Below are 72,089 nucleotides of genomic sequence, written 5' to 3' on the forward strand. Positions count from 1 at the left end.
CAATCTCAGGTGAGAAATATTTATATAGGAGAGCTGAAAAAGAAAGGCCAGAGTTCCACAGCAAGATAGTACTATCAATTCAATAGACCATCCTGTTTTGTAATTAATGTGTAGTGCTTTATGGCACTTGTACACAGAGTTGGGTGCTTCTCACCCCCCAAGTCAATCCCAATTGATATGAAAACCAGATGACCAACCTGCTCTTAGTGGTTTAGTACCTTTTGCTATAAGTGTTGATGTGAACAATCTAGTCAAGTTTCTTAAGCATATTTTATATACGTAACTTCAGCTGCTGAAGTAATGCTTAATCCTGAAGTGCATCTAGTTCCTACAGATTATAGTTCCATTGGTGCTGTGTTCTTCTCCACTAAGTTTTAGTATGCAGAGACTGGTCCCTCCATGTGAACAGACTGAGTAATAAATGATTGCATCTTTCTAAGAAGTGTCAAAAGAGATCCAATACATTGGCTTCCAAAAAAGCCTATGATACACAATCCCTTCTATCAAGGGCAGATACTATATACATGTAATATATCTTTATCAAAGAATCTGACACATATGCAATTGTTCATTTATTGAATTTGAAATTTCATGATACAACATAGATTAAAAACTATATAATACAGTGTTCAAAACAGTCTAGGACATGTTTCCCAAAATAACATGAGAACAAAGGAGAGCAGCTTCAATCTGCTGACTATATAGGAGATACACAGGGCATGATAGCACAAGTCACTGTTCTCTGTTGCAACATCTTTAAAATCTGTAAAGTGGATTTTACTGCCTATTGTGTAGCAATTTCTCTCCTACTGTATTAATGGAACAGATAATATGGGATGAGAAAGAGACCATAATATAGATGCCAATTTTATCAAATAGTTCAGAATTGTGATTACTTTTACATGTAGTATTTTACATGTTGGGATAGAAAATAAACAACGCTGTCATCACTGATTAAGCTCATGGACTGCAAGGACAAATACTGACAACTTTTAGGAGCTTTTTCAATGTGCTTCAACTGGGACCCACAAAATTCCTATTTTTAATAATCTTGTGACTCAGAAAGATATTACTAGTTATGGTGGTAAAGCAATGAAGACGACAGACAAGATCAGAACATTCTCTAGCCTGTAACTTATTTGGTATTTGAATCAGGTCTTCAGAAGTTAAATGCTAGTGCATTAGTTTACACTGACTAGCATCTGTATTTGATTTGACCATTTATTTAAATTAACTCAAGAACAGCATTAAAATACATGTTAGTCACTGCAAACACACAAATGATCCAACATGAATTGTAAAATGAGCTGATGGCAAGAAAAATCCAAGTTACACATTCTTTCTTATGTCTAAAGCATTCATAGAAAACTCACTGGGGTACATAATGAGTTAACTTTTAAATTAATTATGCAACTGTAAAGCTCCTTCAAAAAGAAGCTCAAGTTTTCTGACCAGGACATAGAGGTCTCCTAAGTTTGCAAGGCAAGTCATCAGTTGTAGCTCACCCCAGAATGGGGTTCTGAGCCAAAACTTCAAAAAAACACTTAACGTGCCACTTCCAAGCAAGTCAGGATTTATAGTTAACATTTTCCCTGCTGTTTTACTCTTTCTATTGCCAACACTATCTACTGAGGAAGCTTAAGAAATGCATCATTTCTAGTTGTAATAAATTGATGCTACTGCTGTTTTCATTTATTTTACTCAAGTGTATTTAGTACTTCTGAAGCCTTCCAAAGAGATAAGTGCACATGACAAGAAACAGATACAAACAGCAGGGTTTAACCTCAGCAGCCTGTCTGAGTGATCTCTTTTCCGGAAGATTTTGTAATTTCCATTGTCGTGAATACCTGTAAGAAAACCAAAACACAAACAATTTACCTTTTGGATTTATTAATGCCTTGTGCAGTAGTCTAAATGGCTGTTTGCCCCTTATACAATAGCACAAGTGAGGCTTCTACCAAATGTCTTTCTATGTAAGCTAGATGAAGACTACATAACTAGTTATTTACAAGAAATTTCAACTTTGTATATTTAAAAGCCCTAGTAACACTGGATTTCCCTCAAAGTTCAAAATAAAAGATTTAATGTGATAATATTTTAGATAATATTTGAGGGGAGTTACACATATTCAGGAAGAGAATAAATCACAGGGTTAAATATTAACTAACTCCTGGTTTGTATAAGTTGAAATTTCCCCCTTACCTCGGCACACGTTGGATGTATACCTATTGTTTCATCAAGTAATTCTTTTGTGAGTCCACATTTCATTGCTGCACCAAAGCCTTGGGTAATTTCTCCAGCATTGGGTCCAAGAACATGAAATCCTATCACTCGGTCCTGTTAAGAAAAGAAAAAGGAAAAGAAAAAGAAAAAGGAAAAAGAAAAGAAAAGGTCAGAGCAAATTAGGCCTTGTACTGGTAAAGTGGCATATTCAAATTTGAAGAGCAACTTCTAGTTGTCTTAAGATTTGTCTTGAAATGAATTGAGTCAATAGTACACTTGGCACAAGTCAACCTGCTCTGAAGCATCTATAAGTCAGACCAGGGACATGCGGAGCAGCTTTTTTCGCCCCGGAGGTCACAGGCGGCAGGACCGCGGTGCGTCTGGGCGGTCCCTCCGCCTGCGTCCTCCGGGGCGAGAAAAGCCCCATTCGTAAGTACGGATCCGACATAAGTCGGATCCGCGTAACTCGGGGACTGCCTGTATCTTGTGGATTAAAAGAACAAGTTTAAGTTCTTAATAAAATATCCTTGTTACTGCATTAATAGAAAGTGTCTAGAATTCACCATGAACCAAGACCCTGGCCTCAAGTCAATCACTAAATATGTTCTTGAGTCTGTAGCCTAGAAATTTTACTTCTGAGGATAAACATCTGTGGACACAAATTTCAATGTATAATACTTACACCATCATGTTTATTGCAGATTATCTTTGCAAAGCAAGTATTATTGTCTCGGCTGGGTACTGTCCATTCCAGAGGCCAAAACAAAGTGTGATACACCTATAGGGGGCAAGAGGAAGTAGTGTTAAGCATGATTAAAATATTTTAATTTTAGTCTGTTTTATAAGATTCCCAGTTTGTACCACAACTTTAAACTGCTAGATATCGATTTCTCTTTAACATTTGATGGCATTACTCTCCAATTTCTAACTGAGTTTATCATCTTCACTCACTCGTATCTTCCAAATGAAAAGTTTATATGTAGGGTGCAGCTAGTGGCATTACCTATTGAGCTTGCTCAACACTTCCCAAAATATCCAGTTTTTTTCAGTTACCTATAAAACATTTTGGTGGCAGTTTTCCATGCCTGGTATCTTCCCCAGGCTGATTTTTTTGGGAACTGTCAGTCAAACCAGTTCAGCTATTTCTGGAAACAAGGATAACTCTGCAAAGCACTAGTGCTCCCCATGCTTTTAGGGATGCAAGGAGTCTCGTTTCATGTGCTCTCAATTAGAATCTCTAGCTGGCACCCAGGCAGTGTGGAAGTATACTCTGTATCTGAGTCAGATGGCTCGGAAACCGAACCTATGACATTATGGGGGAAGGGTAAAGACTGCCACTGACTTGCAAGGAGGCAAAGTCTAGCAGCTAGGGGAGGAAAGATCCCATTGTCAAAGTGTCCCACTACTCTCTAGTGCTGATCATTAACAATACAGTGGGGTAGCTGTGTTAGTCTGAATCTGCAAAAGCGGCGAGGAGTCCTGTGGCACCATATAGACTAACCGAAGTGTTGGAGCATAAGCTTACATGGGCAAAGACCCACTTTGTCAGAAGCACGTCTGACGAAGTGGGTTTTTGCCCACAAAAGCTTATGCTCCAACACTTCGGTTAGTCTATACGGTGCCACAGGACTCCTCGCCGCATTAACAATACATTAACTGATAAGTTAATGCTTATCAGTTTGTTACCTGTTAACCTGTGCCCTCCCCAGCTTTGCTCCTGAGGAGCTGGCTGCCCTGTGTTGTGGGCTCTAAGCCCCAATCCTGGGGTGCCAGCTCTACTCCCGGGGAGCCAGCTGACCCATGCAGACTAGTACCCTGGTCGTGGGAGTTGCAGCGTGGGTTAGTCAGTTCCCTCGGAGTGTGGCTGGCTCCACCATCCTTAATTCCTCCCAGGTAAAACCGTTAACTACGTAACCAATAAGATTAACAATTACATGGTTATTTTAAAAGGCTTTGTTTTACATCCCTAGTCCAGAGGATTACAACTGAATACTGTTATCAGTTATTCCGTTAGCTCAAGTGGCAGAGGGCTGTATGTGCCAACCCTGCTGCTGAACCATGTGGGTTTAGTGCCATATGACAGGATTTCAGTTCTTATTTCTCCTTCTAAAAAGGCTAGGAAATTATACAAAAGAACGACATTAGGAGAACAGTAAAGTTGCAAAGTCAAGCACTCAAAAGATAGGCAGGAAATGACAGAATAAGGCTATGTAACTTATCTCACTACCCTTATGTTTATTCAGTATGTAGTCTTAAATTATACTAGGGGGCTGCCCCTCAGAATACTATGCTCATCAAGGGAGGAGGCAGGAGCAGGCTGGGGGTGCCGGGTCTCAGTGGAAAGGGTGTGTGAGGACGCTGGGGGTGCAGGTTCTCGGCAGGGTGCTGACTGAGGGGGCTGGGGCCACCTTGGCGCGCCAGCCTTGCCCCCTCTCAGCCGAGGTCCCACACCTCTACCCCTCACTGACTACCTTGCCGAGCAACGGGAAAAGCCTCCTTTAAAAATGTCCCTGCTCTACTATTCCCCCAGCCAGGGAACAGGCAAAGGAAGTGGCAGGACATGGGGAGCCTTGGGGTTCCCCTCCAGGAAGCTGGCGGTGGTGCTCCAGCCTCACCCCTCCACCCACGAGGATGAGGGGGAAGCAACTAGTCGAATCACTATTAGCCAACTAGTCGCTTACATCCCTGTTCTGAAGACAGAATTAATAGTTTGCTCCTAGGTTTTTTTATGGTGCTCATCACTACAGTGATTGCTTCACTCAGACTGAGTTTATTTTTACAACATGCCTGTGAGATCAGTGGTATGAACTGTTTTTCTGCAGTCCCCTGCCTCGCCTCACCATACACAATTTAACTGTTGACACCAATGAGGCAGGGATAACTCCAGATTAGTTTCTCACTACATAACCCTTATTCAGTCCCATACAAGGTCCCTCCTATGCACTAAAATGAGACTTGGATTCTATGGTAGAAGTACATGATCACCTACATTCAGACCCTTTGTCATGCATATGCACAGTTTTGATTATGATTTCACTGGTAATTAGTTCTGGCATTTTCTAACTTTTGAACATGTGGCTATGAAGCCTTAATATAGTTCGAGTAAAATATAAGCTTTGCCATTGTTATGTTTTTGTTTTAAGCACTCCTATTAAAATCTGTTTAAACTTACTTCATGATGTTTTATAAGTTTTTTCCACTGGTTTCTGTTTAGTGCCAGCTGCCTAAGATGCTATAGTTGCTGCAGATGCACTTCAAATACTGTAGTTTACACACAGTATTTAAATTGCATCTGCAGCAACCAGATATTTTAGGTAACTGGCACCAAAAATTATAGTATGAACCTGCAAAGCACTGTGGTACACAAAGGGATGAATAAATACTGATTCAAAGAACTTTCCAGCCACTGTTCTAGTGAAGTGAAATTACCTTTCCTCGTTCAATTTGGATTCTCGTACTCCAAAAACTTTATGGGACTATATATCTAAAGGCAAATGCTTCCAGATTCGAGACACAAGGTGTGAGAAAATCTTTTATTGGACTAACCTCTGTTGGTGAGACTAGCTTTGGAAATTGTCAGACGTCTTAGAAAATACTTGACTAATGCTGATGACACAGGGATATTTAAATAGGGATTTCCTCAATACTTGCAATGTTCTTTCAACCAGTAGCTTCAAGAGAAAATAGCACATTTAAACAGGCAACTTAGAAAATGGAAACTTCAGAATCTCACCTCTAGGTTGTCCTTTCCATATTCTTCAATGGCTCTCTCTTCAGGTAATCCACAACAGCCATACTCCAAAGGAGTAAACACTGTAGTAGGTACATTGACATAGTCACACTAAAATTAAAAGAACACAGTTTTCTTTATATGAACATGTGCATATGACTGGTGTAAAGATAAAAACATCCCTTTTTTAAATAAGGGAACAAGCTGCAGCATTAAATTTCATTTGTTTACAAACACTCGTCATAATAGCACAAGACCCAAGATTCTCAGACAACAAATGCAGTCTGTGAGGTAAATACAATGGTGAAACTAAAGAGAATATTCTCATAGAATATGATCTTACCTTTATAAAACTACCACCAAAAAGCCTGCGAGCTAGTAGCTTGCCTGCCTGAATTGCAACTGGGGTAAGTTCAAGTTTCCCATCCAAGATATCTCCAATAGCATAGATGTGAGGCACATTGGTTTGTTCCTCATCATTTACAGGTATTTTCCCATTCCTTTGGGAGGGGTGTGTGTGTGAGGGGAGAGATGGGAGAGGAAGAGAGGGAAAAAAAGCAAGCGTACAACAATAATCAGATCATACATTCTCAGTTCAGTTTGAGACCTATTCTACTACATGGAAACACTAATACTTTCAGGTGTTCCTCATAAGAAAGAGCTAGAAGTATTTATGCCAGCTCTAGTTAGAGTGTAAACTCCTTGGGTCACACTGACTTTTCCTCCCATACAGTGCCACACAGTCAGTATTTAATGAGCCAGATTCTCATCTCTGTCAACACCACCACTAACATTTGTGAGAAATAAGGATCTGTCCTTCTATTTGACTATTATATAGTTTGCTGAAATAATATACTGCTCCCTCTTAAGCAAAAGAGTACTCTGTTGGCACAGATGATAAGCAAAGCATTCAAGCTATTTAGCCCATGCGCTCTGTTGCTTTGTTCATAATGCTAATTTAATCTGGTTAAACCAGAAGACTGAACTCAGGGTTCATCTATATAAAAAAAATGAAACACCACAAGCCAACCTTAAACAAGCAGATTGCTAAGCCATTTTAGCATTGCAAGGGACAAAAATGCAAGTATAAAGCTTGAGTTTAATGGGCATTCCCACTAAATCTCACATTAGCAAGTTAAGATTTTTTTTTAAAGATCAGTAAATAGCCATGTAACAAAGGGATAAAAAAATATTTATTGGATTATAATTAAAGTTTACAGACTGGCAAAGCAAGAAAAGTTGCTTGAGAACTTAGTTCGATTTACTGAGGTTTACTCTGTATATTTTGACATTTCAACTGTTGTAAATCTAACCTTTTGAATCTCAGTTACTACTGTCTTTAAACTCTCTACTGTCTGACCCTCAAATTTCCCATAACTGAATATTAAATAAAAAAACCACACACACTAAAAATTCTCTGTGAAAATTTAAAAAAAAAATCAAGTTTGTCTATCTTACTCACAGGTCAGTGAAGCAGACGCATTACTGACTACTTCAAATTAATATATACCACCCACCCACTTAAAATAGTGATTTCTATAAGAAGGATACCTTTTAATGTGGTAACACTCATGCTCCCTTTTCTTGGGGCAAGGGCATGAAGATTTTCAATCTCTTAACTGACAAATATCAGAAGCAGGAATTTCAAATTCACTATCAACTATGACTAGTAGGGTTAAGAATCAGAGTAGTCCTGGAGGGAATGTACAACATAAATTATGATACTCACTTTTCATTGATTTTGACACCAATCTTATCTAAACCAATGTTTCTGGTACAGGCATCACGACCAATGGCTATCAAAATCTGCAAAAAAGAAAAAAAGCTCTCAGAGGGGTAGCTATGTTAGTCTGTAACTTTAAAAACAATTAACAGTACTGTAGCACCTTAGACCAACAAATATCTCATTTCATTGAAAACTAAGCAAGGGGACAATTGAAGCCACATACTTAAGTAACTTGAAGACATGAAGGTTTCAGTAGTAAGCCCAATTAGTTCTAACAAGATGATAGAAACAAAAAAATTACTTTGACACTAGAATAATGGTAGGAACTGACAAATGATGACATATAAACACCATATGCAAAAATAGTCCAACTTCTAGTAGGGCAGTTAAAGTATCAGCAATTCTGTGGACAGGGTCATAACAAAATAATACTGTAAACTTCTGATAATCTGGCACCTTTAGGACCCAGGGGGTGCCAGATTATCAGATATGCCGGACTATCGGAAGGGGGGGGCTATGAGGGGTCTGGGATGGGGTGGGGGAATGCCACCCCAGACCCCTCATAGCCCCCACTTCCGATAGTCCGGCTCTGCCCCAGGCATCCCTGATTCAGCCGCTGCTGGTCAGTTTCAGCAGTGGCTGAATCCAGACGCCTAGGACAGAGCAGCTGGAGTGCTGCCGGGTTGGTCCGGTAGTGCCAACCCTTGGCGCTGCGAGACCAACCCGGCAGCACCCCAGCTGCTCTTGTGGACGCCTACGGCAGAGCAGCTGGGGATCTGCTGGGTTGGTCCCGCAGCACCGCTCCTCGGCGCTACTGGACCAACTGGCAGCACCTCAGGTGCTCTGCCCCAGGTGTCCCCAAGTCAGCTGCTGCTGAAACTGATCAGCGGCTGACTCCAGGAAGCCCAGGGCAGAGCAGCTCTGCCTCAGGCTTCCTGGAGTCAGCTGCTGGTCAGTTTCAACAGCAGCTGAATCGGGATGCCTGGGACAGAGAAGCTGGGGCGCTGCCAGGTTGGTCCCGGCAGCACCACACCTCGGCACTGCAGGGACCAACCCGGCAGCACCCCAGCTGCTCTGTCCCAGGCGTACCCATGTCAGCTGCTTCTGAAACTGATCAGGGGCTGATTCCAGGAAGCCGGGGCAGAGCAGCTCTGCCTCAGGCTTCCTGGAGTCAGCCGCTGGTCAGTTTCAGCAGCAGCTGAATCGGCGACAGCTGGGGTGCTGCGGGGTTGTTCCCGCAGCCCCGAGGAGCAGCGCTACGGGACCTACCCGGCAGCACTCCAGCTGCTCTGCCCCCGGCTTCCCCGATTCAGCTGCTGGTCAGTTTTAGCAGCGGCTGAATCGGGGAAGCTGGGGGCAGAGCAGCTCCAATGGTCTGGCTGCCCAGAGCACTTCCGGGTTCCTGATGGTGCTGGACTACCAGGAGTGCCAGACCATCAGATGCTGGAAGATTGGAGTTTTACTGTATTGAAATCTTTTTTTCTATGGTATACTGACAACTCTGGCAGGTTGCCAAAGTTATCGAATTTCTTATTGTTCTTCCTTTTCAGTGTTTTCAAATAATATAAATGGATTGAAGAGCTTTAATGATCATTAACATTACGCTCGGATACATGTTTGTGAGCATCATTTAGTGGAGGGATGGGGAACCTCTGGTGCACTAGTCACATGCAGTTCAAAGATTAGCTGCTGGTGAGCCCAGAGATTGTTTACCTGAGCATCCGTAGACTTGGAGCCCTGCAGTTTCCAATGGCTGAGGTTCACCGTTCTTGGCCAACGGAAGCTGCAGAAAGCAGCGTGACCAAAGGCTCACCTTGAAGAACCGCATACTACCCATGGGGCCAGAGGTTCCCCATCTCTAATTTAGTGTCTGATAACAGTGATATCTGAATTATAAAACTGCTTACAGTATTATATTCTCCTTCAACAATTTCTGTTCCTTCAGTAGATTGTGCTACCACTTTCAGTCTTCCTGGCATTCCTTCCTCCAATCTTTCAATCTGTAGGAAAGAATTCATAATCTTAGTTGTTACCTTAACCAGCAGAGCCTTATTGCACTGTCACAATACACTCTTGGTGAATGTTCAGCTATAATAAAATGCTTTAATATAAATGCATGGCTACACAGAATTTTCAGCATTCAGTAGAATTCTTTTCACAAAAGACATTTTATCACAAAAAACTTGTATTCTGTATAATTTGTTCAGGTTGACTCATTATTTAGCAAGAAAGGAGAGGAAAAAAGTGGAAATACTTGCCTGAATGGGTACAAATTTCCTGATGAATTTAACACCATGACTTTCCATATAGGCACCTGATCTCTCTGCCATTTCTTGGTCAAAGCCTCGAAGAAGGATGGAGCGCACCATAATTGTGACATCCAAACCAATGCCAGCAAGAAATCCGGCACACTCCAGAGCCACATAGGAGGCACCCACAATTAGAGTTTTGCCAGGGCAGTAAGGCAGGGAAAAGAGGTCATCACTGAAAAGAATCACAGTAAATATTATAAGTTCTACAATTTAGCTTTGTTTCAATTTGCATGAGCAAAAGCAGACATTAGATAAGTCTTTAACGAGACTAACATCTCACTCACCTAGTAATGCAGTATTCCTTATCTCCAGGGATACCCAAATATCGGGGCCTTTCCCCTGTTGCTAAGACAAATGTCTGTGCTGTGTGAAAGGTTTCCTGTCCTTTCCTGTTGGTTGCCTGAGATACAGGGGGAAAAAAAAAAAAAGTTACAGAGCTATTGTATTCTTAGGTGACAGGAAAGTTACTCCTGGCAAAAGGCATACTGCCAACAAAAAAAACCTCAACTTTATCAAGAGGTTGAAAAAATGCAATAGGATTTAGAAATGAGTTTTGATGACAGATGGATGCAAGTGAAAACCATTATATTGTGGAGTTACTGGGCTACATTGTACAAGGATTTCTTAAGAGTGACATCTATTATTTATTGGTTTATATGAGGAAATACATTAGACTACCTTCCCCATTCTAGTTGCATTGAATAACACAGTGATTAGCTGTCTTGGGCAGGGCTCAGAAGGTTTATGGTAATAAGACAGATTTACAATTAAGTTTTACATTAGTTATTTAAGAAGGAGGTACGCTGTAAGTTTCTTCAACTTGAAAAAAAACGAGTTCAACAGTGGAGCTGCATCTATACTACAAGCCTCTTCCACAAGAGGAAATGTAAATGGAACGCTCATTTGCATTTCCTCTTCGGATCCCTTTTGCACAAAAAAAGAGCTGCATAGGGCTCAAGGAAGAATGGCTCTTGTGCAAAAGGGGGTTTTAGCTCAAAAGGGATCCAAAGAGGAAATGCAAATGAGAGCACAACATATACTAATGAGCACTCCATTTGCATTTCCTTTAGCGGAAGAAGCTTGTAGTATAGACGCAGCCCGATACTAGTGGCAAAACACAGTTATTCAGGTAATTTTGAGGCTTCTGTAGGAACAGTAGGCTAAAAAAGTGCTTTAAGATAGACTGATACATTAGCTAGGAAGAAAAAGACAGTCAGGGTATGTCTACACTACAAAGTTAATTCGAACTAACAGACGTTAGTTTGAATTAACTTTGATAGGCGCTACACTAGCAAACCGCTAGTTTGAACTTAATTCGAACTAGCGGAGCGCTTAATTCGAACTAGGTAAACCTCATTCCACGAGGACTAATGCCTAGTTTGAATTAAGTAGTTCGAATTAAGGGCTGTGTAGCCACTTACCGTATATACTCGAGTATAAGCCGAGTTTATCAGCACATTTTTTGTGCTGAAAAATGCCCCCCTCGGCTTATACTCGAGTCAGCGTCTCGAGAACTGAGGAAAGTGAGTACGCTGGTCAGGTTCTAAGGCATCCAGGTTGTCGTATCTGTCAGGAGGTGTTATTGTTATGGACTGCGTTGTAAATTCATCATCAAAGTATCTCGTGTCAATTTCTGAGGTCTGAAAGCTCTATGTATGTGCGATGAACAGCGCACATACATAGGCTTGTTGGCTGCACAGTGACTGCCAGTGATTGGCTTGTCACTGTGCTGTGGGCAGGGGGCGGGTCCGGAGGCAGAAGCGCGGCTCAGCGCAGGCTGAAGAGAAGAGATAAGGTAAGGGGCCTGAATGGAAAGGATAAAATCCTTATGGAAAGCAGGATCTGCCCAGGGATTGTGGAAATATTTTATCCTCTGTGTCGGGGGAATGGTATATGTGGAGAGAGAGTTGCCATCTGCAAGTTTCCCTCAGCTAAAAACACGAAAACAGCTAGGAAGCCGGGACACCTGAGGAAAAGAGCTATGGGGAGCTGATTGAGCTTGGTTGCTGATTGAGCTAAGGTTGTTGTACTTTTAAAGTTACGGTATTTTTGATACCATATTGTTTTTGTTGACCCCCCCTTTCCACTTACAGAGCTAGGTTATTGTTTTTCTTTGAAATAAATATTCATGTAATTTTATTGGTATCTATCTTCATTTTTTACATTTACCAGTAGCTGCCTCATTTCCTACCCTAGGCTTATACTCGAGTCAATATTTTTCCCCAGTTCTTTGTTGTAAAATTAGGTGCCTCGGCTTATATTCGGGTCGGCTTATACTCGAGTATATACGGGTAACTCGAACTAGTGGGAGGCTAGCCCTCCCCAGCTTGCCCTGGTGGCCACTCTGGGCACCACCAGGGAAACTATTCTGCCCGCCTCCCGGCCCCGGAGCCCTTAAAGGGGCACGGGCTGGCTACAGTGCCCGTGCCAGGTGCAAGCCTGCCAGCACCCAGCCAGCAGACCCTGCACCTGGCACGGCTCGAGCCAGCCACCCACTGCCACCCAGCCCTCCGCCTCTTCCCGGGACCAGGCTGGTGGCTCCCGGGAGCCTGCCCAGGTCTGCAAGAGGCAGGCGCTCGCCTGGCCTAGTGCAGACATCGTGGACCTCATCCACGACCTCCACACTAGGCACTGGAAAGTGGCCGTCTAGGGCAGGATAGCTGCCAGCCTGGCTATCCAGAAGCAGGTATGCATGAAAATCAAGGTGGTCCACTGAGACCCCTGACCCTGAGCTTAAAATGGCCGTATTGGGTCAGACCAAAGGTCCATCTAGCCCAGTAGCCTGTCTGCCGACAGCAGCCAACACTAGGTGCCCTGGAGGGGATGGACCAAAGACAATGACCAAGCCATTTGTCTCGTGCCATCCATCTGCAGCCTGTACTCCGGGCGAGAAAAGCTGCTCCGCGTCTGCAGACCAGGAAGACGCGGAGCAAAGCCGCTGCCCGAGCCTCCCCCCCCCCCCCCCCGCTGCATCGCAAAGCCGCGGGGGGGCTCGGGCAGCGAGGCATCCCAGGCCGCCTGGGCTGCTCCGCTGCCGGCTTCCCCGAGGCTTTGCAAAGCCGCGGGGAAAGCCGGCAGCGGGACAGCCCAGACACCCCGCGGCTGTCCCGCTGCCGGCGTCTTCAGAGGCTTTGCTCTGCTGGTCTCCAGCAGACCAGGGAGACTGGGAGCAAAGCCGCGGAGGACCCAGGCGGCAGGACCGCGGTGCGTCTCGGTCCGCCGCCCGCGTCTTCCTGGTCTGCTGGGATTGGGGGGGGGGGCGCAGTTAGTACGCCCCCCCCCCCCCAGCAGACTAGACTTTTCTCTGGACGCCTGTGGCAGAGCAGCTGGGGCGCTGCCGGTTGGTCCCGCAGCGCCGCTCTGGGCGCTACTGGACCAACCCAGCAGCACCCCAGCTGCTCTGCCCCAGGCGTCCTGATTTAGCCGCTGCTGAAACTGACCAGCGCTGACTACAGGAAGCCCGAGGCAGAGTTGCTCTGCCTCGGGCTTCCTGGAATCAGCTGCTGATCAGTTTCAGCAGCAGCTGACTTGGGGACGCTTGGGGTTCTTAAGTTGATTCTGTATGTAAGTCAGAACTGGCGGTCAGTTTCAGCAGTGGCTGAATCTGGACGCCAGTTCCGACTTACATACAGATTCAACTTAAGAACAAACCTACAGTCCCTATCTTGTACGTAACCCGGGGACTGCCTGTATGTTGCATTTGACCTTTTAGGAAGGAGCAATCAGTTTCATACATATAAAATGTGTAATGACTGTCGAGGAAGGAGTACTGCAGAAAGGGATTTAGGGGTCATAGTGGACCACAAGCTAAATATGAGTCAGTGTGACACTTAAAAAAAAAAGGCAAACATCATTCTATGATGTATTAGCAGGAGCGTTGTAAGCAAGAGAAGTTATTCTTCTGCCTCTTCTCTGTGCCGATTAGGCCTCAACTGGAGTATTTTGTCCAGTGATGGGCACCACATTTCAGAAAAGATCAAGTCCAATCCCCTGCACCTTCTATATCATGGCTGATAGATGTGTATCTAGCCTGCTTTTAAACATCTCCAATGAAGGATTCTACAACCTCCCTAGTCAATTTATTCCAGTGCTTAATCACCCTGACAATTAGAAAGTTTTTCCCTAACATCCAACCTAAACCTCCCTTGCTGCAATTTAAGCCTGTTGCTTCTTGTTCTCTCATTAGATGTTGAGAATAATTTTTCTTTCTCCTCCTTGTAATACCTTTTTAAGTACTTGAATATCCTAGAATGTAATTCATCAGGTCCAGGTGATTTGAAGACATCTAACTTCTAAGTCAATTTTAATTTGTTCTTTTTTCCATTTTAATTTCTGAACCTACCTTCTTTTCTCTAGCATTCACTATTGTAGGCACCCAATCACCACTACCCTGCTTGGTGAAAATTAAAGTTGTTAAGCACTTCTGCCGTTTCCACATTTTCCACTGTTTTTCCCTTTTCATTAAGCAATGGGGCCTATGTTGTCCTTGATCTTCTCTCTTGCTTCTAAAATATTTGTAGAATGTTTTCTTGTTACCTTTTGTCACTGACTAGATTTAGCTTGTTTCATACCTTCACCTTTCTAATTTTGCCCCTACCTATGTGTATTTGTTTATATTAATCCTTTGTACTTTGAGACTAGTTTCAACTTTTTACAAGGTTCCTTTTCGATTTTTACACAATCTTTCTATTAAGCAGCCACTATTCTTGTCTGTCTGTCTGTCATGGGATTTTCAATTTGCCACTTCTGTGCATGTGCCAATGCAGCCACCCCCACCAGCTCCTGCAGGCGTGTTCTGCCTCCTGGCTCAGTGCCACGCGGCTCCACTCATAGGGAGGCGCTGCCATTGTGGCCGATGCGGCAGGCATGCTCTGCGGCCACCTCTTGCCACCGCCTCCCTGCCTCCGCCCCAGCCTGACCGCAGGAGCCATTGCAGGTCAGCCTTGGCTAATGGAGAATGGGGGGCTGGATGCATAGCGCTGCAGGTTAGAGCACGCCACAAGCAGACCCCATCCTGCCATAGGCGTGCCCCAGCTCATAATACTCCAGCCCCCCGGGTAGACCCACATGGCTGCCACTGAAGGTTACGAAGAACTAACAAAGAAGAGGTTACAAAGAAACAATTTCATTTTCTAGGCCCTTCACCTCATCTCTGCTGTGGAGATGTCTGCCCTGACTTGCTGCCAGCTTGGATCATCCATTTCCACTATTCCAACAAACAGCTCCCCATTTCCCGTATCTATCAAATGAGCTCCCCATCAACGTCCACAGCTCCTTCAATTTTCCCCTGAAAGCCTATTTGTGCTATAATGTGTACAGCACTCATAGGTGGGCAGATGGTGTTCCGTGTCAGCTCTCAGTGTTCCTTGCCTTCTCTCTCCACCCTTTCTCCTCAATTGTGCTTATCTGTTGTCTCACTTATATTAGGAATGGTAGGTGTGTTCTGTGTTTCTCCAACACCTAGCACTTTGAACACTCTTACACAAATTCCAATCACACTGAACTTTCTAGAAGCCCTTCCAAAAACATTTTGTAAGAAAAGTCTAGCTCAAAACATATGAGAGAGATCAAAATGAATTTTGGTGGGTTTTTTAGTTGAAACACTAGATTTAAGACGAAAAAGATTCTCCCTCTCTCCTCCCCCCCCACGCCCTTTTTAAAAAGACAATCTTTGTGAAAGTGCATCAAAAAGTCAAAAGAAAAGTTTTAAGCCAGCAATTTAGGAGAAAGATTGGATGGCTAACAGTTAGCAACTAGCTTGAATCATACTTAGCCATCCAATGTCTCTCCTAAATTGCCAGCTTAAAACTTTATTTTTGCCTTTTTCGTGCATTTTCTAATGTTTAGTCTTTTGGTGCGCTTTTAGAAAGATTGCCTTTTTAAAAAGTTATTTTTATGTTTTTTTTTAAGTTATGTTGTTCAAGAGTTCCTGGTTAAGCCAGGGTGGTTTCTTGCATCCTTAATAATGTCCTTCTGGAAAACTGCCAACTGTCTTGGATTGTTTTTCCTCTTAGTTTACTAAGGTCCCATGGGAAGCAAGACTAAGAGAGCTGGTAGATAAAGTCTGCCTTCTTGAAACCCACTGTCTTTATTTTGCTGTTCTCTCCACTATCATTCCTTAGGATCATGAGCTCTACCATTACATGATCACTTTCACCCAATTTTCAATTTCTCAACCACTCCCCTCCTATTTGTCAAAAATCAAATATAGAACAGCTCCTTCCCCTTCTCAAAAAAAATTCTCTGATTCATCAACAAGTTCTTGGAATAATATGTGCTCTGCTGTATTATTTTCCCCAACAGATGTCTAAGTAGTTGAAATCACCCATCACCACCACATCCAGTGCTTTGGATGATTGTGAGTTTTAAAAAAAAGCCTCATTCACCTCTCCTTTCTGGTTTGGTCATCTGAAGCAGACCCCTGCCATGACATTAACTTTTTTTCTTACCCCTTTTATCCTTATCCACAAACTTGCAAGAAGTCTATCTCCTATTTCCATTTTAATCTCAATTCAAGAATATATATTTTTAATATAAAAAGCAACACCTTCTATACCAATATTCCAATCATGTCTATTATCCCAGCAAGTTTCTGTGATACCAACTCTGTTTCAACTAGAGAGCAGCTTTAGGACATAGTCATGATTTTTAACAGGTCAGAGAAAATAAGCCAAAGCTAAACACACTGCAACTACCTTTATTTTGTGTGGATCAATAAATTCTGCATAGGCATTGATGTATGTCACGGTCTTCTCTCTCAAAGACACCCTGTAACCCCAATTCAAAGAGCCTATGTAGTTCTGAACTGCTTCTACCATGGTCTCCCAGTTGTGTTTCACTAAAAGAGAAACAGGAGGCATTACAGTTAAAAAGACACTGAAGTATAAAAACAGTAACTTTATGAATGTCAATATTTACAGTTTACCATAGGCTTTTAGTTACTTATTACTCAACTCAACTTATGGAAATACTTATAGGTTCAGCATTTCCTCACTAAATCAGCAAACTCAAGTACAATACAAATCTACTTTTCACATAACAATATATTAAAGTTTTCCCAGGGATACTTCATATCTAGCAGACATAGATATGTCTTGCCTTTCTTAGCACTATTTGCAAAGTTATCTGGGTTTAAGCAAACCATTTGCAAGTAACACAACAAGCTGGCTTATGCGATTTATGGTGGAATGAAGCGTTAAACTGGTTTGCTTATGTGCCTTCATAAAGAGATTTTGGGGGAGAGAGAAGAGAGAAAAGTTGCTCAAACCTCAAACAGAATTCTATTTAGTCACTTATGTACTAAAAGGATTCTACAAAAAATTGTAATCTACATCCTCCCCTACTAGTGTTCAGTATTACTAACCTTGCTCATCATACTCCCAACCAAATTTCCTTGAATCCTGAAGTGCCTGCCCCAGAAGTGCAGCCTGATGCATCAGTTTCTTAGGAATACAACCTACATTTACACAAGTGCCACCAAGTCCTGTGACCGAAAGAAAACAGTTTATTAAATATTTTTACCAGAATTAACCTAAGATGTTCACTTCTGCCTTTTGACGTGCTTTGTGTATTCCACTACCCATTCAGTCATATTTTTCAACCCATATGCAAGCAATAGGTGGAGAATTCCTTTACAACTATATACCTTACCATGGTTGACAAAGTAACAACTGGACAAGGTTGACAAAGTACCAGTTTTTCCTTAAGCACTAGCATTTTAGCACCAACTCCACTATCAAGTAGGCTACATGAGTAAAGCTTTAAGCTTAGGCCCAGCACATTCATTCATAAAAAGTAGTTTGACTAATTCACCACCACTTACTCTGTAACCAGATACAACAGAATAGCACATAAGAAATGCAAGAGACCAATCTGCAGTATTATTAGCCATGCCTATTCCACGGAATCAGACAGAGAGCTAAGGCCATGTCTACACTGCCATTTGTGGTGGTAAGGGGAGTGAAAAAAATCTCCACTTTGAGCAACAAAAGTTTTGGCACTGAAAAGCACCAGTATATTCAGCACTTTATCCCCAGAAACGCAGCTCCTAGGGATAAAGCTCCCATCTCTCATTCAGCATGTTATTTAAAAAAAAAAAAAAAATCAGTGGAAGAGCTGTCCTCTGGCAATAGCGAGACTACACTGTCCACATCACAGCGCTGAGTTAGCAGTGCAGGCAGTATAAACATATCTTAGATCCTAAAAAAGAAATTAAGGCAAATTGTAAGAAATTCAACATCTGCTTTCTTCAGACCAAGACAATAACTCTTCTGAGTCACTGTATTAGAGTTCTTGGAGGGAAGGAATGAGGGAAGGGGAGGTTTTGGTAGATTTTATCTCTGCTATCTGAAAAAAGGTTCTCCACACAACATACATTTGCTTATGTACAGTAAAGGATGAACATTAACCTGTTCTATAGGACCTAGGATCAAAAATGTGAAAACAGAAAAAAGCAAGGTTACGGGAAAGTGAGTAATTTCTGAGACAACCAGAAAAGCATCAGTTTCTTAGGTGGCTGTATCACCTACATATATTCTCCTTTAGGACTATTAAATACTGAAGATTTCATAGTGCTAAGCACTTCAACTAATATTAGTAGATATACTGTAATCCAGCCATTCTCTCATGTGAGAAGTCAACTCAAACTAACATTTTCATCTAAGGAGCTCAAATGTGCTTTATAAATATCAGCTTTCCTATAAGGGATTAAAATGCTTAAGATTTAACAGGGAAGGTTATGTAGCAAAGAATTTAGTGTGAATGTGAAATCCAAAAGCTGTTAATAAGAAACCAAAGTAAATAATGATATGCAAGGCTAATAGAAAAATCCATCTAGAAGAAAAGGCAGGCTGAGTAAGGTTTATTTTCTCCATTATTTATGTTTTAGAATCACAGCCTCACGTTCATACAGGTAACACACTATAGGAATGCAAAACCTTGAAGCTAAAAATTCAGGTAATGCTTGACAACAGTATTTAAATCTATTCATACATCTTGTGATTTGAATCGGGAACCTTACCCCATGAAGTACCCGAAGGTGTTGGTACAACGTAATCTAGCACCAGGACTTTTTTTCCTAAGGCAGCAGCTTCCTGTATTAAAAAAAATAAGTCAAATATGAACTGCTGAACTTCTCCATTCCTTTTTGATGCTAAAAGCGTGTCACCAGAAATGCCTTCTGTCCGACAAGTCTCTGTACCACTTACCCTTCTTCCTTTCTTATTAAACAATAATACCATCAGTGCCTGTGATAACTGTCGGAATATTGTTAATACTTTTATGATGTTCATGCACAGCTGAACTTTCCTGTGCTTTGTTTTACTGTGCAATGAACACATGATTCAGTTAGGCTTTGTCTACATTATGCAGCTTTTAGCAAAAAAGCTGAGAATAACGTAGTTGGAATCGATATACCTTAGGTCAAGTTACTGCAGGGTCTATACCATAGAAGCCCAGGGAGCCACAATGATATTCACAATACATGTTGAGTGCCGCAACTTAAGTGTGGTTGCATATACATGCAAATATATATGCAAATATATGCAAATAGCCTCTTTCACACTGATGGGCATGAATACAAAGATTAAGGCAAGACTACAAAACACACAGGCCCCATTTAAGTCAGTTCTGATGACATTTATAAAATGCAATATTTACCTGACTATCACCCATATGACAGCACTTTTAATGAGCAATGACAGTCCAAGGAATTTAACTACTAAAACACCTATCAACAGAAGACCATTATATTGACTACTTTTTGTTTTGGCTCCCACTCACAGGCCACTGTTGAGCCCTGCATAAGCCCAAACTACACCACAGGCCGCATATTGAGAAGCCCTGCCATAGGGAGACAGAGTTGTCAATGGGAGAAATTTTCCCATCAACTTACTTTACTCTTCTTGTTGGTGGTAGAATACAGGGGTTGACTGGAGAGTGATCAGTGGTCTATTTGGCAGGTCTTCATTAGTTCTGCTAAATCAATCACCGGTGCATTGATCTAAGAGCTTGATCCCCCGCTGTAGTGTATACTAGCGACGTGAATGGATACCCATGCTTACCTGGTAACTAGTTAACCGGTGCCTGGGAACAACTTCCCCACCTATGGTATGCTGCAGGTAGAGGGCAGCTCCAGCCTGGCCAGTCCACCACATAATGTTTAGCTGATTAAATGGGATTTTACATCCTTAGTACAGACCTGCTGTAACAGTATACAGCTTAGGTCGTCATAAGCTAGCTCATGCATGGGTATGAATAAACCACACCCCTGAGCACAGGTGAAGTGAGACAGTACGGTATACTGGTAAGAACCAGCTGCTGGTATCAGTCCACAAATGGCTGATGTTAAAGCGCAGCCTACCAGCAAGGCTGCTGATGGCAGGGCCAATGCAAAAGGGGCAGCTGCCCTGGGGGCAAATAGAATGAAAATGCCGAGGATTCCTGGCTGCCACATCAGCAGTAGTGGCTGCTGCCATATGGCAGCCATGAATGAATGGCTGGGGGAGTCTTATCCCCAGCCCTGGCTCTTGCACCTGAGTCCCTGTCTCTTTTGCGTGCAAGCGGCTGCTCCGGCGCCATAGGACTGGCAACAAACAAGGGTGCTCCAGCGTGGCCAAAGCAGTACCTGCTCTGTTGGGGGGGTAAGAGGAGGCACTCCAACCCAGCCACAGAAGGCGGGGAGGATGATGGGGGCCAGGATGAAGCACCACCTCCATTCCCCCTTTAATCAGTTAACTGGTAAAACAATACATTTAACCAGTTAACTAATTAAATGGGATTTTACATCCCTAATCTTCACTAGATGCAGCACAGCACCATGGTTGCATTGGTACAGATGCACCACTGTATGTGTGGATATGCTCCAAGAACAAAAAAAGAACAGACAGCCAAGATAAGCTCAAAGGAACAGGGCTTGGCAGAGCCTTAGCTCCCACCAACAGGAAACATACCCTAAATCTGCTTCTCACGCTAACCTAAAGAATTAGATTCTGGTAATTAAAACTGTTAACTTGTTTTAAGATAGTTTCTTGCTATTGCTGCAGATGTGTTATGCTCTGAAAGGGCAGGAACAAGTCTCCCATACGAGTATGGCTTGGCTGGACTTTTACTGCAGGGAGCCTCCCAGTTTCAGATACATGGAGGCTCTAGGCTTTTCCTTGTGCAACTATGTGGATCCTTTGGGTCTGGCACCTTTCTACAAAACTGATTACAGGTTGGAAAACAGACCAGATGCCGAGAACCTATGACTAGGGATGATAAATATTGGTTAATTGCACAGTTGAGTAACCTCATGAATTCTTATCGGTTATTCAACTATTCTATAGTCCCCAGGGGCAGGGCCAGCAGCCAGTGTACTCCAGCCTCACTCCCAAGGAACTCCCTGCCACTCTGTACTGCTGTATCATAGGAGCAGTGCAAGATGCCAGACAAGAGCTAGTCCACTAGGGAAACCTGTTTAAAAACTAGCTCCCCTTGTGGACTGGATGCCTGTAGTCTATAGTATTAACATATAAGCTTTTACTTATCAGTTAATCGACACTATTACATCCTTATCTATGACATCACCTAACTCAATCAGAAGCCACAGAAGACATCCAAAGGTATGCATAACCTATACACACCTGGAGAAGAAACATCTAGAAGCATTCCAATACAACTGCCTGCACTGTCAACAATAATTATCTGAAGGAAACGTATGCATATGCCTGTCATTAACCTTTCCTCCAGCCAAGAGAGGTATCAATACTTTGAACTTTCAACCCTTCTGAACAAGCTACCAGAAGCAAAGTACTGTTTGAGTTCCTTGTTCTTGTTGGTCCAGGAGCAACTCAAAATAAAAGACTGAAGCAAAGTGACTATACTATGGGGAAGAATCTGCCCCCTAGTTCTGAATTATGAATTACAATTACATCAACATTCAGCCCATTTAATTTCTAACTGGGTGGGAAGATTCACTGAAAAGTAGAATATATTGCGTTTGAACATCAGATGCACAAAGCAAGAGAGTTTCAGGAGAAATCTTACATGCACAATTTAATTTTGCCTGAATACTAGTGCAAACCCCAGTGCATACCTTGGAACATGCAAGTCCGCCAGAGCCACCGCCAACAACAATAAGATCGTAGTCATAAACTTCTGCACCATCTGCTTGATTCCCCAGCACATTCTGCAGTGAGCCACTCTGGTAAGCCTGTAACAAACAGATTATTCATAGAGCGATAGGTAGAAGTCTGAATGACACAGCTTTTTCTATAATCTACACCATCCTGTGTGATGCTTCTACCCTAATTTTGGATTCCTTTTTAAAAAGGATCATTAGCAGGGCTCGACAGTTAGTGTAATCTACTCGCCTGTGGAAAGTAGATTACAAACTGGCACAACCGCGCAGCGCGGTCTGCGCATGCACAGCGTGCCGAACCGCGCGGCTGGCGAGCAGGGTTCGCCACCGCTTGGCGAGCCCTGATCATTAGCATACAGTTTTTCAAGTCTGGAAGTTAGAAAGGGAGTCTTCACATAATATGTAAAGATCACAGTTACACAACCTTTCATAAGACTATGTTCTCTTTTTATTTTTAAAGTCAAGTCACACAGCAAAAACTACCTACCAAAGAAGCAAGTCAAGAGATCACTGATGATGCAGTGATCGTTCCAATTATAATTCTTTCCAATGTATAAAACATCAAGGCAGGAATTAAAGTCTGCAGAAGGATGGAGCAACTTTATCTCCTTTGAACTTGAAAGTTTAAATATTGAATTTTATATTTAGTTTCTTCTTGACATTATGGAAAGTTAGATGCTTAGGACAGGAATAAGTTTGCAAATTAGTTCACTATATGTTGCAACCAATGGTTCTATCAAGCAACTAGACTATTTAAAAAACGAGATAATCTACCCACTTAGTTCACTTCTAGTCACAGCTCATTTCAAATGCAAGAAAAGCAAGATTACCTGAAAAGTTGTGTCATATCCACCCACGTGCGTTCCATTCACAAATACATTGGGCACGGTCCTCTGGCCAGTTATATCTGCTAACACTTGCTGAATATTGGATCCGTCATCTCAGGAAAAAAAAATTACAATTAGAGGGGTTGAAATAATCCTCACTGAAAGTGAGCTTAAGGGTGTAGTTTTTTAAATAACTATTTACAACTGAACTTTTTTTAAACCAACTGCCCAACACCATAAACCCTCCTGAAAAATCAACTTGTTTCAGACATGGCAAGTTTGTAGACGTTGTTCAAACCATGAGCTATGAAACTAAAAAATAGACTTTTCAAAGTTTGTATCTCCCACAAAAGTATGCATGTAGACAGAAAGAACGAACTGGAGCATCACAAACTTAAATGCAAGAAGGTTTGTTGCATGAGGACTACCTTTTTGAGAGAGGTTATTTCCTTGTCTATGTATGTTGCCAATATCAGTGAAGTCATGTGAGCTAAAAATCAATGTGAACTGTTGGAAGGGGTGTTCTTCACTAGGATCCACCCAGACTTTGGAACTTGCTCACCTCTTTGCCAGAAACAGCTAGAATTCATGGACATTCTGATACATTGATTTATTTGCTAGCGTCTTTTGAAAAATGGAGAGGTTACTACAAAATGTAGCTTTTTAGGAAAAGCAGAGTATTTTTCTCTCTCAGCTTCAATTAGTGCTGGTTCTGACTATGGTTATCCTTTAAAACAACTGTCAACATGGAGCACACTCAGGACAGGCACCTTCTTGGTGGTTTTAAGCAGTCTAAATATAGTTCAGCCAGTATAGGAGATGTGTGGGATTAATTATAGAAATACTCAATTTTTTTTAGGTTTATTAATCTCAATAATCCCAGGATTTGCAAATTAAGCAAAGTCTTAATTATTAAAGAGCCTTAACACACAGTCACCATCCCAAAATGTAAAATGGGCTCAGCAAATCCATTTGTATGCTACAGTTCCCTTTGTCAAATTGGGATACGTTTACTGTGCAGGAGTTTCTAGCATGGAGCGAACCAAACAAAGGAAATGTCAGTGAAAGTCAGCCAGTACATTCTTTCAAACTATTCAACATAGGATTATTTTTGGAACTTTATGAAGACTTAAACTGGTGAACAATATAAGTACTGAAAGTTTCTAAATATATTCAGGATTATTCAGCAATCCTGACAACTAATTAATGTCCAGTAAACTCTTTAAAAGTCTTCTCAAGAATTAAAATAATTTTTTTTAAACAAAAGATTGTATTGTAACCTCAGAACGCCTGGCTTTAATAAAAGCTATCCATGGTTACAGCCTGAGCGCTGAAATGTAGTCATTCTTTCCCCAATGACTCAGCGAATTTGTTCACAAAGGTCATTTCTATATAAAGTCAAACATTAACATTTCATCTTGGAACATAAAATAAATTACAGGAAAGGCTGAATTTTCCTGCAAGACAGAACAGTGGGTAATTTCCATTTGATTAAACAAATCAGGTTTGTATTTCAAGTGCTGTTGTAACTTTGTACCAACAGAGGCATCACTCAAAATAGAATTAGTGTCTCTGATCAGTACAAAGCAGTTTATAGGAAAAAACGTGGCTTAACTTGGACTATTGTGAATAGTTATTGCATTTCAAAAGATGTTGTCATTTTCCTTACCAGTTAAATCAAGTTCCAAAGCATAGTAATCTATTCCCATAGAATGAAAAAGTTCTTTCACCTGTAACAAACCAGAGTACTACCATTAGAGATTTACTGTAAACACAAGGACACAGCATTTTTACAAGTCAAAGGTTTGATATTTAGATGCAGTTTAGGGCCAAGATCTGAGACTTAACATGATTATATAGATATAAGTATTTAAAGACACTGAGTTATGCAGCTATCAAGTTATTACTTCCAAGTTAATTTTCAGAAGCAGTCACTTTGCTGTCTTGTGATTCACCACAGGTGTAACATTCACACTATAAATGAGGACGTGATTATCGCAAGTAGATATGTCTGTCCTAGCTTTACTCTAGCTATTGTGGTTAACAATAGCAGCAAAGCCATGGCAACCCACACCTGACCACATGCCAGCAAGCCAAGTACATGTTCGGGGTTCCTAGAAAACTTGTCCTGAGGTTATTAGCCTACACTGAAGTTGTAGCTGCACTAGCGAGAGTAAAGAAATACCTGTGTTACAATAACATCTTCATTTTCAGTGCAGAACTACATTTAGACTAGAGCTTTGTTAACAAGGATTGCTGTGGTCAAGTGTTTTGTGATCTCTGTTGCCCTGTAAGCATTCGTTCCTCTCCTTTCAAAGATCCTGGAAGTATCTGACAGCTGAGTGAGCTGCTCCATTTGGGGAACAAAGGCTAGGTCTAGACTACAAAGATAAATCGGAAAAAGAAACACAATATGTGGTACACAAATTGAGTATCTTTATCCAATATATTTCCAAAAGAGGCTTTTTCGAAATTTGGCCCATCTACACAGGGCTAAATTTCAGAAAAAAAAAAAATCTCTTTTGGAGCATCCCTTCTTCCTAGTAAAACGAGGTTTACAAGGATGCCAACAAAACGGATCCGCTTTTCCAACATTATTTTCAGAAAAGCAGACGTGTTCCCTGGATGCAGCAGAGACATTCCCAAAGAGCAAATCACTGGAATGCTCCTTTTCTGCTCTGCTAAGAATATAGTGGCAGGCAGACGGCTGTGCAACTTTGACATCCTTCAGCACGGAGAGCTAACAGCTACGAGGGAATCAGCTCTGTCTCCTCACAACTTTGCACTGTGGGATGCTTACCCACACTGCTTTTCTCTATCTGTTGACAAGGTGCTAACAGTGTGGCCATGAAACAGGAGGCAGAAAAACTGGTTTGACCATTTTTTACTTTTGCATATTAACAGCACTTTCATTGCCAAACCTTCTCAGTATAGAGATAGCCTAGGTAATCTCGCCACCTCAACAGGACTCAGACTTTGATATCCAACATGATATCTCCCAGGCTTCTCCTGAAGGAGATCAGAGAACTTTATCTACAGAAAGCTTAATAGCAGATATTCTGCTTACTTCTGACAATATAAGAGGGTAAAAGAACAAAAACATCAAAGTGGAAGAGGTAGAGGATAGAAAACCCAAGGGTTGTTTATTTAGTAAATACACACATATGGCCTAAGAATCTCTGGGGATGGATTACAGTTTTACGAAGAAGCTATTAAGTAGCACAATTAGGTTAAAATCCATAGGTGCACTTAGGGATATAAGGGAGTAGTCAACTACCGAATAAGCCTATGCTTATTGGGTAGTCGAGTCAACTACTCATACTCCCCTCCTCTTTGCTGCTTCTGTACCATAGGCAGAAAAGGGGTGGTGATGGGGAGGGAGAGAGCTGGTTTAGAAACCGGTTCCCCGCAGCACCATCTCTGTGGTGCTGCTCATCCTCCCGCTTCTGCTACCTCTATTAGGAGGCAGCGGGAAAGGGAAGGGCAGGAGCTGCTGCTGCGAAGCAGCCCTTGTCCGCAGGGAGCCGGGATCCTCCGCAGACAAGACTTGCTTCACGGCAGCAGCCTCTGTGCACAGGGGATCTGGGACCAACTCCCCCCTGAGACCTGGGTGCACAGAGCCAGCTGGGAAGGCAGCCCAAGACAGTCCCAGCTCACTCTAGGTGCAGGACCAAACCCCACTTCCCCCACTGCCTTTTAAATTGCAGAGCTGCAGCAGGGTTTGGTCCCACACCCAGTGCGACCCAGGACTGAGCCAGGCTGCCTATGTACTACTTGCTTAGCTAAATACCTACCTCTTAACATCCCTGGTTGCAGTTTCATCATTTAACTGTACAGCAAATTACTAGATCAATGGCTGAAACCCATGCCAGGATTAGGAATGTGTTTACCATCTGTCTCAATCCTCAGACTTTGAAGTGACCCTCAGAATAAGGGACTTAAAAAAAAAAAAAAAAAAGCCTGTTCAGTAAAGAAAATTAAAGCATGCAAATAGCCTGGAACTTCTTATAATGAAAATGAGCAGTGACTGAGTACTAAAACCATACCTTATGGAGAAAACGCTAGCTTTCATGTGAGACGTGATCATGTCAAGCACAAAGATGTGCAGCTCGCAACCAGGAAGACTTGCTGAGCGCTTAATAGAGACTATGCAATAACAAAGCAGGACAACTTTAAAAACAAAAACGAGGCCAGCTATGGGATGTCTTGCACAATGCTGAACATCTGAGAGGTATATAATATATCCTACTCGTCCTCCCATCTGGCTACCCAAGGAATAATTGCAGACTCTTGGTCTAAACGGACACCAAAAATTAATACTTTATCAATAAAAAAAAAAATCAATGAAATGTCTACATTGGCTGCAATTTTATAAATATTGCTGTCAAACATAACTAATGCTAAACCTAGCACATGTTCATGTTTGACAGATTTTAACCTTCCTCTTTTGCTTCCTGTGAAATAAGGGCTTTGGTTTTAGATTTAACCCCTCATTCTTGTCTCCCAACAAAAAAAATCCAACTGTCAAAATTAGTGCCAAGTTTTAAAAGTAAGAATATTAGTCAGTAGTGTGTCAAAGAGCTCAAGTGCAAGTAAAGTCAATTCAATCCTGTCACCAGTTTTACAGGTGGAAGTTTTAAGACTAGCACGGACCATCTGATACCACTATGTAGCTACTTGAGCCCCTGCAGACACCAAAGTTCAGTGTCACCCTCAGTGCTTAGTAAGAATGAAGTCTGTAAATCTTTAAAAATTAGTGGAGATACCCTTTCTAGATCAAGGGTAGGCAAAGACCTCTCAGCAGGCTGGATGTGGCCTGCCTTGGGCTTTGATTTGGCCTGCGAGGCAATTACAGACCCTGGGTGGGGAGGGCGGGAGGGAGGGGGCAGGAGAAGGGTAAAGGGGGGGAAGGGAAGGGAAGGAACTCAGCCCCACCCCATCACTCCCCATGATACCACTGGAGGAGGTGTCAGTGCTGGGGCTGAGGCTCCTCAGCAGTAGCGGTGCCTCCAGGGCTGGCTCCAGGCCACATGCCTCTGGGACTGGCTCCAAACTGCATGGTCGCAGCGCCTCTGGGGGTGGCCTGTGACCGCAGTGCCTCGGGGCCAGCCCTGGATCATGTGGCCACAGCAGCGGTGTCTTTGGCTTCCAGGACCACATGGCTGCGGCAACGGGGCCTCCCTCCAGCACCTTGTGGCTGCAGCCGTTGCTGCAAGAGAGCACGAAGCCAGGTAAGGTTTCCCCTCATTTCCAGACACCTCCCCCAATCCCTTCACTCATCCCCCCCCCAAGACCCCGCATCCCCAGCTTGCTGTGACACCCTCCCTTGCTCTTGCACCCTCTCTCCTGGCCACATACGGCACTCTCCCTTGTTCCTGCTTCCTCTACCTAGCCAGACACCCTACTCCCAGCCTGCTTCTGCATCCCTGCTCCCTCCCAAAGCCTGCACCCCACTCCTACCCTATTTGCTGGCAGCCCTGTCTCACTCACTATACCCTTCATTTTTGTCCCTCAGAGCCTAAGAAAGTTCCATAAAATCCACTAACTCCAGAAAAGTAAATCTGATCTATGGGAAGCCCTGAACTTCAGTTTCCCCCTTCCCTTCGTGATGTTGGGGCACCAGAGGAGTGAGGTATCTCAGTTGGGGACACATCAGTGAGTGTTGGGGGGGGAGGGGTTGGAGGAGTTTTTTTGCTTCTCACTTGTGTGGTCCCCAACTGATTTCTTTGTGGGTCAGTGACCTCAGACCCAAAAAGGGTTCCCATCCCTCCCATAAATAAAGAAAACATTGAAACTTTGTGTTGGACATAATATTTTACTTCATTTAAAATGAAGTTTGATAAACTAACATGAGAAAATTAAAACATTTAATCTATTTCATAATTTAAAATTAAACTGTTCTTACTAGATGCAGCTGGTTCAGAAAATAAGGTCACTGTACTCAGCAGGGTAGTTCTCAGCCCTGCCCCTTCTGCCCATGGACACTTCCAATATTTGTGAAGTGGCTCCCCTTCCAAAATTATTGCTCACCCCCTGTTCTAGATGTAATTATGAGTATCAGATTATGCTTTAGACTTGAATGCTAATGTGAAACTCTTTGACTTAAAAAGTTCAAAATAATTTCTCTAAAATAATGCAATTGCAATTTCATGTTTGGTTCAATTTTCAACCAAAACTTAACTCCTAGAAAAAAGGGGATACTTTATCCAGTTTTCTTTGATAAGTAGACTTCTAAAGACTTAGTCACATGAAACTGAAATGCAGGGATACTAATATTTTAATCCTATATTGGTGGGATGATTAACAAAGCCTCTTTCAATAGACATTACAAAAAGATTTTTAAATGTAACAAGAAAGTCAGTTCTGGAAATTATACGGCTTAATCACCTAGAAATGCAAGTGCTGTTACTGGGCTTAAAATGAATTCATTACAAGACTGAATCAAATAATTTACTTTTTAAGAAAAGATAAATTCTGATTTCACATGCAGTCTTTAAACCCCACCCCCAACAAGCAGTAATGCAGGCATTTGCTGTGTTTTAAGATATTTAGTAGGGCTGTTAATTAAGTGCACTGCTAAACAACAGAAACCAACTGAAATTAAATTTTGATTTTTTTCTACATTTTCAATTACATTGATTTCAAGTATCACACAATACAAAGTGTACAGTGCTCACTTTATTATTATAAATATTTGCTTTGTAAAAATGAAAAAAGTATTTCTCAATTCACCTCTTACAATTACTGTAGTGCAACTGCTTTATTGTGAAAGTGCAACTTAAAAATGCAGATTTTTGTGTTATACAACTGCACTCAAAAATAGAATATAAAATCTCAGTGCCTACAAGTCCGCTCAGTCCTAATTCTTGTGTGGTCAACCACTCAGACAAACAAGTTTGTTTACATTTATGGGAGACAATGCTGTCCACTTGTTATTTACAATGTCTCCTGAAAATGAGACCAGGCATTTGCATGGCACTTTTGTAGCTGGCATAACAAGATATTTGTGCCAAATATACTAAACATTTGTATATGCCTTCATGCTTCAGCCACCATTCCAGAGGACATGCTTCCATGCTGGTGATGTTTGTTACAAAAACAATACGTTAATTAAATTTGTGACTAAATTCCTTAGAGGAGAATTGTATCTCACCTGCTGTTTTGCCTGAATTCTGCCATGTATTTCATGTTACAGCAGTCTCACATGACCCGGCACATTTTGTTCATTTTAAGAACACTTTCAATGCAGATCTGATCAAAGTCAAAGAGGATGTCAATATGAGGTTTCCAATGATAGCTACAGCACTGGATCCAAGGTTTAAAAATCTGAAGTGCCATCCAAAATCTGGGTGGGAAGAGGTGTGGAGCATGCTCTCAGAAGTCTTAAAAGAGCAGCACTCTAAAGTGCAAACTACAGGACTTGAACCACCAAAAAAGAAATTCAACATTCTGCTGATGGCATCTGACTCAGATGATGAAAATGAACGTTGTTAGTGTGCACTGTTTTGGACTGTTATCAAGCAGAATCTGGCATAAGCATGGATGCATGTTCTTGAATGGTGGTTGAAGCCTGAAGGGACCTAAACATTTAATACATATGGAATATAAGTATCTTGCAATGCTAGCTACTATACTGTCATGTGAACATCTGTTCTCACTCTCTGGTGACACTAAGCAAGAAGTGGGCAGCATTATTGCCTACAAATGTAAACAAACTTGTTTGAGTGCTTGGCAGACCAAGAAATAGGACCCAGTGGACTTGTAGGTACTAAAGTTTTATGGTGTTTTATCTGAGAGCAGTTTTTTTGTACATCACATCACATTTGTAAGTTCAACTCATGATAAAGAGATTGCACTACAGTACTTATTAGGTGAACTGAAAAATACCTCTTCTACTTTACATGTCTCGCTTTATATTTCCATGAGGAAAGATGATTTAAAAACCAGTATCCCGCACAAACCAGCTCTAAGGATGTTAAGGAACAAGTATTTTGCTAATTGTTTAGTCCATACCAATTGTATGGACTACACGATTAGTTGATAAGTGGAGGCACTCTGCAGAGCGACAGCGGGAGTAGTTCCTGGAGCCGGGGAGCCAGGATTGAGCAGTCTTGGCTCACGCGAGCTCCGGGACCACTGCGACTCTGCATTTTAAGCATAAGAAGAGCTGCTGGGCTCTTACTACATTAAAATGCAGCACTGCAGTGCAGGTGGCTCCCAGAACTGGTGCTAACCAGGGCTGGGAAGTCCTGGCTTACGCCACCTCTGAGACTGCTGAGCCTCTGCATTTTAAACTTAGTAAAAGCCTGACAGCAGGGGCAGCAAGGGGGTGGAGTGCGTGTAATCAACAAGATTAACTGATAAGCCCCAAGCTTACTGGTTAATTGTGTAGTCCTCTACATGTTGGCATTCCTAATAATTAGAAACAGTGGCAGTTTACAACAGTAACCCTACTTCTAATCTTGCAAAGTCCTTACAAAAAGTTAATGCTACAAAGCAAGATGTTTGCAGTAGTCATTCCTTCAAAGTCTAACAAATTAGATACTTAAGTCAAGCAAGCTGCTAGATCAAATATGGATATACAGTAGTTCCCCTTAAGTAAAAAACATAGTTTCCCTTTATTTTTTAAAATAGTTCATGTTTAACATACTACTATACTTTTTTTTGGGGGGGGGGGGGGGGGGAGGAGTGGGAAAAGGCAAGTTCTGATGCTGCCTGATTACTTACTTCAGTTTCAATCGAGGTGTGTGGTACACTTGTTAGTTCATAATTCTGAAGTTCTACCATAGAACAAACAGTTCAAGTGTGGCAGTAGCACAAGGCAAAACTGAACTGTTATACTCCTAGGGTACGTCTAGACTACAAGGCTCTGTCAACAGAGCCATGTAAAATAGTTTACTCGGCATAGTCAAAGAAGCAGGGATTTAAATAATCCCCGCTTCATTAAAATAAAAATGTCCACTGCGGTGTGCCGATAATCAGCTGATCTGGCACAGCGCGGCAGTCTAGACGCGGTGCGGTTGACAAGGGAAGCCTTTGTCAACCGCTCCGGTAAACCTCGTTTCATGCGTCTAGACTGCCGCGCTGTGCCGGATCAGCTGATTGTTGGCACAGAGCGGCAGCCATTTTTATTTTAATGAAGCGGGGATTAGTTAAATCCCTGCTTCTTTGACTATGCCGAGTAAACTATTTCACATGGCTCCGTCGATGGAGCCATGTAGTCTAGATGTACCCCTAAAGTACAGCAATGACAGTTCTTTAGGAGAGAGGCAAGAGCAAGAAAAGAGAAAAGTTTTACAATAATTATGCTGGAAAAGACAGGGTAAATTTTTCCTTACACACTTCAGATTTTATTTTAAAAGACTTGTTAACTTGGCCATCTTTATTTTTTTTCAGCCGTTGGGTACTTTTCCTGTAAGTGTTAACAAAACATGGAAGGGGTTAGACTTACTCACAATACAGAAAGAGGACATTTGCTGTTTGTATATTGACTTGCAGCATACAAATATTCAACTGGTGCATTTGTACACAGATAAGAAATCCCTTACAAAAGAAACAAACGGCTAAGGGACAAACACAACTAGTGAGTAGTCAACACCAAGTTTCACATGGAAAGTAATTTGGAACAAAGGCATTATGGTGTGACAATGCACTTTTAAAAACTCCTTCTGGCAGCATTCATTCATTATTTCAACCTGTTTAGCTACTTTAAACCCCACAAGGTGGAGTCAGTTAATAAGCAGTGTCCTAATAAACAGTCTACTGTTTCATAAGTCAATTAGCATTCTGTAAATCTAAATTGAGCTGACCTGACATGCCATTATATACTAGCTGAGGGTATATCGTAAGACTGGATAATCAGCAGTCACCTGAAGTTGTGGTTATTCTGTATATCAAGTTGTTTCTGTGTGGCAGTGAAGCAATTACTAGCATTTAAATGTTTTTCATTTCATCCAGCACACATTTCTCAAAAGGTGGCAAGAATTTAAAATACATAAATATTTACTCTTAACTGCCAGTAACAGCAAGAAAATCAAACCAGGACAACTCAACTTGTACAGCTTTGTTTAAACAGGCATGCATTATCAGAATTAAAAAAAGTCTACATGACTAAGAATTCCATCGGCTCACTTCTGAATAAAAGTCATCTGCACTAAGAAGTGACACTATCTTTGCTTTTCTAAAAAGGCTTTGAATATAATTCCTCAGGGTTTGTTTGTTTTTTTAAAGATTAGGTTCTTCTAGAAATTTCTCAATCTTTCCTAGTCTTCACTAACCTTAACTGTAAGTTTTCCAGTTGACTACTCAACCTACTCTTCCAAGCTGAGCTCTTCTCCCCTTCCTGCCCATCTCATTCCATCCATATCTCTACAACCTAACCAAAACAAGGAGTAAACATCCAATAAATGTCCAAAATCTTTTAATGGAAGAAAAGATGTCAAGCTTGATTTGATAAAACAGTTAATACAGGGGTGTCCAAACTTTTTTCAAAGAGGGCCAGATTTGATGAAGTGAACATGCGTGAGGGCCGACCATTTTGCCTGACATTCTTTGAACCATTAAAATTAAATGCAAATTAACTATTTTATGCAAAGTTTATTGCAAACGGCATACTTTTCATTTAGTCACATGGATGACAAATCTAAACAGGTGTTAAATCACTCTGCCTTTCATATCTGAAGGCCAGATGAAAAAAAAATCCAGGAAGCTGAAATATATGTCAGGAACATTGTAAAGTACATTACATATTATTGGTAATAAAGGTTGTCTGTCAACTTTTAAGTTCAAAAAATATGAACAGGAACATAACACCAAGTATACATGTTGTGTCCAAATATATTTATAACTGATTTAGACCAACTGACATTAACTGAGATTTTACAATGTATTCATCTCAATACATATGGATTCGTTGGGGGCCATAAAAGATAGATTTGCAAAATTACCTGTGGGACCGTATTAAACCGGAACACGGGCCGCAATTGGCCCGCGGGCCGGACTTTGGACATGCCTGAGTTAATATAACAGTTTAAAGTCTATTGTGTTTCCTGTTCATTCTCATTTTAATTTAAGAGTTTTTTACTTCCTTTTTATTTTGTGTCTAATACAATTCTCCTCCTCTTAGCAAAAACGATTTTCCCCTGTGATGGGTCAGTATTTCTTACTTCTGCTCCTATCTGCTCTCCTGTTTTCCCTTTGACTCTTTTAGTAGATACATTTCCTTGATCTTGTTTGTCCTACTCTCTGCCTATCTCTTCCCCTTCTTGCTTGGCCCAAGAGGAAAACACATTAGGAATCCTTATTCCACTCATTTTCCTCAAACATCTTTCCTTGTTCCAGATTTACCACTTGCTTATTTCTTGTCATCTTCTCCCACTAAGGACTGGACTACTTTACCACAGGAGATAGATCTAAATTACCAGGGCTTGACAAACCCCAGTGAGAGCTACTCGCCAGACCCGCACTGCGCATGCGAAGCGCCGGTGAATGGGGCGCACGGAGCGACCGGCTGAAATCTACTCGCCACGGGCTAGTAGATTCAGTGGTTTGTCGAGCCCTGTAAATTACACCGTGTAGCTGAAGTTAATGTACTTAGATCTACTTACAGAAGTGAGGCCACTGCAGTAAGTCAACTGGAGATGCCCTCCGATTGATTCCTGTTGCACTTCTCATTAAGGTGTGAATACTGGAGTCAATGGGTGAGCGGTCAGTAGTCAATTTATTGTGTCTATGCTAGACACAATAAATTGATCCCCAATGGATCAGTTTCATTACAGGCCGGATCTACGGGGCAGCACACAAGCACCAAGCCCAGAGCCAACATGCTCCACAGCCTACATGCAGCAGTACTTGTCCTTCTCCTCTTTGGGGTGGTAAGTATAATGCTTCAAGAGCTGGCTGTTTCCGTGGTTAGAGCCCTGCAAATCCATGGAGATCCACTTTATATCTATGTGTATCTGTGGCTCCTTTTTGCAGATACAATATTTTGTACCTGCGCAGGGATCTATCTATGGAGGCAAAAGCCCTGCGTGAGCAGTGGCGGGAAAGAACACTGAGCAGCAACAAAGCTCTAGACAGACTCCATACGCAGATTTGTAGCCATTTCATCTCAACTTAGAATAGCCTTTGCAGCATCAGCAACTGGAAGTAATAGGGTAGAAAAGAGTCTCTTAAAAAAGTGACAATACCATTTAACTGGATTCCAATACAGTCCTAAAAATGGCTGCCTACCATTGCAACTAGTATTGCAAATGTTGATAGACCAAATACGACTAATAAGCAGTACAGACAAAGTCAGGCAAATAAACTAGCACCAATTGCTGAATAATTCTTTTGGTGCATCTTTCTAATCCAGAGTCACCAAGAAAAGAGAATCCTCGGTAGAAGAGATTTGTTATACCTATATTTCATATACCACCCTATGATCACTTCATTTGCTAAACTTCTCTGAATGGATGGTTTGAAAAGTTTCCAAAAGTCTAAATAAAGTCTAACAACAGACTATGATATTTTCAGAACTTAGAATCTTGATAGCTATCTGAAGTACCTACTACTATATTTTGAGACTACATAATTTATATCACTCCTGTTACATGATGGGATGCTTCTTTCTTGGAACTTACTTAAGGTCCAAATACAACTGTATGTCAACTAGAAAAAAACACGATCATTGGGACTCTTCTTTAGTAGATATCATAAGTCTCCATTTCCCCATCTTCACTACCTCATCTACACCCATGGATCCAAGTTCAGATGAGACAATGGGAATAACTACCAAGGAACCAATTTCAATGTAAAATTTAGAAAAATGTTCTAGCCTATTATTCCAATTTTACTTTTCCTCCACATAAGATTTTCAAGTCTTAAAAAAGGTTTCACTTCTAAGTGAAAAAACATATTTGAGACTCAACGAAGCTGTGCATAAATCTGCACCAAGATTCTGCAATTAGGATTTGAGTGGAAGTTGTTTATGATTCATAATATGCAAGGCCTTGTTTGTACCAAAGTACAAATCCTTTTCTGGCCACTGCAATGCTCAGCAACTTTTTTGTTTATTAAAACACTGAGGACAATATTGGCATAATACAGAATTATCATCCAACAACATAAAAGACAAGTCAGAGATAAGCCTGGCTTTCCAACATCATCTCCAAGATGATGGGAAGCTTTAAGCTTGGTACAGAGGCAATAGTTTAGTTTCACTCAGACTGGTTACCAAAGAGATGCCTTCTGCCTGAAAATTTGAGGAACACACCAAGAACACACTGCTGACCTAGAACAGTGGCGGTAAGATTGGCTTAACACAAGAACTAGTGTATTGTGCAGCATCACCCTCCTTCAACCAACTCTCCTGGCACCTCACTGATAGATGGCCTGTTAGCTCCTGTCCATAAAATTAGAGCCCTGTAAATCTGCAGATATCTACTTTATATCTGTGGGTATTTGCACCCACAAACATGGCTAGGGATGTAAATATCAGTTAACTGAATAGTTGATTAATCTCATGAATTCTTATCAGTTACTCAACTATTCTATAGTCCCCAGGGTGGCAGGGCCATCAGCCACTGCAATCTGGCCCCACTCCCCAGGAGCCTCCTGCTACTCTGTGCTGCTGCCTGTGTATCAGAGGTAGCAGTGTAGGGTGCCAGGTGGGAGCTGGTCCCTGAGAGAAGCAGGTTTAGAAACTAGCTCCCTCTCACTGACCGGCTGCCTGGCACCCCACGCTGCTGCCTCCGATACACAAGCAGCAGCATAGAGTAGCATCAGCCCCTATCCAGGGGTAATGTGAGCTCCCAGACCTGACATGAGCCCTACGGAGCTAGGCTGCCTGCCCACCAGCTCCTAATACACTTTAAATGCAGACCTGCAGCAAGGGTAGGTCCCAGACCTGGTACAAGCCAGGACGGAGCCAGGGTGCTGGCCTCTCTGCTACAAAATTTACTGGCCGGGGGAGGAGGGGGAGGCAGAGGGGGAGGGGGGGAGGGAGAAGAAGAGGGAAAAATGCATGTAGTCTACAGCATTAACCTATGAGCTTTTGCTTTTCAATTAATGGACTACACTATTATTACATTAGATAATGGAGCAAGCAATTAAGGGATTAATCTACAAACATCTGGAAGAAAATAAAAGTTATAGGTAACAGCCAGCATGGATTTGTAAAGAACAAATCATGTCAAACCAATCTAATAGCTTTCTTTGATAGGATAACAAGTCTTGGGGATAAGGGAGAAATGGTGGATGTGGTATACCTAGACTTTAGTAAAGCATTTGATACAGTCTTGCATGAACTTCTTATCAATGAACTAGGCAAATACAACTTAGATGGGGATGCTATAAGGTGGATGCATAACTGTCTGGATAACAGAGTAGTTATTAATGGCTCACAATCATGTTGGAAGGGCAAAACAAGTGGGGTTCTGCAGGGGTCTGTTTTGGGAGCAGCTCTGTTCAATATCTTCATCAACAATTTAGATATTGGCATAGCAAATACGCTTATTAAGTTTGCAGATGATACAAAGCTGGGACAGGTTGCAACTGCTTTGGAGAATAGGGTTATAATTTTAAATTATCTGGACAAACTGGAGAAATGGTTTGAGGTTGATAGGATTACGTTTAATAAGAACAAATGCAAAGCACTTCACTTAGGAACAATTAGTTTTACACATACAGAATGGGAAGTGATTGTCTAGGAAGGTGTACTGCTGAAAGGGATTTAGGGGTTATAGTGGAGGATAAGTTAAACATGAATCAACAGTGTGACACTCTTGCAAAAAAAAAAAAAAGCAGACATGATTCTGGGATGCACTGACAGGAGTGTTGTAAGCAAGACATGTCAAGTAATTTTTCTGCTCTACTCTGTGCTGATTAGGCCTCCACTGGAGGGAGTACTGTGTTCAGTTCTGGGCACCACATTTCAAGAAAGATGTGGGAGAAACTGAAGAAGGTCCAGAGAAGAACAACAAGAATGATTAAAGGTCTAGAGAATATGACCTATAAGGGAAGACTGAAAGATTTGGGCTTGTTCTGTTTGGAAAGGAAAAGACTAAGAGGGGACATGACAGTGGTTTGCAAGTATCTAAAAGGGTGTCACAAGGAGGAAGGAGAAAAATTGTTCTTCTTGGGCTCTGAGGACAGGACAAGAAGCAATGGGCTTAAACTGCAGCAAGGGAGGTTTAGGTTGGACAGTAGGAAAAAACTTCCTGTCAGGGTGGTGAAACACTGGAATAAGTTGCCTAGGGAGGTTGTGGCATCTCCATCACTGGAGCTATTTAGGAGCAGGTTCTATCATCCATCAGGGATGATCTAGACAACACTGGGTTCTGCCATGAGGGCTGGCGACTGGACTCGATGTCCTCTCAAAGTCCCTTCCACTTCTGGCGCCCTATGACTGTCGGCTCCCCAATGGAGACAGATGCCCCCACTCATACACACGTCGGAGCTGGAAGCCTGCCCCTCCGCAGACACAGATGCTCTACCCTGCAATTAGGCCAGACGGGGGCCAGCCCCGGGCTCCCACGAGCCAGCCCGGCCCCAGAGATGAACATTCGCCTCCGGCCCCCACACAACGCTCGGGGAGCTCAGGGCACGAGACACACGCGCTGCGGCGGACGGCGAGTCCCCTCCGGGGCCGCTCGCGGGCGGCCTCCCCTCAGGCGCTGCGCGTGCGCGGGCCGGGCGGCAAGGCCCACCCCAGGCGCCCGCGCGGCCCCTCACCTTGTGGCAGAAGGGGCAGTAGCTCTTGCTGAAGATCGCGATCCGGTGGGAGCCGATCAGCGTCTGGACGCGGAGCCGCAGCGCATCCCAGTCCGGCAGCCGGACCTGGCCCGGGGGAGGCATGGCTGTGCCGCAGGAGGCAGCTCTCGCGCGCTCTCCTCGCGCCAGGCGACGCGCGCAGCAGAAGCCGGCACTCACTCACACCTTAGCCCCGCCTCTTTCCTTCCGGCGAGATCGAGGAGGGGGGGGGGGCGTGGGAGGAAGGAGGAGTCTGGAAGAGTCTATTGGAGATGAGGTGGGGATGCGCATTAACATCCGTACAATAGACTGAACCTAGGAGGGAGAATCCTATATCAGTCCCACCCCCGCAAGGAAAACTTGGGACATGCCAAGAAGAGAGGGCAAGCGCATGCGCAGCAGGCACCCGTATGGTGTGGGCAGTGCAGTCGCGATACTGCTTCCTGAGGGTTTGAGCGTTCCAGTGCCGGACCGCAGCGTGAAGGGCTCGATTCCTGGGCACTCTTCCTGTCTGTGGCATTAGCTCCCTATGCACACTTATTCTTTCCGGCGTGTTCCTTAGCTTCGCAGCTGGAAAATAGGAACGAAGGGGGTTTGGTTAAAAAAATAGTGAACAATAAGGGGTAAATGTGCATCTGATTGTACATTTAATGTCCATGGCCAATTGCACTTTTTTCAACCAACTGCAAAATTTTCTAATTGTTGCTACAGATTGCGACGCTGCAACTTTTCATTCCTAGCCGCAGGTGATGTCTAAAGCAGCAGCTCTCAACCAGGAATCCGACGCTCCCTGGGGTGAGGCACAAGCAGGTTTTAGGGACGCTGCCAAACCACAGTGGCATTAGATTAACTGGAGCCAAGAGCAAAAAGCCAGAGCCCCACCATACAGGGCTGATGTCCTGGGTCTTGCCACCCAGGGCTGAAGCCGAAGACTGAGTAACTTAGCTTTGCCAGGTGTTCTATGGTGTGGGGCTCCAACAGTTGCCCTACTTACTACCCCTTATCACTGACCCTGGTTTTTATATGCAGATAAGCAGTTGTGGTACATGTGGGCTGTGATGCTTTTTTAGATTTTGTGTGTGGGGGGGGGGGGGGGTAGTAGAATCAGAAAGGAAAGGTTGAGAACTCCTGGTCTAAAAGACCCTGTAAATAGGGCTGTAAAAATATCCTGTATATCTCATTTATGAATTCCATAGAGTGATAAAAATTGGGAGAAGGTGCCATCTACAGGACAGATTATTGGAGCACAGTCTTTGTGGTTCATCAAAAAGATTGGGGCTGAGGGAGAGTGAAAGTAAGGGGAAATGGACAAACCTCTGTGTAAAAACACATTTTAAAAAAGCCAATTCATGTAAAAACACCCTTGCAGTCAGGCAAAACTTATGTGTTTAAAGTTGTTACATAATGAATAAAGACTTTGATAGAATGAGCTACGACAGCAATGGGCAACTAAGACTAGTGTTTGGGCCGCATGAGTGGCCATCCTTCATCTCAGTGGGCCTCATGATTACCAGTGGTGGGCAATCTGTGGCCCACAAATTATTGGGGTTCCACCTGCAGCCCACACACACCCTCTCTGCCCTCTTCCCCTATGCACCTCTTGCGCACTGGGGTACTGGAGCTCCGCATTTCTGTTTCCCCCCTTTCTCCAGCACTTTTGGAGTTCCATGAATCTGCTGATTCACACTCTGTCCCTGCTTCTTCCAGAACTTGAACAGCAGTGAATATCTGATTCTAGGCTGTGGGGTTTGGGCAGGCTTCTAGGATTGTGTAGTAATTTTTGTTGTCAGAAGGAGGTTGCATTGTAATGAAGTTTGAGAATCCCTGCACTAGGGTAATAAAATCGGTAATTTCTGCAGTAAAGTTGTCAATGTTCTAATTGTGCAAAACTGAACATCTGGCCTTGCCCCCAATCACTACATTTCCTCTCCCCTAGTGCCTTGCTGTCCCCCACCCAGATTCACTTTAACTGGTCTGGGGCTGAGGTGTATAGGAGGGAGTGTGGGCTCCTCTTGGGGGTGCGGACTCTGGGGCGGAGCCAGATAAGAGGGGTTTTGAGGTGTAGGAGGGGGCTCCAGGATAGAGGATGGGGCCAAGCCATTCAGAGTGTGTGAGGGAGCTCCAGGTTGGGAGGCAGAGCTGGGACAAGTGGTTGGGGTCCAGGCTTAAGTCAAGTGACTGCCGGTCAGCTCCTTCCCTGCCTGCCAAGGCACCACACTGCACCCTGGAAATGGCCAGCAGGTCCAGCTCCTAAGCAGAGGGGTGAGGGCAGAAAAAAGAGGCTCCACATACTGCAATTACACATAAGCATTGCCCTCCCAGCAGCCACTGGCTGATTCCCTAAAGGGTTGGTGTGAGCATGGGCTCCAGCTGCTGGAATCTCTGGCCCAGAGCTCTGGCCATGGATGAAGAACCCCCAGATCACAAGGGGTAAGTAGGAAGATGTCCTGGACTGGGGGGTGGAGCATGGACAAAACCATACTGAGCTGTTTGGAGAGGCACGCCCTTTCCCCTTTGATACCTATGCCATCCATTGATAATATATTTTATTGACACTGAGTAAGTTTTCCAGACCTGAAGAAGAGCGCTGTATAAGCCTGAAAGCTTGTCTCTCTTACAGGCAGAAGTTGGTCCATTAAAAGATATTACATCACCCACCTCGTCTCTCTAATACAAAAGAGAGTATGACAGAGCAATGCAAAGGTTCTAAACTGGTATCCTATTCTCCTGCCACGCAAGTGTGCTAAAACCTCTCATTGGCTTCTGTGGAAGTTGCTGGTCCTGTAGGAGGGGAATAGGGCATATAGGATTTTCAGCATTAACATTTCACAGGAAACTAAACTACATTTGCTGTTGTTATATGCAATCAGCCCCCTATACCCCCTAATCACACTGCAGCTTTGGAGCTGAAGGTAGAAATAGAAATCTGGAGCCTTCTTCAAAATGAATGATAAACTGGATGACCTTAGATTGATACATCAATCCGTCATATGTCAGAAAACAGCCCAGGTCCTATCAGGGCTTTTGCCCCCTCCCCTTTGTCAAGATTAATGATGAAAGGAGAGAGCCATTCTGGAGCCTGTCAGAAGCCTAATTTGATATCCAGTCATTTGGGTGACATGCAAATTGCTCCATCCCAGAATTTATTGACTAATGTTCATGGCAAATGATGTCAAAAGCCTTTAGGCAAGTTCACAGATTTTGGCACCATTAAGTAAATTATCACTGGCGGTGACAGTGTGTGATTTGCATAATAACCATGCATTCCAAAAAGGGACTGGGATGGGATTTGAGACGCTTTCAAACAGTGACGGCTAGTCTACACTACTGGACTACATTGGTGCAGATGCACCAGTGCAGTGCATCTGGTGAAGATGTGCTGTGCTGTGCTGACAGGCGAGCATTCTCCCATCGGCATAATTAGTCTACCTCAACAATGGTGGAACCTGTGTCAGTGGGAAAGTGTCTTCCTCTGACATAGCATGCTGTGGACACTACTTTAGTAAGTCTAGGTAAGTTACATTGCTCAGGAGGATGGTCTTTTCACACTCTGAGCGATGTATCTTACATAGCCTTAAGTGTCAGTGTAGATAACCACTGAGAGACTTTAGTATAGGGCTGAACCTGCATTGAAATGGGAATTAAAACTGTTCAGCTAAGAAGCGGAACTCCTGAGACGGGGACGAGTTTAGTTGGCTTTGGCATGCAGGTACTTCAAAAGGATATGTCACACGGGACCTAGATTTCACTCTGGAGAGGGAAAGCATCTGTCCTCTCCATAGGTGTTCTCCCCATCTCTCTGCAGACATAGGGACAGGGTTGCCAACGAGGGGGGGGGGGCAAAGGGAGCAATTGCCCTGGAGCCCTAAAACTGAAAGAGCCCTGCCATGGCTCTGAGGCTTGAGGGGGCACCGTGGTCTGTGTGGCGCTAAGGCCTTACTGCCCTTGATTATATTCAGAGCTAGCTTTAAAAGCTTTTGGTGTCTCAAGTCAAGAAAGGACACTAGGGTCGATGTAGAGTCAAACACAGGGACAGTCACTTCTTTGAACACGTCATTCATATGGTTGAATGTTTTGAGAGCCCTTAGGATAAGCCCTGATATGCCAGCAGTGCGATATTATATTTGCACCAGTTACCTAGCAGGATTTGGCTGGATGTGTGAGTGAAGGGCCAAGCAGGTAACTTAGTAGTTAGGTTCTGCACTGCCTTGCAGAAAGGTGACCTGAACAACACAGATGCTGACTGAGGCTATGTCTAGTCTATAGGCTTCTTTCAAAAGAAGCTTTTCCGGAAGAGATCTTATGGAAAAATTTCTTTCGAAAGAGAGTGTCCACACAGTTAAAGTGCATCAAAAAAGCGATCTGCTTTTTCGAAAGCTAGCATCCACATTGATTGGACGCTATCTCACATTTAAGTCGTGATTACTATGGATGGACTGGCCACCAAGGCACCTGTGCTTTTTCCTGGAGGCCTCTTCTTTAGAAAAAAAATCTCTTCCGTGTCCACACACGCCTTTTCCAAAAAGAGCTCTTTTGGAAAAAGGCTTCTTCCTCGTAGAAGGAGGTTTACTGCTGTCAGAAAACCCCCTGCATTCTTTTGACTTTCTATTGAAAGAATGCAATTTCAGTGTAGATGTTTTTCTGGGAAAACACCGCAGCTTAGACATGGTTATTATGCAAATCACACATTGTCACTGCCTGTGCAAATCACACACTGTCACTAGCAGAAGTGGATATAGGGCAGGGCGAGCGGGGCGGCCGCCCTGGGCCCCGCGCTTCAAGAAGCCCCGCACATGCGCTGTGGCGCCACCGTGCATGCGCCATGGCAAAGGGGGGCCCCGCGAAATTGTGCTGCCCTGGGCCCCACAAAATGGTCATCTGCCCCTGGTCACCAGAAACTCTGAGTGGGTATCTGAGCAGGTCCCAGGCTCTGGAGATCCATATTGGCAGCTTCTTGGAAATTCAAGAGCATTGGAGCGCAGTTAAACCACACTCAGCTGCCTTACGTTGCTTCTAAAGTCCCCAGAACTTAGCAAACTGAAACAAGATTTTATTTTTTTAAAGATACTTCCTTGTTCTACTGGCATCATCACAATATAATACAGAGACTTTAGGTAGAGATAGAATTTATTAGTTTGTGCTAAGGATGTTAACTAGTGATTAATTTACTAGTCAGGTGGTCAATGGAATTTCCATTGACTACTTGACTAGTCGATAAGCACTTCCACATTCTGCCTTTGAAACATTTCAAAGTTGGAACACCGCGTGGAGCCCAGGGCCCATGGGAAGTCCCGCTGACTCTGGGTTCCATGAGGGCACTTCCTCTTTGAAATGCACAAGAGCCCCTGCTGGGGACTCTTGTAGATTTCAAAGCTGGCACTCTGCACATAGCCTGGGTTAGCTGGGGAATCCCCAGCTGATACAGGCTCTATCCAGCATTTCAAAGCGGAAGTGCTGCACTGGGATGTCCCCAACTGACCCTGGGCTCAGTGTGGCGCTGCTGCTTTGAAATGCCAGTTGGAGCCTGGATCAGCTGGGGACCTCCCAGCTGAACCTGAGCTTCATGTGGTGGTCCCGCTTTTAAGTACTCCCCTGTTCCCCCCCCCCCCTTGCTGGCAGGAAGAGGGGGAGTGACTAGTCGACTATCCTGTCGATTATCCAATAAGCATTTACTTGTCGGATAGTCAACTAGTCCTTTACAATTCTAGTTTGTGCTCCAAAATTATAGGCCCTTTTCACTGGAACTAAAGGAGAATCTTCCTCTATCTTCACTATTAATACATTTTATTTTTTAAAATGCGGAATGAACAAGATAGGGATGTAAGTAAGTAAGTATCTCTCCTGTGTTATTTTCTGTGCAGTCACTGTTCTCTCTACTCCCTCTGTTGCCCATTTTTCATCACCATCTCTTGCTCTGTATCTAATTTAAATTATGGTCTATTAAATTATATTTTATTCTGCATAGGTTCTTAATCCCCACTGTGATATCTGAGTGCCTTCCAGAATTTATTTAAATTTAGAAGATGATTTACACTAAGACAGGAGTAAATCTGTATTTGCTTTCATCTTCACGTACATCTGTGGTGCTCTGTAAATAATAGATATTAACAATAATCTAACTATACTAGCATAATTTGAACCTCTCTAGTCTGGCATTCTCTGGTCCAGCACCATACATGATGGTCCAGCACCATACATGGTCCAGCATGATTTTAGATAGCTGGATGTCCACTTATCATGGGTGTGGCCAAATTTCCTGCAATCCCATAAAGTTTATTTACAAGCTCTTAGTGTTCTGTGCTATTACTTTGTTCTAATTTACCCCTGCATGTCTTCAGTGGAAGTGTGGGTAATGCTGTTAGGCAATATTGACCTCCTGTGGTTCAGCAAATTCTCCGGTTCAGCACCGGTCAGGTCCCAAGGGTGCCAGACTAGAGAGGTTCTACCTATACTAGGGTTTATCAACTCTGTGAGCCTTTGCTCACTAGAGGGCAACATAATTATACACACCATTGAAAGAGTTATCTTTCCATCTAGTAGAGCATGGACACTGTCACAGCTGTGGAGAGAAAGCTTGTCAGTTCACTGTTGCTGAGCAGACAGTGGGGATCTCAAGAGTTACCAAGCATTATTTTTGCAAGGTTACAGATGAATGGTGAGAAGCTGTTTAGCTGTTTTTTTGTTATTGTTTTTTTAAAATAATGTGACAAAAGGGGAGGGGGAGAGATTTATGTTCAGACGGAGGCTTCTAAGCTGTTAACAGTACAATGCGCTGCACACACAAAACCTACATTTTACACGCAGTTCATCCAGAATGGGTCCTGTGCATGCAGATGAGGTAAAGATGCTTGCACTTTTCTGAAGACACAGTGTCGCTGCCTGTATTTTAAAATTTTGCCCTCAAAGTGGAATATGCCTCCCCAAATATTATAGTATGGAAGCAGTTTGCATTGTCAGTGTAAATTCTATGACCAGTGTCTGTTTATAAGTGAAATCATACCATGCCATAAGTGTGCATGGTGCTTTACAGATGCTCCACATTTTGACTGTTAGGACTTTGGCTCAGGGAATGCATCTTTTTCTGTGCATCTAGGGCAGCTGTCATAAATCTGTGCTTGGCAGAGTGCCCCCTTCAGGAGCTATGTGGGGATCACAAGCATGCACATCTGATTGCTCTACTCCAACGGGTGTGTCAGGGCCTGTCAGTTTAGCAGGGTGGGTGCTCAACCTCTCTGCCCAAGGCCTTCTCAGTGCCATGTATGAAAGAAACCAAACAGTCCCCATTTTCCAAGAAAAGAAAGAAAAACCTCAAGTGGCTTCTGTGAAGATATTGGCCTCTTTTGCTCCAAAGGAACCTTGGCAGTATCGTAGCACACCCAAGGTCTCCAATACAAATCTCAGCCTGTTTTTCTCCTCAGCTCAGTGGGGGTCTGTGTTCTCCTTTCTGCAAGGGCAAGGCAAGATCTGTCTTTGCTGTCAGCCTTCTCTCCAAGAGGTGGGCTTCTCAGGATTGCCTTTCCTTCCCTTTTAAATGGAGTTCCCTCCTTATATCTCTTTCTCCTGTCTTAGCATGAGATGCAGATATGGAAGGTCAGGAACACCCTAGCCCAAAGCAACACCTATCCTCCGTTCATGCCAGTGTGAGGGTTTTATGACCCATTATAGCAGCATGCATGTTTACAACTCTGCATGTATTTTATAATTTTACCATCATAATGTACAGTTTGGCAGGACTCCACCCTCAGAAGGTTGTAGTTGAAGGGCATGTCTATACTAGGAAATTATTTTGAAATAACTTATTCTGAAATTATAGCTCCCAAAATAACTATTTCAAAATAAGCTTATTCCCCCAGGAAAACAGGAGTACAGATTTTGAAATAACTAGTTTGCTATTTCAAAATAAGAGGCTTGGTAGTGTGGACACTCCGCTTATTAGTTAAAAATAAGAGGATTATTAATAAACTAGCCAATTAGCCTGACATAAAATGGGATTTTCAGGTCTCTCCTCCACGTCCTATTTCCTTTCTATCTCGGTCTTCTCTCCTGAGCCTCCGGTCTCTCGCTCCGTGTCTCTCTCTCTCTCTCTCTCCTCCTCCTACTGCCTCCCTCCCCCCGTCAGCTCTCCTCCATCTCTCTCCGTCTCTCTTTCTCTTCTCCTTCCCCTCCTGCCTCTCACTCTCCCTTTCTCTTCTCCTCCTCCTCCTGCATGGGGAGCGCAAAGCCCAAATGGCTGTTTGCACCTCTTGCTCCCACGCGGCAGCCCAGCTGAGCGGCGGCCTATGAGCTCCAGCTGCCCCCCTGCACCATTTCCCTTCACCCCAGCACTGATCCTGCAGCCTCCCAGGTGTTCTCCACCTTCCCCTCCCCCTCGCTCCCTTGCCCGCCCCCTGGCCAAGGTCTGTTCATGGCCAGGGGGCGGGGCCTGGAGCCGCTGTCACACTGCACGTCACCGCCCTATCCCCCTTCGCCTCCCGCTGTGGCACTCGGCTGACTTCTGCGCCGCTCAGCCGGGCCGTCGTGGGGGGATCAAGCAGAGCAAGTGGCCGTTTGGGCTCCCCCATGGCGGCCCGGCTTAGTGGCGCAGAAGTCAGCCAAGTGCCACGGTGGGAGGGAAAGGGGGGCAGGGTGGTGATGTACACGGTCAGGCCCCCACCCCCGGCCATGTACGTCACCGTCCCACTCTCCTTCGCCTCCCGCCGTGGTGCTCAGCTGACTTCTGCACCGCTCGGCTGGGCTGCCGCGGGGGAGCAAGCAGAGCAAGCGGCAGTTCTGGCCCCGCGCTCCCCATGCAGCCCGGGCGTGCTACGTGGGGACCACGGACCCCAAATGGCCACTTGCGCTGCTTGCTTCCCCGCAGCAGCCTAGCTGAGCGGCGCATAAGTCAGCTGAGCACCAGGGTGGGAGGCAACTGTGCTGCCCAGAGGGAACAGCCAGCGTTTCAGTGTTACAGAATCACAGACATTGGGCTACTATATATATGATGACTCCCTAGTAGCCCTGGTCTAGGGGATTCCATGTGGGTCTAAGTGCCCAATCCTGCAGAGCAAAGGGATTGCCAGAAATTAAGGCATAATGGAAAATGCCTGAACTCTTCTGACCAGGGGAAGTTTTGTTGAAGTCTAAGGCAGGGCTACTCAACTTTGGAACCCCGGGGGGATACTCACAGCACATGCCGAGGGCCACAACTTATATGTGGTTGCATATACATGCAAATATATATACAAATATATGCAAACATCTTCTTTCACACTGCCGGGCATGAATACAAAGATTAAGACAAGTCTACACAACACGCAGGCCCCATTTAAGTCAGTTCTGCTGATATTAATAAAATGCAATATTGATCTGATTTCCACCATACGACAGCACTTTTAATGAGCAATGACAGTCTAGGAATTTAACTACTAAAACGCATATCGACAGAAGACCATTATATTGACTGCTTTTTTGGTTTGGTTCCCACCCACGGGCTGCATGTTGAACCCCGCGTAAATCCAAACTGTACTGCAAAGAAACGGGCTGTGGGCCACGTGTTGAGTAGCCCTGGTCTGGGGGATTCCATGTGGGTCTAAGAACTTCTGCACATGGATTCTTTTGCAGAAGTAAGGTTTGGGGCTTAGTTCAGCAAAGATAGTTAAGGGTCTGGGAGTTAGGTGCCAAGATCACTATGAGGATCTGGGCCTTAGGACTTAATCTTGGGAGATGATGTAAATCTAGTCCATTTCTTATTGAAGTCAACAGAAGCTGTAGGTGCTCAGCCCTTTTGAGGATTGGCCCCTAACTTTTCTAAGTTATAAAAAACTACTTTCTGTCCATCTCCTACACCCCAAAGTCACCTTCCTGTGCTAAGCTTCTTACAAGGGCTTCTTAAAAAAAGAAAAGAGAAAGAATAGAAAGGTCTTTAATCTTTTAGAAATATGGGAATTTGGCTATAGTTCTAAGCAAGCCCAGTTCCTTTAAGAAGTCAGATTCTGCACATTTCCCTGGAGAGGTTTTTTTTCTGTTCAGTCAGTCATGGTGATATAGCTCAGACACACTTGCAATACAGCAGTCACGGCCTTGGGTTCTACTCCCACTTGCATTCCTTGCTTTCAGTGAATTTCTTCATCTGTCCTCAGTAACTGTGCCACTCAACTCAGGGGAAAGAAGGTCAGCAGCATCAAAGGTCAATATTACAGGGAAGGGAATATTCACAGGTTTCCTGCCGTTCCTTTAGCTAGACCAATTTATTTTATCCTGCAGCAGCACAAGAATGCACAGTGGGGATGGCTGGATAATATATTCAAAAGCACAGATTTATACACTGTCTTTTGTCAAAGATTTATTAGCAGCTTGTCTCTTAAAGTGTTTTTACGTGGCTTTTCCTCTGGGCATTTAATGCTATTCTGTACAGAGCGTGGGTTCTCCTAACTTTTCACCCTGTGGAAAACAGTATCAAAGAGAGATTGTCTCATGGACTTATATTTCCACCCAACTTCTCCATCCTCTTCAGGTTGGTTCTTTTGGAGTTCTGTGGACCAACAAGTGGATTTTGCAGAACCCTTGGTAAAAAGAGTGAGATACATCCTTCTCCAGCTGCACTCTACTTATTCATGCAGTCCTGGCTGCTAAATAGGCCAAAGGTCCAGGAGTGAGAACCACAGATACCAAGAAAGGCCACCGTTCTGAGACTCTCCCCAACTGAGTTAAATAAAGTGATCAGTAGTGGTGGGTAAAGTTTAAAGGATCAGAAATATGGACCAATACTCCAAATTCTGGATACTTTTCTGAATCACTCAAGTTTGTCAAATGGAGTTGGGTCTCCAAGAAAAATATAGAAAAAGGCTTGCTCATGAAGTTAGCAGTATTTCCAGCTTCAGCCTTTTTTGTGATTATTTGATACTTGCAGGCTTATCTAGAACTGAAGGATGCAGAGGAAACACAAAAAAGGACATAGGGGCTACATCTACACTGCAGTACTATTTCAGAGGTATCCCCAAATAGCTATTCCGAGTCTTTTGAATGCAATCGTTATTTCAAAGTATAATAGACTTGCTATTTCAACATCCATGTAAACCTCGTTCCACGAGGAGTAAGAGATGTTTTGGTATAGCATTTTACTTTGAAATAAGTGCTGTGTAGACAGTGCCAAATTTTGAAATAAGCTATTGACTCGAAATAAACTATGCAACTTGTGTAGCTCAAATTGAGTAGCTTATTTTGAGCTATGGGTGCAGTATAATCACACCCAGGGGAAGGAGGGAGGAAATGACATTACCTGAACTTTCTCAGAACTCAGAAAGGTTTCACCATTTAAGTTTGGGTGAAGGTTCAGCTAGATTCTCATTTATCCTTAACTGCTTTGACTGGCCCCGTTAATAATCAACAAACTGCAGATAAAAACATTCACGATAAAACTATTTTATCATGATGATCACAGTATTTGTTTTTTTAACTTCAAGCTCCAACTTCTGGAGTCAGGAGATTATTTGAGAATCTTGATTTCATGTTTTAGAAAAGCAAGTTTCTAGTTCTGTTGGTTGCACAGAAAAAGTGGAAGACATTAAAACTCAACATTCAAATGACGCATAACACAAAAATTCAGTGGTTTTTATTTAAAAAAATTCATGATTTTCAGTCCCATCTCATGGTTTTTGAGTGTTTGGGGGTTGCAATACTGAACTCGCCACATTTTAGAGTTTGGGATCTGACTGACTGATCCAGAATTTGCATCTTGTCCCTGAGATGTTATTGAATTCTGATGTGAACATGCAAAACATTATAGCAACCATTATTATATGTTTGCATCAAATCTTGTACAAAGAGGGCCAACTGAGGTGTCTATTGAAAGCTGATAATTCGCTGGTTCGATTTATGCTATTCATATGCATGTATCATTTCTGTATTTGAAGTGAAAAGTATTGGCTATGTACTTGTGTTTCGAATATTTCCTTCTGGGAGACGTCAGCAGGCTTGGCCAACCTGTTGTGAAAGGGTTGCTAGTCAAGTAAATAGTAGTAATTGGCTAGTCAAGTAAATAGTAGTAATTGGCTATTGGGCCTTAATAGATACCAGTCCACACCTGAGGAACTTTGCTGTGGTCAAGCGTGTAAGCAATGGCTGCTACGGAGTTATGTGACCAACTCCATCTGGGGCTTACTTTCATATAAGGACAAAAATGGAACTCCCTCCACACAGGACAGGGTATAAAGAAGGTCCCCTGGGGCTTCCTCTATCTTTGTCTCAATTCTAGCTCATCACTCAGAAGCATCTGTGCTATGAATTGAGCCTGAAAGGACTGATGACCCATCCTAATAGAGGATATATTCCAGAGACTTATAAAACAGCCAATTAATCCATCTCTGCTACAGGCCTGTACCAAGAACTTTGCCTTGGTGTATGCAATTTGATTCCTTTAACAATTTTACTCTCAGCTTTTTCTTTCTTTTATTAATAAACCTTTAGAATTTAGATACTAAAGGACTGGCAAAGTGTGCTCTTTTGGGTAAGATCTGAGGTATAAATTAACCTGGGAATGTGGCTGGTACTTTGGGACTGGGAGAACCTGTTTGGATTTGGTGAGATTGGTTTTCATAACCTTTCATCTGTGTAAGGAGTGGTACTGGTTGCAGCACAGGAGAAGATGGAGTGTCTAAGGGGATTGCTTCTATAACTTCTTACTGGCCAGTGTGGCAAACAGAAGTACTCTTTGTGACTGGTTTGGTGTGCTTTATATGGAGGACCCCAGTTTTGTGCTGTTAGTAGCCCTGTCTATAAGCAATGTCCCCTGATTTGACCCTCTCAGCAGTGGCCTCAGAAATCCCCTATATTACAATCTCCCACTCCTTGTAGTGGGCTAAACCAAAAATCTAGAACCAAATATTCTTGCATGCCGAGGTGTTTGCAATCCAGCTTAAGAGCTGAACCTTATTGCTTGGGTGCAACTTGAATTTAATTATCCTGATGCATCTCTAAAGCAAAGGAGGTGCTGCCTTCTGGATGCTAGCTGTACTTCTTGGGGCCTGCATGTTCAGAAGCACATTCCATCTCTATGAGGGTTTCTCATAACATCTCTAGTTTATTTTGTTCATCGTCTATCAAGATGAATCTAAGGGCTCTACAATGAGACCAAATCTAAATCTAAGCAAATGTGCTTTTTTATTTCAGTCAAGCAGAATCAAATGCAAGCAGCTCAGGCCAAGGAGAATCAAAGTGCAAACTGTGCACCAAAAGAAGCCCACAGCATTGTACAATGGGGCCTTTTGTCCATCCTTTTCTTTAATAATGGTCCAAAGGGACTACAATTTCCCGCATGCCATGTGGTAGCACCGCAATCAAGAGAAAGCACTGAATGTTGGGACCTGAATTCTCCCCATGCCATACCACTATCATAATCAGAGGGGTAGCCGTGTTAGTCATCCTCCTTGATTGGATCCACCTCGTCATCTCCAGCCTGATCCTGGCCTGCATATTTATACCTGCCTCTGGAAATTTCCACTACCTGCATCTGACGAAGTGGGTCTTTGCTCCTACACTTCAGTTAGTCTATAAGGTGCCACAGGATTCCTCGCCACTATCATAATGTGAGCCTGGCTGCTATCTACTCCATTTTATGCAAATTAGCCCTGGTCTGGGGGATCCAGGCAGGCAGCGTGTCGTCCTCAGGCAGGCAAAGTTTAGAGTGCATTTCAAGATCATGCAGTTTTGACTCATGCTGGGTTTTGTGCACATGGCTCCTGTACAATGTTTTGTAGCCTTACATCAGAGGAACCCTCTGCCTCCTCCAAGGCACTGGAGTAACTAGCTAGTTAACTTACGTAATTGGTTTTGAAACTCTGATATGAGGTGACAGACAGCAGGACCAAGGCACAGGAACTCCTGGGACTTGGGTGCTCACTACTTGTTTTTTCAATTGCTTTTACTCTCCCTTGTACAGAATCCATTTTGTTATTTTGACTCCTCTCTGGCAAAAGTGTTTTACGTTGGATATTACTGAGTCATTGATGAGAGCTAACAAACCATCTGCTTATCTCAGTTTGAGCCAAAGGATAGGCGGCAAAGCTGGGGACTATTTTCTTTTTCTTTTTAACATGTCAGAGAAAAATTCAGTAGAGGGCAGTGTATTGTCAGGTTTTAGTGGAATGTTGACTGAATTATGCTGCATGAATGGAAGCGGGGCTCATTTTAGCGGCCGTAGAAAAAATAACGGAAAATTAAAAGCACTTTCACCAAATATGAGGGTTTCAGAGTTTAAAAAGCCGTCTTTATGCTGTAATGACTTGACTGCTTTAATTTTTATAGTAATAGGAAAGTGCTAGCATCAGTCTCTTTTTCTATTATGTATGGTTCTCAAAGGCAGCCTCATTAAATGGGGATCATGGAACACAGATGGCATGAAGCAGGCTGTCTACCTATAATAATGTAATGCTTTATCAATTACGGTATATAGGATTTTTAAACCTGAAGGATTCTACATTAGATATGTATATGCTGAAATGCAAGCGGAGCTGTGATGGGGAAGCCGCATGTTGGCACACGATGCACTGCACAATAACCGGGTGGGAGGTGACATTATGGTTGAGGACACTGCAGCAAATCCCTAGTCATACAAAATATGTTATTGGCTTTTAAATGTCTTTGTTCAATAAGCATGCTTGTGGTTTAAGATCTTATTAGCAGGAACCCACCCCCACCAATAACCTGGCCAAGGTATTTATAATACACCCGTTGCCATAGTATCTATCACCAGATAGTAAGCAAGATGAAATCCAATTTACTGTCCTTAGAAGAATGGATTTGCTGCTGCTGGGAACCAAACCTGTGGTTTTAGGAAGTCTGTTAATTGAGACAAGAGACTTAAACCACAAAGCCATCTCCTCTTATTTTCCTTTGCCCATAGAAGAGCTTCATTACAATAGTTAATGAAGGCCTCAGAACAGGGATGGGTGAATATCAAATTGTTAGGTGGTCTGGTGAGATAAGCACCATGCATCTCTGAACCTTCTCTGAACAGTGGCACAAGTCTAACAAAGCACCTAAGCATGTATTTAACTTTAAACTCATGCACTCCAGTGCTTCACCGCCCTTCTATTTCATTAGAAGGGTGGTGAAGCACTGGAATGGGTTATGTAGGGAGATGGTGGAATCTCCATAGAATCAAAGGATTGGAAGAGAGCCCAGGAAGTCATCGAGTCCAGCCCCTTGCCCAAAGCAGGACCAACCCTAAATGAATCATCCCAGTCAGGGCTTTGTCAAGCCGGGACTTAAAAACCTGGACCATGTATAAATATGTCAAGTCTGTTAAACTGAGCTTGTTCGGACTAGAACAGAGAATTCCAGTTCTTCCTAATTCAAGGGTTTGATGTGCTACCAGGCTTGTATTCCTTGGTGTTTTGAGCATAATTTCAGCCTCTTCTGGCCTCAGCTGTAAAAAAGAGATGCAGAAGCAGTCACAAAAACAAATAACTCTGAAGTCTGCTAAAAAAAGGAAAGAGACCTCCCCCCCCAAAAAAACCCCTTTTCAAGTAAATGATGCACTTATCCTAGTAACAAAGTGAACATGATTGTTGGGGGCATTACTTAGCTAAGTGACCTGAGTCTCTGTGTGTGTTCACATAGAGTCCAAAATGACCTTTAAAAATCCACTTTTAAAGATTCTCTTTGATTCAGAAAGGTCCGAGTTTAATACCTTCAATATAATAGCTTAAATTTAATTTTGCTCTGTGGGAATTAGATGCAGGGGTGGGCAGGTTGTGCAGAAGATGTTTACGGTAAAATAACAGCAGGTAAAATGCTATTTGAAAAAAAAGCAAGTGGACTTTGCATGCTCATTGCACAGAGGAAATTAATGAATTTGCTTCCTCTAATTCTTTCTCCGAGGTTTGAGTTCCACATTGGTGTCTTTTGTTTTGACTGACAATAAAGCTGCCCCTGCTTATGTTAACACCAGCATATTAGCTGTCTCAGTAGTTACAATGAATCCCAGGTCACAAGCACAGAGACACCATAGTGGCCAGCTGCACACATACATATGCATAGTGTAGCAAATGTAAGGAGCTCAACTCCAACAATAACACACAGGCTACTGGAGAATCTCCATTGCCTGTCAGTAGTGGTTTTGAGGCTTATTGTCTTTGCAAGTTCCCAGCCACTAGAGGGCAACATGCTCACAAACACTTGGACAAGTTTTGAATCCACCCAGTAGAGGCAGTGACGCATCAGTTAGTACATTACATGGTGGCAGTTAATTTGCCATCCAGTAAAGGGCAGTAGCCAGACTCCATGTTTTCTGCATCTCCCATAGTAATCTATACACTATTATAAAAGGAAAGGTGTCCGTCACGCTGTCTGTCACAGAGAACATTTGAGAAGACTTGAGAAGTTTCTAGGGGGAGGCAAGCCTACAGTCCCGCCCCCTCTGCTGAGGCCCCACCCCCACCATGGGGAGGAGAGGAGGAGGGGCAGTGTGATGAGTGCATGCGTGCCCCCCCACCACCACAGGGAGGGGAAGAGAGTGCCCAGCAACCCTGGAGCAGCGGTGAGGGAAGAGGACGCACGGCCCCAACCCCCACCTTCACCCCCAGGAGCAATGGGGAGGGAAAAAGTGGCATGGCCTGAGCCTCCCCGCCCCATGGAGTACTAGGAAGGGAGACAACCATACAACCTGAGCTGACCTAAGCCTCCCTGCCCCTGGGAACACTAGAGCGAGAGGAGCCCATGTGTACGTCTACCATCACAATGGGATGGGTAATCCTAGTAATAATAAAAGTGGGCCTGAAAGGTCTGGTGGGGTGAGGGCCAAGGATGTGATTGCAAAGGGGAACCTTTACATGACTGAAGTGGTGAAATGGCTAAGCAGTTAGCCTAGTAATGAGCTGTGGGTTCAAATACCTGCTCTATCACAGCTTTGCTGCGTGAGCTGGGGTAAGTCACTTAGGGTATGTCTACCCAAGAAAATAATTTATTTTGAAATAATAACTCCCAACATAACTATTTCAAAATATGTGTTATTCTATGTGGAAAGGAGCAAATTATTTCGAAATAACCAGCCCCTTAACCGGGCTTGGTAGCGTGAACACTCTGCATGTTATTTTGAAATTAGGGGAGTTATTTCAACGTAACTTCCTAGAGTAGACCAGGGCTTAGTTTCTCTGTTCCATAGGTGCCCATCTGTGCAATGGGGGATCATGGAGCTGTCTTGTCTCATAGGAGTGCTGAAGGTACGAATACATTGTGAGGTGTTCAGATGTTACACTAATGGGACCAACATAAATACATCAAGAAAGGAAGATGTGGCTGAACTGCCTTTACTGCAACCATTAGCAGAACATAAGAACATAAGAATGGCTGTACTGGGTCAGACCAAAGGTCCATCTAGCCCAGCATCCTGTCTGCTGACAGTGGCCAGCACCAGGTGCCCCAGAGAGGGTGGACCGAAGACAATGATCAAGCTATTTGTCTCCTGCCATCCCTCTCCAGCCTCTGACAAACAGAGGCCAAGGACACCATTTTATCCCCTGGCTAATAGCCTTTTATGGACCTAACCTCCATGAAATTATCTAGTTTCTCTTTAAACTCTATTATAGTCCTAGCCTTCACAGCCTCCTCTGGCAAGGAGTTCCACAGGTTGACTACACGCTATGTGAAGAAGAACTTTCTTTTATTAGTTTTAAACTTGCTACCCATTAATTTCATTTGGTGTCCTCTAGTTCTTCTATTTAGGGAACTAATAAATAACTTTTCTTTATCGGCCCTCTCCACACCACTCATGATTTTATAGACCTCTATCATATCCCCCCTCAGTCTCCTCTTTTCTAAACTGAAAAGTCCCAGTCTCTTTAGCCTCTCCTCATATGGGACCCGTTCCAAACCCCTAATCATTTTAGTTGCCCTTTTCTGAACCCTTTCCAAGGCCAAAATATCTTTTTTGAGATGAGGAGACCACATCTGTACACAGTATTCAAGATGTGGGTGTTCCATAGTTTTATACAGGGGCAGTAAGATATTCTGGGTCTTATTTTCTATCCCTTTCTTAATAATTCCTAGCATCCTATTTGCCTTTTTGACCGCCACTGCACATGTGTGGAAGTTTTCAGAGAACTGTCCACGATAACTCCAAGATCTCTTTCCTGATTTGTCGTAGCCAAATTAGCCCCCATCATACTGTACATATAGTTGGGGTTATTTTTCCTGATGTGCATTACTTTACACTTATCCACATTAAATTTCATTTGACATTTTGTTGCCCAATCACTCCGTTTGGTGAGATCTTCTTGGAGTCCCTCACAGTCTGCTTCTGTCTTGACTATCCTAAACAGTTTTGTATCATCTGCAAACTTTACCACATCACTGCTTACATTGAAAAGTTGAAAAGGGTTGGTCCCAGGACTGACCCTTGGGGGACACCACTAGTTACCCCTCTCCAATCTGAAAATTTACCATTTATTCCTACCCTTTGTTTCCTGTCTTTTAACCAGTTCTCAATCCAAGAAAGGACGTTCCCTCTTATCCCATGGCCATGTAATTTACACAAGAGCCTTTGGTGAGATGTTGTCTAATCCCTCTGCCTTCATGCTGTCCAAATGGCAAACAAGCCACGTGTTATCATGGAAGTCCACAAAGAGAAGTCTAAAGCCAAAAGCCTTAGTGAAGCCCCCTCCTCCACACAGTGCTGACAGCATCCCACCTTTCCTACTGGATATTACCTAACATTAGCAATTTACACAAAATAGGACCTGGATCAAAACCATCCTTCACTTTAAAAACCCCGTCAGCTCCCCCGAGAACATTTCTAATTTTGACTGAAGGATTTCTGAAGCCAAGGTCCATGGAAGATGCTTTCTCTTACTGATGCACCCAGCTGCTTGGCTGGGGAAAGCTGAAATGAGTTGTGCTAGATTAAGCTTTGAATTCACTTGTGGGTTTTGTCACTTGGTTAAGCTGCTGACAGGTTAACTGAGGCTGCCCTGTCCTCCCTGGACACCTGAGCCATCTCTCTGGTTTCCCTGAGGAGAATGAAAGAGATCAGGGATGGAGACAGACAGGCAAGAGTGCCCATGTGTAAGGCCAGATGTATAGGCCAATAAAGCCAGGTCATGCAGGACTGGCTGGGTCTATCACTGCTCTGGGATGGAAGGCATAAACAGCTCATTGTTAGTTGATGACTACATGGTGCTTTGGATGAGTTTTTGCATATAGATGTCTCGCTTCTTGGCTCTCCTCTGCAGAGAGATGGCTGACGCTTTGGCTATGTTGGTTAACTAACAGGTTACCCATATTCTTTCAGCCCCAGTGTGTCTCAGAGATAATGTCCAACAGGAGATCCCATTAGAAGCTTGACTGACTAAGCAGAAACAAGAACGAGAGTGGAGAATGGTATGTCTGAAACGGCTAAAACTGAAAAATCTACTTGCAGTTCCATTCAAAGATATGAGCTTAGAGTTCCTGGTTTCTTTACCATTAAGGAGCAGTCCTTCTGTGTCCAGCCATTTGATGCATGATGTCAGCTCCCAAATGCCCTTTTATTGCCTTGATCACAGTTATCTTGAGATGCTTGGTTTTCTTTTGTCTCCTGCTACCAAACAGGCCTGTCTTAACAACAGTCTTCATTAGACCTAATTCTCTGTTGAACCATTCTTATAGCAATTGAGGAGTTTAATATAACCCCAGCCCTTCTTTTAGGAGGGAACTTGGACCTCCACTTTGTGCCTTCTTGGGAATATCTGCAAGCTCAACTTTTGTGTGATATAGTTGGTAGTCTGGGTTTTCTAAACAGCCCCAGGCAGAAAGTCAAAGACAGCTTTTAAGGCAGGATAAAGTATTTCACCCACTGTATAATCCCACCGTAGCCTGGAGGGTTTGAGTTGTTTTGTTCTGTTTTTGATGTAGAGCTTATATGAGGCTTTATAAAGAGATGTTGCTTTCTCAACTAACACTGCAATAGCTTATGAGCAATTCTGAAGAGAACCTTTCTAGCTTTGGCACTTTGCAAACAAACCAGTCTTCAATGCTCTTTTAAATGTTTGGGATGTGTACAATCACAAATACAGACATGCTTGTGTAGTGGCATAGTTACATTCATTCTCACCCACACATATATTTGAACACTCAGATGTAAATCATATGCATACAGACACACACTCATAAGCAAATGGACATAGACAAACATACACATACATACACAGAAAAATTCATGTCCAGAGACACACACATTTGGAGAGATGCGTGTACACACATACGTGGGAATAGACATACACCTCTTCCTCACTTCCCCTCTCTCCTGCAAGATTGTGCATTCTCCTCTGTCCATTTGTTCTTTAGGTGCCATCTTTGGGTATTTGTCATGCAGGTTATGAAAAAGAGCAGCACCTATATGTTGCGCAAGAGCTGTAGCGCAAAAAGGAGTTATTCCCTGTGGAGAGAGGAATAACTCTACTGGCAAAAGCCCTCTGTTATGCCGATTTACTTGTGCAAAAATGCACTTGAGGTGTGGCTGCTCCGCCGGTTTTTGCGCAAAAACCTTGTCGTGTGTATATGTAGCCTAGCTGTTGCCAAGGTTTGCTGCTTCTCCTGGATGATTCTTCCTGCAGTTTTGTGCCTGCACAATCATGCAAGGCTGTGTTACAGGAGTGGGGTGGGAGTGGGGATTCCCCGACCCATGTGCAATGTGCTTACGTCCTGAAGAATGAGGTCTAAAAGATCTTTCTCACTCAGCTTCACCCGAAAGCAATTATAAAATGATAGATATTTTGCCATTCAAGGAGTGTGATTTCAACACTTGAGAGGTTAATGCACCAGGGAGGCAGCTGGTGCTTTCATGCTGCTGTGCTGTATCAAACAGCAGTTTCCAGGAAGATGAATATCCGTAACCGAGTAGCACAGCAGAGCCCAAAGCCTGCTCAAAAGAATTCTTTTTGATGATCCGGTTTTATTACTTTCAATGAACTGGAGTCTCCAAGGTGCTGGTGAATAAGGGATGCTGTAAAGCAGTGCCTTGTACACACGTTTCAAGCTGCGTCTGCTGATGCTAACGGGGATGAAAGAGAAACTGCTTAGCAATGACCTTCGGGCCTAAGCCCAGCTCGAGTGTTCCATGGGGCATTTGCTGAAACAAAAAGATCTGAACCATTTGCACTGGGATATGGTGGCGGGGAAAAAGATTATGCATTTGCTTTCTCTACTGGGAAAAATAATCTGTTTCCCAGACATAGCACACGACCAGTATTCTATGCTTCAGAAACATGCATTCCAATAAATAAAGAAATTCTTTAAATGTCAAATCAGAAACAGGCTATTGTGAATTTGGGGTTGTATTTCTGTCCAGAGGTGTCTGGTGATTTCATAATAAACCATGACAGACGCCAAACTGGCCAGAACCTCTCCACAAAAATATAGTCCTGTAATTCACAATTGCCTTTTATGTCTTCTGTACTGAATACAGGGATTAGCATATAAAACTCTCTGCAAACCCATTGGGAAGGGTTTGACTCACTGCTAGGGTGCCTCCTTCCAATGGTTGCTCTGGCACTGAAGTGGCTTTCATTTTCCTCTGCCTTGGCCCTCCAGTCTGGTCATTTTCAAGTCCCTTTCCATTTTAGTCAACAAACAAAAACAAGAGGAATGAGCCCAAATAAACTGAAATCACCAGTAATTGTGGGAAATGGCCATGAGGTGAATCAGAGTCTGTACTCCCTTTCTTCTGGGAGGGGCTGTTGGACAGAGGTTGGATTCAGGAGCTGAGAGAAATCTGCTCTCCTTCTTGGTCTAGCTAAGATGGGGTCTCCCTCTTAGGCTCTTCCCTCCAATCCTGACATTTCTCTACAGGTATGATGGGCAGAATCAGCTAAGCCCACAGGCATTCTTCAATTCCATATTGTCCAGTGTGAGATTTGTAGACCTCATTGCGCCATTCATAAAGAGAGTCTCTCCACCATACTGTGCAGTGTCTCAGCATTATTGTCTTCCTTGCACAGCTGGGGAGACTGGGCACACAGTGGGTTGCCTGAGGTCGTGCAGCAAGTCACTTGCAGAGCTGGAAATAGAGTCCAGGTCTGCAATTTCCCAGGGCTATGTCTTAATCACAAGTCTCCCTGCCTCCTTCACAGTGACCCCCCGTCCTGAAGAGTCTGTTGAGAGAGATTTTGTATTTGCAGACGTAAGGTTCAAGTGAGTTCATATTGGCTCCGAAACTTATGCATCACTGTACTGTGACTCAATGACCCTTTAGAAGTCTTCCCATCCTGAACTGACCTAGGTTCCAATCACTGCTTTCTAAGCTCTGGATGCACCATTATAATAATATTACTCTGCATATTGCCACTCAGTGCTTTCAATTTGGAATTCAAATCATGTGTATGCTTTATAAAAGGCTCTCTACTGTGAACCTCAGAAATACATATGCACTCTCCAACTGTGTGGGTTTTCTTTTTCCTGCCTGGTGCACAAATTACTCATTGTAACTTGATAAATGAACGGAACTGTGTAACCCTCTTTATAGTTTACAGTTTTTATAGTGCTTTGCTGCCATATGTTATAAATTCATGAAGCAGTTGTGGTGTATAACAGGTTTGTTTGTTTGTTTGTTTGTAAATTTTAGTTATATACAGTTTAGTTATCATTCTTGCAGCTGAATGTGTGTATTTATATTTTGCACTCTCTGTCTCTCTCTCTTCAGTGCATGTTTTTCTATCTATCTCTGTGTGGCTACCTTCAAATTCTTAGCAATTTCTCTGGAAACGGATTGTGTATCATGGGTTTATATAATCAGATAGAAAGTGTTTTCTCTTAATATCTGAGCAAGTAACACTGCAAAAACAAGATGATTTTAAACATCAATAACCTAGGTAGTTACAAATTAAATATCTGAGCTCTGGGAAGCTCATTCATAATAAATATCCCACAACATCTGCATCAGAAAAACACATGGCATCATTGCCAGTGGTGAGCAAGATACATTATTAAAGGACCATAGTTACTGCAAGCAAGATGAGACAAAGTGAATTATGATAATAATTAATAATACCTACTTCTTATACAGCTTATATTACCTGATATAGCTCTTATAATAAGGGGCTATTAGGGAAGGCACCCTGTTCTATGAGGCTGTAATCCTCTTGAGAGAGGAGAAAAGAGGAAATCAGGGAGGAATGAATATGCACAGCAAGGGGTTCACCTCTGAATAGGAGGGATCATAGGAGCTACCATATGAGAACATACCAGTGTACAATGCCTTGCCCTTGGCTGTACCAGATCATACCACTGGTCCATCTTATCTGGTAGTAAGTTAGAATATGTTTGATGATCCTGGGAAAGGACACTAGCCCTTCTACTAGCTTCACTTAGCCAGCTCTCTAAAGTTTTAGATTAGAGGGGTAATCTTACAATTGGCATTGGAAATCTAGCTCCCCAAGAGGCAGTAGCATTGTGTATGCAAGGACTAATCTATATTGCTCAGAGGTGTGGGTTTTTCACATGTGTCAGTGACGTAGTGGAGGCCAGTCCTTAGCATAACTGCTATGTATATGAGAGAAAAGCTAAACCAAAACTTTGGAACAAACACCCCTAAACTTTGGTGGGTGGGAATTTGGAATCTTAATGTAGATCTGGATCCAAATCTCACAGCTGCCTCCTATTTCTGTGCTAAGATGAACAAAGCTCCCAGATCTGGTCACCTTTATACGTTAGCAGAGGGATGTGAAATTCAGTTCTGCATTTGGAATTGAAAATGCTGAGTGTTGAGCACTTTTGAAAATCAGGCCAGCTATTTAAATGCAAAAAAAGGAGTGGAGATCTGTGAAGAATAGATTATTTTGTTCACTGGCAAGGCGGAAAAAATATTGTTTTCAGTCAAACTGAAAATGATTTAAAAAATGTTTTGCTGACTTGAGAAGTTAAAAAAATTCAATACGAACTATTTGTCACGGCGGACATGAATATGTTTTGGTGGCACTGAATACACAAGAACGGCCATAAGGACCATCCAGCCCAGCATCCTGTCTGCTGACAGTGGCCAGTACCAGAGGGAGGGAACATAACAGGTAATCCTCACATGATCCATCTCCTGTCATCCACTTCCAGACAAACAGAAACTAGGGACACCATTCCTACCCATTCCAGCCAATAGCCATTGATGGACCTAACCTCGATTAACCTATATAGCTCTTTTTTGAACCCTGTTACAGTCCTAGTCTTCACAACAGCCCCTGGCAAGGAGTTCCACAGGTAGACTGTGCACTGAGTGAAGAAAAAATTCCTTTTTGTTTTAAACCTGCTGCCTATTAATTTCATTTGGTGACCTCTAGTTCTTATGTTATGGGAACCAGTTAATAACTTTTCCTTATTCAATTTTTCCACATCAGTCACGATTTAAAGACTTCTATCACATCCCCCCTTAGTCTCCTTTTTTCTAAAATGAAAAGTCCAAGTCTTTTTAATCTCTCTTCATATGGGACCTGTTCCAAACCCCTAATAATTTTTGTTGCCCTTTTCGGAACCTTTTCCAATGCCAATATATCTTTTTTGAGAAGAGGCAACCACATCTGTATGCAGCATTCAAGATGTGGGCATACCATGGTTTTATATAGAGGCAATAAGATATTCACTGTCTTCTTCCTATCCCTTTTTTAATGACTCCAAACATTCTATTTGCTTTTTTGACTGCCACTGCACACTGAGTGGATGTTTTCAGAGAACTATCCACAATGACTCCAAGGTCTCTCTCTTCAGTAGCTGTAGCTAAATTAGTCCCCATGATATTGTATGTGTATTTGGGATTATTTTTTCCAATATTAATTATTTTATATTTAATTTCATTTAAATTTCATAAACATTAAATTTCATTTGCTATTTTGTTGCCCAATCACTTAGTTTGGTGAGATCTTTTTGAAGCTCTTCACAGTCTGCTTTAGTCTTAACTATCTTGGTATCATCTGCAAATTTTGCCACCTCCCTGTTTACCTCTTTCTCTAGATCATTTATAAATAAATTGAATAGGATTGGTCTGCATTTTGCATAGGATTGGTCAGCAAAATAGAATCTGCATTTTCACCCTCAAAACATTTTGGACAAAAAATGTCACCAAGCTCTGCTTAGGAGACCGATGTCAAGCTCCCGCTTTTGGAAACTCTTGGCATGTTTAAGCTGCATCTTTTGCACATGCACAAGATTGCATGCAGAAAGCTGAAAACATACCAGCCATGTATTACAAGCCAATTTTGGGCCAATAATGCCTAGTTCACAGTAAACACTTGTGAATGCTATTACAGCGGGAAACAACTGCTTTCCATTTATGACAAACACCAATACCTCTGTAGGGATAAGCAGATAGGAGTGCAGCACAATAGGCCTAGAGCCAAGACATGGATATCAATTCTTGGGATATCATAAAATGAAACATGCCAGGGTGCTACAGTCATCTGGCTTAAGCACCACTCAGTTGCTTCCCACAAATACTTTGAAAATCTTTGTAGAGAAAAATGGCATCTTATAAAGTTATCACAATATCTCATCAGTTCACCTCTGAAATAACAGCAAATGACTCATCTACTTAGTAAAAGGATTTCATGTTCCCAGTTGCATTTCCCCACTGATGTCACACACTGAATGGTGAAACAGCACCTGGATGCACTTTATGAAACTGAAATGGAGGCGCTCAAGTCCCATGCTATTGTGATTGTCTGGTATGGGGGTGGAGAGACAAGAGGAGGAATGACACCCACCAAATTAAAAAAAGAGAAAATAAATCGGCTGCCTCACTCCTTCCTTTATGAAGTGAGTAAGAAAGATTAAATAATTTAGTGAGTCATTGCCAAGCCAATGAAGCTTTTACAGGAGCAGCCCAAAGAGATTCTTGGAATAACAACGGAGACTCCTCCGGGCTAATGGGTCTTGAAAGCATTTGTGCTGTCATGAAATCTGGCCTTGAAAACAGATCTGAATCTTCCAATGTATGGGTGTGGACGGCCCATCCTTCTCCTCCATTACTAACACAATGCAGTCCCTTTCCAGTGCTACAGATCTCAGAGCTGCTTTCTGCTCAGTGCATCCTCTGCTGGTTGTTCTTTGGCCAGGGAGTTGAGCCGTTAGTTTTGGTATACTGGCAAACAGCACAGTATTGTGGAAGTCAGATTGCTCCAGTTTCCAAGTCCTGCTGAGGAATTCTGCTGCCCAGAATCATTTTGCACACAAATAGGTTTTGCCTCCTTTCAGATCTCCTGGGATCATTTTGTTTCCCTCACAAGGCTGGGACTGGATCTATATGCATTTGTAACCCAAGGGCACTGAGACCACTGACAATGGAGAGTGAAGTCTGCTCTACAGCCTTAGCTGAGAGCCAGTTGTATTTTAGCTCATGTGGTAGAGGCTCATGGCTTTAGTGCCTAAGGTTGCAGGATGATTCCTACTTGCTGATGAGCCAGGTCCTCGGCTTTATACATTTGTTCTCTGAGCAGACCTGCTAATAGCAGGGAGAGGGGGCAAAGGAGGCAGCTGCCAATTTAAAAGGGCAAGTGGTTCCCAGCCACTGTTGCTGCTATAATAGCAGAGGCTGAAGCACTGGGCCCTTTAAATCGCTGTTGGCGTTCCAGGCAATGCGCTCTATGTGGCGCTGAGGACTGGCTTTTGTGTGTGTGTGTGGGGGGGGGGTGCAGTCTGGGCAGCACTAATGGCTGGCTGCACCTGGCCCCATCCCTTCTATCTGAGGCCCCACTCCTTCTGAGAGCATGGATTTGCCTCTCCATTTTGTCCAGGGAGATAGTGAGTATGCCAGGCCCCTAGGGCTCTGAGCAAAGGGAATTTAGCAGCCATGGCACCCCACCCATCTGTCTACTCCTTCCAAAGTTAGCTCCTTGTTTCTACTCAGGAAGTGGCACCCACATTCTTTTGTTCCCTCATGTGCTTCCAGATTTTTTCCATAGCTGGATGAGCTATACAACAAATATACTCCAATACCACAGAGTGAAGTACGTTCAGGACTGCAAGGGTTAGAGACAACTTGGTTTTCCTTTCCTTTGGGATGGGGCTTTTTGGCGGTTCCCCACTACTATGCCTCTATAGGACTTCTGCATTACTTCTTTGCTGAGTACTACAGGCCCTGGAATGCCAACCCTATTCAACCAGTTTGGGACTAAAAATTTCTATTCTTGCAAGGCAGCAGAAATCTATGTTGCTCAATTATTGATATACTGCTCTCCGTATACTTGACCTAATCATAACCCTCATCTTCAAGCTTTTGGACAGAACCCAGCTCTGAGTGTCATGGTTTTCTCTGTTCCTATGTTGCAGTGGTATGTACCATGAGCCACATTAGATGCACAGGTGTTCCTGCCTTTTACAATTTAATAGCAATTCAAGGTGGGATTAAATCTCAGGTCTTCAGATGATTGTTCGGTTTATTCAGCTAAAGAAACCACTCTGCTGCCACAGGGTCAAGTTTGTAGGTTACCCACCGTCGTTTTGGCTGCTTTAATGTCATTTGCCTTGGCCTTTGGCTGATCTGTAGTCTCTCACAGGGTTCCATCATCCAAACAGATGAGCTCCCCTCTAATGAGGTGCTCAGTGTTCACTAGCTCCCCCTGAAGTCTGCTGGATTGAGAGTACTCCACTCCATGCAGGATCAGATCCTTAATCCAGCCTTTTGCATGCACATCCAACTCCCCAGTTTGGAGCCTGGGAATTTCCCAATTGCTACATTGCAAGAGCTTAAGTGAATCACATTTATGTTGCTTATCAGACCCCCAAGCCCAGAATATCAGAGTTACTAGGTGCTGAATTTATACTTTTATCTGTACCAGAGTCTGTGTCTGTGTACAGTGATGTTATCTAGGACAGCAGTTACTGTACAGCAAAAAGTCTTATGAAGAGCATTCTCTCAGCCATGGCATTTTGGAATCTGAACACCACTATCAGATAAAGTGGGACTGACAGTGCAGTAGTGCATGCAAATTAAACATCCAAGCCACATTATAGGTGTCCATGTAAAGCACACTCAGATATATGAAGGAACATGTCCCAGGGTTTATATATTTCATCCCCACACTGATTGCAGAGAAGAAGAGGATGATTTGCATGGATTTCTGGATGTGATTTACAGTGAAACTTTGCATCATTTCAGTGCAGCCTCTTTTTTTCCCCTGGATCTGAACAAAGGCATGTGGTTGGTTGCCCTTAAAATATTTCCAAGTTTATAAAACACACATGCCTATTACATTCCTGCCTCCAAAGAAGCAACTGAAAACAGAATGAACGGGGTTGTTTTAAATGACTCCCCCAGGTCCAACAGGGTTGTATTGTTAACATTCAGAGTTGGAGTGCTCTAGAAGAACAAATTGGGAGCTTGCTGTCAGGAAATCCTGCCTTCTAATCAGGGCTCTACTAGCAATTCAATATAATGCTATGGGCAAATCCTGATTTACAGCCCATTGTGCAAACTACTAGAAAAAGATGGATTCCCAGCACTAATCAGAAGCAACCAGTTGAAATTAGTACACTGTATAATAAGGTATATAAGACCCCGCACATGTCTGTCTCCTGTTTATCCTCACAACAGCAGTGGGAGCCAAGGAAGTTCAGTTATCCCTATTGTTTGGACAGGTAACTGAGACAAAGAGAGTCTAAAGTCACATCTACACTACATGGAAGATCAATTCAAACTGAGAGGGCACCCTGGCACTGGTATTGGTACTCCTGCTCCTCATTGGTACTCCGCTCTACTCTGCACTGGTTAGGCCTCAATTGGAGTATTGTGTCCAGTTCTGGGCACCGCATTTCAAGAAAGATGTGGAAAAATTGGAGAGGGACCAGAGAAGAGCAACGAGAATGATTAAAGGTCTAGAGAACATGACCTATGAGGGAAGGCTGAAGGAATTGGGTTTGTTTAGTTTAGAAAAGAGAAGACTGAGGGGGGACATGATAGCCGTTTTCAGGTATCTAAAAGGGTGTCATAAGGAGGTGGGAGAAAACTTGTTCATCTTGGCCTCTGAGGATAGGACAAGAAGCAATGGGCTTAAACTGCAGCAAGGCAGGTTTAGGTTGGACATTAAGAAAAAGTTCCTAACTGTCAGGGTGGTCAAACACTGGAATAAATTGCCCAGGGAGGTTGTGGAATCCCCATCCCTGGAGATATTTAAGAGTAAGTTAGATAAATGTCTATCAGGGATGGTCTAGACAGTATTTGGTCCTCCCATGAGGGCAGGGGACTGGACTCGATGATCTCTCGAGGTCCCTTCCAGACCTAGTATTCTATTATTCTATGAGGAGTAAGGGAAGCCAATGGGAGCATTTGCTCCCGTCAACCTCCGCTGTGTGGACAGCGTGAAAATGCGATTTAAGATACATTGACTTCACCTACATAATTACGTAGCTGGAGTTGTGTATCTTAAGTCAACTTTCCACTGTAGTGTACCTGGCCAAAGTGACTTGCCAGAGGTGTGAGGCAGAGTAGGCAGTGAACCCCAGTTTCTCAGGCTAGTACTCTAGCTACGGGACTGTCCTTCCTCATGGGTACTATGGTCTCCTCTTGCATGATATTGATGTCCATTCTGTCCAGAGCTTTCACAGTGCTCCCCTTGCTAACTGTGTCTGCTTTAATAGAGTGTCCCTTATCCAGCACCAGATGTTCCATTGTCGAGCCTCTTTTATTGGCAGATGTAGGATGGGACTGCAATGGTCCTGCAGTGGTGCCGTGTTCTGCGATGGCAATCACAGGGGAGCCTGAGCCATGAGAATGGCTCTGCTGTTTTTGGCCCCCAAGGGTTAGGTACATTAATATTCAGTGCCATCTGTTTCCACTGCAGAAGGTTTGTTTTAGATTTACTGCATTTCCATTGGGTAATTCTCATTTTATCATTAGGTTGTTGTATTAGATGACATGCACTAGGCGTGTCACAGTGGTTTGTATAAGGTTCCCACACAGGTATCCTAAACAGTATGTTTGAAAAGAGCTGGTTCGAGCTGAGCAAATACAAGTCATTTCTGTGATGAATTTAGCCTCTATTTTCTGCTGGTGGATTAGCTGGCAGAAGATTGCATGTTCTTCCAGTTCATTTGTTATTGGAGTTTGTTCAATGAAGCGCTTTTCTAATTTTTTACTCCAGGGATTAACTGTGAATATTTTAAATTCAAGAGCAGTTGTTTCGTTGTGATTGGTTGGGTAAATAACCTGGTATTGTTTATGTTCTCTGGATGGACAAGTAAAACCACTTCTTGTGTGAATACTTGGGCATGTGAGTTTCAGTTTGATCTCTGCCAATCTCGCACTCATCCACACTCTGTATATATTTACCAGCAAAATCTTATTCAGAAAACAGATGTTTGTAGAAAGGAAATGTAAAAGGAATAAAAACCCAAACGAATTTATTCAAACATTTAAATGAGTCAAAATCTATTTTATTCTGGGTCCATCACTCAAATACCTGAAACACCTTATTTGTCCAGCTCTCAGGTGAGGAGTGATGGTGAACTAAATGCAGACAGAGATGTTGGGATTGCATGTACACTGGCCAAGATGCAACAGCAAGTAGTTCCTGAAGAGTTATTCTGTACTATGGCTATGACTAAAGAATGTGAAACTCTAACTCTGGTTTATGAAGCCTCTTATGGCCCCCTACCGCTAGATTCAACAAACCATTTTGCATATCGTTACTGTCTTTCTAGCCCATGAAAGCTGGCTTTTCTTTATTAACTACAGCTTACTGCTGTTCTCAGCAGAAGCAGATAATAACGACTCATTTTAAAGACCCAAGTACATTTCCAGATGTTGGTCATGTGACCAAGTCCTTATCAAACAGTAATTGTATGTACTGTGATTGCAAAGCAGGAGACAATAAATAAAGCCCTCCAGATGTTTCTGCTATCACCATCATGTGCTCTGGTGACAAGACCTTGCTGCATCCTTTGCCTGCCATTTCCTATTGTAGTAACGTAGCCAGCTAAGATAAAGATTGTCTCTGTATGGCCCCTAAAGGGTTGAGCACCCTTACCATAGGGAAGCGAATGGCAGTTGAGGGCACTCAGCTCCATGCAGGATGCAGCCAACTGTATATATCTGTAGTGGAAGTTGGAAGGCAATAGAAAGGTGACATTTTTAGGGCTGATCTAACAGTCCGCTGAGCTCTTGGTGGCAGCCTGCTCATACAGAAATATCTGGTTCTAATAGTGGGGGGCTGTTGAAAAGGGTTGAACCATTACTATAAGTAAGCATTTGTATGAAGACTTTTGTATTAGCATGTTTTCCCTTTCAGATGCTATTTTTTCCTTTTTTTTTTTTTTTTTTTTGGTCATCAGGACCTAGTCAGTGCTACTTGAAGGCATCGTGATTCCAAGAGAAGAAAGGGGGAGGCATCTCCCCTTCCAATAAGGCCACTCTATGCTGGTGCCTCAAACACAGGCTTCCTGGTGCAGGCCCCTCACAAATCCTGGCATAGGATGTGTGAAGGAGACTTAGAAGAGACAGGGTGGGGTGGGCTGTGGCCATTTGTGTTGGCTGTGAATTACCAAGCTGCCCATTGGGAACACCAAGGAGGCTGCTGTAACGTAGAAAAATTATCTGGGCTGTCTGAATTATGCTGGATGCCATTGCAAACCCCAACTGGGCTAGAATCATAGATGGCTTAAAGCCATACCCTGGGTGGGGCCAGTGTGAGCTGCTCTCTTTGGAAGCAAGCACACAGTCCTAGCCAGAAAGTGCTGAGTAAATCCGACAGTCCAGTTTACTATTTCAATGATCATGTCTGTGCCTATGGAATCTTCCAGTCAAAGTTATGAGCACTCTGCAAATATGGATTTATTCTCAAACACTTCCTGTGAGGTAAGTAAGGAAGGATGCATCTGTTTTTAGAGAGGGAGAAATGGAGACAGGTATTGAAGACCTAAATCTGATTAATTTGCATGCGCAGTCATGAACACAAATATCCAGGTGCACAGTGCAGCTAGTCTGCATGCACATACCCTAAGTGATATACTCACATGGCTAGTTGTGCACTCAAGCACCAGATTTGTGCAAACTATTTACACAATTGTGTGAACATTTGTGTATGTAATTATGAAAATTAGGCCCCAATGGGCTTGCTGAAGACATGTCATCAACAGAACTGGGAACACAGCCTGTGCCTGGGCTCTCATTCCTCCCTTCTTTCCCCGACTACACTGTCTCCTTCCCTTGCCTGACCCCTCACTATATGAAGATGAGAAGACTCCCAGGAAAGTGCCATTTTTCTAAAGCTGCTCACACCTGCTGTGGTGCAGCAGGAGTCCTGCCCTGCCTTGAGCTTTAGCTCATGGCTGGCAGGCATGATACAAATAGAAGAGAAAAGTCCTGTGCATTGCATAGGAACATCAAAGCAGATCTTTCCAATGTACCCACTGTACCATGCACACAGCCACTCTGGTGATGAGTTCTGACAGCATCAGCTTATTAAAGTTCATTCCTGACAAACAATATAGATATAGGTAATGAGGGAAAAATCACATACTGTTAGCTATGACAAGGTAACCTTTATCAGGGCATGGTGCTATTAATTGCTGTGAAATTCTAGCTTGAAATAGGTTCATTTGGCTTTGCATACACTTTTGCTCTGGTTTGACTTTGGCAGTGTAATTAATTTCCCCTCCTCTCCTTCCCTTGAGGCCATTGTGTATGTCAATCTACAAACCATCAAGCTGGGCTGTTTTAGGAGTCTCACAAACAAACCTACCTAGCTCTTATCTTCTGAAGCCTGTGTCTGTTTCATTTCCTTACATGCTTTCAGCATCCACCATCTTGGGAAGTAGAATCCTTTGTGTGAGTTTGATTCTCATTCCCCTTTAGGGTTGCCAGATGGTTGAACCAAAAATACCGACTGCCCCCCCGCACTGCCCCCCCCAAAAAAAAACACTGGGGAAAAAATTCTGTTGAGGGAAAAAAAGAAAGGGGAGAGACCAAAGTTGTTGAGGGTAAAAAAAAAAAAAAAGGTTCTGAGACTTATTAAGCAACAAAAAATTAAATATTAAAACAGCTTGGCCCCTTTCAGAGTGAGTGCAGAGTTAGAATAGGGATAGGAACAGGGGAGCGGTTGAGCACTAAGACCCAGGGAAGGCATTGTTTCCCCTTGGTCTTTAGGCTTTTTGCCGGCAGTCATTTTGTGTTCTTGTTCAAGCCAGAACTTAGCTTCCCTGCAGAACCAGGTAAGCATGGGGTCCAGGGGCGGGGGATGTCGGGGCTCGGAGGCTGGGGGCTGGGCACTAGGGTTACCAGGTGTTTGGTATTTTTGCCTTCTGGCTGGGAAAAAAATCAGAAAATACTGGACTGTCCAGGTCAATACCGGACACCTGGCATCCCTATTTCCCCTTCCCTTCTGAACACAGTAGCACATGATTTATTTTCAAGTAATATCATTCGTATGACAGTATCACAGAGCTTTCATAGCTAATTGTACATGGCATGCACCAGTATGTATTTCTTGTGTGCTTT

The 72,089-nt window shown here is 43.1% G+C and overlaps 1 protein-coding gene across 1 annotated transcript; it reads right to left on the reverse strand.

The window, feature by feature from the left end:
* Window positions 1-559: 559 nt before the first annotated feature.
* Window positions 560-38,878, reverse strand: TXNRD3 (thioredoxin reductase 3). Its single transcript, XM_075938781.1, has 16 exons — window positions 38,651-38,878; window positions 24,606-24,666; window positions 22,940-23,049; window positions 22,065-22,181; window positions 19,011-19,083; window positions 17,355-17,474; window positions 16,687-16,829; window positions 10,276-10,391; window positions 9,938-10,163; window positions 9,587-9,679; window positions 7,683-7,759; window positions 6,297-6,453; window positions 5,957-6,064; window positions 2,906-3,001; window positions 2,203-2,337; window positions 560-1,847 (listed from the first exon to the last, which is right to left on the reverse strand). Exons 1-16 carry the CDS (start codon window positions 38,771-38,773, stop codon window positions 1,785-1,787), a joined length of 1,818 nt encoding a protein of 605 aa, XP_075794896.1. The 5' UTR covers window positions 38,774-38,878; the 3' UTR covers window positions 560-1,784.
* Between the last annotated feature and the right edge of the window lie 33,211 nt (window positions 38,879-72,089).

The sequence above is a fragment of the Pelodiscus sinensis genome, chromosome 11, assembly GCF_049634645.1.
Source record: "Pelodiscus sinensis isolate JC-2024 chromosome 11, ASM4963464v1, whole genome shotgun sequence".
NCBI lineage: Eukaryota > Metazoa > Chordata > Testudines > Trionychidae > Pelodiscus > Pelodiscus sinensis.

Excerpts from the sequence above, each read along its gene's own strand:
- TXNRD3 (XM_075938781.1), bottom strand. The coding sequence starts at position 38,773 with ATGCCTCCCCCGGGCCAGGTCCGGCTGCCGGACTGGGATGCGCTGCGG. Across the intron at positions 19,084-22,064 it reads GCGGACTTGCATGTTCCAAG|GAAGCTGCTGCCTTAGGAAA; the intron begins GTATGCACTGGG and ends TTTTTAATACAG. Across the intron at positions 10,164-10,275 it reads AAGGAATACTGCATTACTAG|TGATGACCTCTTTTCCCTGC; the intron begins GTGAGTGAGATG and ends GATTCTTTTCAG.